Source organism: Diabrotica undecimpunctata, chromosome 8 (assembly GCF_040954645.1).
Source record: "Diabrotica undecimpunctata isolate CICGRU chromosome 8, icDiaUnde3, whole genome shotgun sequence".
NCBI classification, from domain to species: Eukaryota; Metazoa; Arthropoda; class Insecta; order Coleoptera; family Chrysomelidae; genus Diabrotica; species Diabrotica undecimpunctata.
The window spans coordinates 131,678,188-131,750,276 of record NC_092810.1 but is presented as its reverse complement, the minus strand read 5'-3'; the positions used below and the strand labels follow the sequence as shown (position 1 = coordinate 131,750,276).

At 33.5% G+C, this 72,089-nt stretch overlaps 1 protein-coding gene across 1 annotated transcript; it reads left to right on the top strand.

The window, feature by feature from the left end:
• The first annotated feature begins 18,637 nt into the window (after nt 1-18,637).
• On the top strand, nt 18,638-60,290 carry LOC140449119 (esterase FE4-like). The gene is made up of 7 exons (XM_072542264.1): nt 18,638-18,818; nt 25,656-25,852; nt 38,679-38,862; nt 38,990-39,156; nt 42,097-42,229; nt 50,957-51,077; nt 59,937-60,290. Exons 1-7 carry the CDS (start codon nt 18,638-18,640, stop codon nt 60,121-60,123), a joined length of 1,170 nt encoding a protein of 389 aa, XP_072398365.1. The 3' UTR covers nt 60,124-60,290.
• Nucleotides 60,291-72,089: the final 11,799 nt, after the last annotated feature.

Below are 72,089 nucleotides of genomic sequence, written 5' to 3'. Positions count from 1 at the left end.
AGACTATTGGTCCGTCTAATCCATTCTATTCTTTTTCGATCTCTCTTTGTTATACCTAGTATGCATCGCTCTATTGAAATTTAAGTGACTTTGATTTTCGATATTAACTGTTTCTTTAGTGTCCAAGTTTCGCAGCCGTATGTCATGATTGGTAGTATACACTGATCGAATGATTTGTTCTTTAAGTGGATTGGCATCTTCGATTTGAATATAACTAAATTTCTACCAAAATATGTCCAAGCTAGTTTCATTCTTCTGTTGATTTCTGGAAGTAAGGAGCCAGATTTATGTATTAATTGTCCCAAGTATACATACTAATCTACTGTCTCAAGTGCAGTGTTGTTTAGTATTACATCTTGGACTTTCACTAACTCGTTGTACATGGTTTTTGTTTTTGTCAAGTTCATTTTTAGGCCAACTTCATCGCTAGCTGCATTTAGGTCGCTTATAAGTTCTTGTAGTTCTGCAGGATTATTACCAACCAGAACGATGTCGATTGCAAATCTTAGATGGCTGAGGTATTTTCCATCAATGGATATTCCTTTGTTCTGCCAGTTTATTTTTCTGAATATATTTTCTAGAGTTGCTGTGAAGAGCTTTGGTGATATTGCGTCTCCTTGTCGGAAGCCTCTGTTAGTGGGAAATTCTGAAGTGTTCTCATAAATTTTTACCTTAGCTTTTGCTTGTCTGTATATATTTGCTAAAATTTTTATATACGGTTTGTCAATGCTTTGGTTGCCCAAATCTTCTATTACTGCCTTGGGATATATAAAATTAAAAGCCTTCTCGAAATCTATGAAGGTTAATGCTAGCGGTATTTCATATTCTTTAACTCAACTCATTAGTTCTTCAAGTGTATGAGTATGATCTATGGTACTGAATCCACTTCTGAAGCCAGCTTGTTCTCTTGGCTGTGCAGCATCTAATGCGTTTGTTAATCTGTTGTTGATGATCATTGTGAGTATCTTGTATACGATTGGTAGTAGACTTATAGGTCTGTAGTTTTTGATAACCTCTTTGCTACCTTTCTTATGAATGAGAATTATGTTTGCTGTATTCCAGTACTCTGGTATGCATCTCGATCTTAGGCATTCCGTAAATATGCCTGCTAAGATTTTCCTGGTTTCATTGCCAGCGTATTTAAGCAGTTCCACTGTTTTACAATCTATTCCAGCTGCTTTACCGCTTTTCATTTTTGTAATTGTCGATTCTACTTCTTCCGGAAGGACTTCTGATACATCTTCTTGGTTACTGATTACTTCTTTAAGTGTGTTAGGGGCTTTGTATAGTTCGCTATAGAATTTAGTCACGAGTCAAACTGCCCTCACAATCGGCCCAAAATTCAGTTGTCTCCGGAAGTAGACTGAGGACAATGAGCTGCGCCCACCACCACTCGAAATCTCAATTGTCGAGACAATTGGCGCCGTGTAAACGGTGTAGGCCAGTAGTGCCGTCTTGTTTTTTGCCAGTTCCCTCACCGGACACAACAGATGACGAGCAGTCGGCCATCTTTTAGCTGTCTACTGCCATGGCAATAGTTGGCCCCGTATAAACATCTCATTCAACTGGACTGGCCTCCGACAATCCGCAACTACGTGATGACAATTGTCTCGCCAATTGTCATCGTGTAAATGCGGCTTAAGGGATGGAATTCATAAATTGGAAGTGTATTGATATTCTGGGAGACTATACTGAATAATAAAGTGTATTTCAAACTATAAAATTGTATTTTTTTCATCGAAACGCAACATTTATTGAATAGCCTATTAGATTATAGATAGGTTTTGATATCTATTTTGATATCTAGTTGATCTCTTTTGTTAGTTGTTTGTTATTGACTAAAATCTTTTGCTTTTTAAATCTCGGCATTTGAATCATATAATCTTAAATAATAAAATAAAATCTTATTTTTGTTTTCTAATACAGGATACTTACTTAATACTAAAATAAATATGCAAGCCTATTTATACTACTGCACCATCAAACACGACGTTTAAATTAAAAAATACCTTACTTAGTTTATTCATTCCGGTTGCGATAAAAATTTATAAAAAAATATGCTCTCAAACAATAGAATATATTACTTAGGATTAGCTCTGAATATTTTATTTCAAACGATAATTGTAAGTATTAATATTTTAAATTATTATCATTATTATCTTTGTCTTTATAATTTCCTCATTTAACTAATTTCTTTTCTTCTTAAGTTCCTCTTTTGGGTCATACCAATATCAACCACCATTACCGACATGTTACGCTAAGCGTCTCCCTGAGTTTTTCTTCTGTCTTTCTTTCTTACTCCTTCATGGGGGAAAACATTCCATATTTAACTTCAGGGAGTGCTTTACGGTTTTTCTAAGTCCTAAACCCTAAAATCTTTCGTTGTTGTCGAATCTTGGAATCTAAATCCATGATTAGTAACTATTATATTGTAGCTTACCTTTATGCCCTTGGTCATTATTCGGCTCATCATTTTGGCTCAATTATTTATCCTAAAGACAAAAGGGTGCTTCTAATTATCGGTTCTTTTACCCGAAATTTGGTTTCTTTTAACATGACGACTTTCTTTGCGACATTTTTGGAACTGGTGAATTGCCTCTCAAAAAACTTTTAATATACATTTTATTAGATTTCCGAGAATATTCTGAACATTTATGTTTGTTAACTCTGTCTGCCAGCATTAAATTTTTCGTCTTTCACTATGTACTCGGTGAATTCTGTTTCATTAATTTTAGAATTATAAATAAAATGTCCACTAGATATGTTATTGATATTACTGAAATCAAACCTTCCTATTTGTTTGAATCAATGGCAAGATTAGACTGTAACTCCAAATAGTAATCCTGCTATTCCTGTGCCTCTACTTGTATATATACTTCGACTCAATTAACAAATTATTTTAGTGTATTGAAGTGGACACAGAAGAGGGAAAAATTTTAGGGCGCACATATTCAACTGCGTATGGAGGTAATATATGCTATGCATTTCAAGGAATACCCTTTGCAGAACCACCTGAACGATTTGAGGTAAGAACCAATCTGAGACATTAAGGTTATTAACAACATAATCATTGTTATTTAATTAACGAGATATTAATTTTTTTTAAATTTTACATATAAGTACTTAACCGTTAAATTAGTATCATACACATTGCGGATAGAAATATTTATGAGTAAGATTTGTGTATTCCGTTCTGAGTTTATTAAGTCTTGTTCCTAATTTGAAATAAGATTCGATTCCAGGTTTAACTTTACGTAGTTATAAATTGGACAGTGGCACTCTTAGTAAACTTAGTCATCATTTTTGATACATGCACCATAATTTTACTTATAAAAGCTGTCAGAGCCAAAAAACTGCTTCTTCATCATCATACTGCTAAGATAGAATAAAGGGAACTACATTTCTAAATTTTATTTGTTAATATTAATAAATTATTCGTATAATAAATACCAAGCAATATCTTAAGGCGAGTCTCCAGCACCCAAAAACTGAAGCCACCCATATAAGTATATAAGGCCTCTGCAGTAATTTACTCGGTCTACCAGGATTGAAGATTATGGCGACTATTAATCCTAGAAAAACAATACCAGACATTAAAACCAATGGAAGACAACCTAGCTTATACAAAAAGATAATGAGTTTTAAAACCTAGAATATGCGTGTATGTATTCGGACTAAGCTAGATAAGGTGCTAAAAGAAATAAGATAAAGAAAATCCTATCACAAAATATTAAAACATGTATAACTTTTGCCATGCCCTTTTAGACACATCGCATCGTATTGGACACAACTGCACCTTTTAAGGATAAGGTAAAGGATAATTTTACGACGGATTAACTGACTTAAAAGAGAATATTGTAACCAGGAAGGAAGTACTTCTACTAGTTGTCTTAAATTCTGAAAGCAAATGGAAAGAAAATAGCAAAGAGGTCGGTCCATTTGGAGAATAAAAGCGATAAATTAAAGTATAAGTTTTGGAATCATATGAACCTTAAGGTAATGAATCGACATCAGTACAAGAAAATCCATCTCAACTAACTAGAAATTTGAACTTAATAACCGATTAGTTTATATGCAAGGTAAACTCCAAATTGAAGCCTAATTACTTTAGGGTTCATCTAGGAGCAGAGTGTGAATATGATGACCATTTACTTAAGCGTTATTAATATTTATATTTAAAGGAAACCAACGACGATATGAATATGAATGTTCAATGACACTGCAAGAAACTTCTTGCTAAAGGATACTAATATTTACATTTAAAGGAAACCAACTACGAAATTAATATGAATAATAAGATTATAAGATAATAATAAGAGTTCAATAATACTGCAAGACATTTCAACGAAAAGTACTAGTATACCAGGTTTTGAAAAAAGTCTACCCATTTTCTGTATTGAATGAATTTGAATTTAAAATTAAACAATATTTGTTAATCTATTTGAGAAGCGCATAGTAAAAAGAACAGACATGGATGTGGAATAAAGAAATGAAAGCTCTTGGGGGGAAGAAGAAAAATATATATGTATAAATAGCTAACACTACAGCACATTTAGGAAAGATAACATTTCAACAGCTTAAATAACGAAGTAATAAAGGAGTGAATAAAGCTAAAAATTAGATGTGAAGCAAAGCCTGAGATAACGCAGAGAATTTTTGGGTAACGCAAGAAGTAAAGAAGCGTAGAAAATAAATAATTGTAGAATAACACATAGTAAAGAACGCTAGTATATTACTACAATATTTACTACAGTAATTAATTTCAGTAATTGATGGATTCGACCGTTACTTGATGGAAATTCATTTTATGTAACAATAAAACACTGAAAACTTTGTTTTCAAAACTTCCACAAATTTTTATTTTAAATTATTATCACTACAGCTGTTTCGGCTGATTGCCTTTCTCAAGTGATGAAAGGCAATCTCACTTTCTAGCGAACAACCTTTTAATAGCCAATATCTTTTTTGAACAACAACCCAGAGGGTACATTCATAAAACTCACCTGAATATAGAGAAGAAAAAAAAGCCAGGAATCAAATTGACTTCACGTATATAAAATCCATAAAAACCTATCCTGAAGAAGCAATCTATATACAATTCAATTGTACCGAAGTTTAGACTCAAAAGATTGAGAATAAATAAAAACGATAGTGAACCCAATACGACATGGAAAAATAGGGAAGGAAAAATGGAGAAATAAAAAAAAATGAATTCTTTTAAAAATAAAAACATCAAAGATTTAAGAAGAAGATATTTGCATTTATGAAAAACGACAGGAAGGGGTATTGGATATTAAAAACAATCATGGACCTAACGAATAGGAGAAAAACAAAAAAATGCAACTCATTGATTTCTGAGGAGCAATCGCCATTGTTGGTTCTCAGGGGGACCAACTATAGAAATCTGTCTATCACTTTATTTTATTATTTTTGTTTTCCTGGTGTTCTGAAGTCCGAATTCTTTGCTTATCCGGCTTTGCCGTTCAGTAATGGTAATCATTTCGACTTAATTCGCTTCTTCTTAACGTACCCTATCCCCTTGACGTTGGCGATTAACATGGCGAAACTGTCTCTGTCTTGAGTTATTCTAAAGAGTTGTTCAGCTTTCCTCATTCCTGTCCACTCCCTGATATTCTTCAACCAAGAGGCCTGCTTTCTACCAATTCCTCTGCGTCCTTCGATTTTACCCATCATAATAAGTTGAAGAATATTATATCGGTCTCTGCCGACATGCCGGACTGCCACATTTGTCAGCATAGCCGTCCATAGAATTTTTAGTATACGTCTGTGCAGCCACATTTCAAAGGCCTCCAGACGATTAATGGTGGATATTTTTAATGTCCATGCTTCGACATCGCATAAGAGGACTGACCAAATGTAGCATTTAACCATGCGCTTTCGAAGTTGAAGTTGCAAGTTATCATTACAGAAGAATGACTTTATTTTTAAAAATGTCGGATTGGAAATGTCGGAATTTGGATCTAGTTGTTCAGTAATATGGCAACCAAGATAATTAAAACATCATTCGCTACTAGTATAAATGTATCATCTGCGTATCGCAGGCTGCTGATTTTTCTGCTTCCCACACTAACTAACACAAACTAATTATTTATTTTTCTATTTTTAGCAACCAGTTCCAAAAGCAGTTTGGAGTGATACTTTAAATTGTACTTACGATAGATCTTCCTGCGTCCAAGGTACTACTGAAGTTACTGGTTCAGAAGATTGTTTATATTTATCTGTGTTTTCTCCAAATGTAAGTATTGATTGCAACTCGATTTATCCAGCGAAGACTGTACTAACTCATTTTTTTAAGTTTTCGAATAAAGCAAGATAAAGTTTTGATTAATGCAAAAAATCGGGGGTTCTTATTTACTAAATTGTTTTTATATTTATCCATTGTTTTTACCGTATTGCTCCATTTGTGCTTTTAAATATGTCAATTTTGTTTGTTTATCTGATTTCTGAATGAGTAGTAAAATATTCGCTGGAAAAAAATCGAGAATATAAATAATACATACCATCGTTCTGTGAAACTGTATTTATAATTAAAGTCAACATAAAAGTTAAATTACATAATATTATAAACAAACATTATAAGTCTTCGTCGTCATATACAGTGATGAGTGTCTTACCATCCGGCAAAATAGCGGAAAGGATAGAAGACAGATTAAGTTGTGAGATAGTACGAGATAAAGCTAGTTCTTGACGTGGCTGTTTCACTTCAGTCATAATTATACGGATGACCTCGAAAATATTTTATTTTAATAATTTCTGATGTTAGAATAAATGATTGAATAAATTAAGATATATTATAGTAAAAAACATTATTTATTAGCGATTTTAAATTATAAATCTTTAAGTTTATTTAATAATAAAAATAACTTAACTGAAATATTTGATTAAACTAAAGGTAGGTATGTTAAATCCGAAACCAATTATTGTATGTGCAATTGGTGTAATAGTTAGAGACGTGGTCTAGTGACAAGAAGATTGAGGTTCAATTCACACCAAGAATAAAATTTTTGTTTTACTCAATCAAAAAATAATAGAAAATATGATACATATTAGGTAGAAAGTTTTCGAAAAACTCATTATTTACAATTTATTCTTATTCCAATGTTAAAAAATAAAAATACAAAATAATTCAAATTCAATTTCAGTTTTACAGTCTTCAGTTGTGATTGCAAAATAATCCGGTTAAGACTGTTTAATGCCAAATCCATCACTAAATTCTCAGTGTTAATATCAATTCCTCTGTACAGGTAATGATTTTCAAAAACAATTAACAACATTGTAATGGATGCGCGCGAACAGCTGCCTGCTTTACAGCTAACCAAATCATCAAATTATCAAATAATAACATACCGAGAAGTGTTTTGAAACTTTTTATTGAAAAAACAATTCGTGAAAATGGTTTTAACGGTCGAGGAAAAAGTGCAAATTGTTGTCTGGCATGTGAATGGATTATCAGAGAACATAATTAGACAACAATTTGTAAATATGTTTTCAAATAGGCCAACTCCAGCACGATCAACAATTCAGTCTATAATACGTAATTTTTTACTTATGGATCCGTGTTCGCTCCAAGAGGAGTTCGTAGACGAAGGGAGGTAAATCCAGATTTGGAACTAAGGGACACTTTGATTTGTGCAAGTATTGAGTAAAATCCTACCCAATCAACATCTCGTCTCGGAGAACAATATGGAATTTCAAGATTTAGAGTAGGTAAAATTTTGAAAAGACATGGATACAATCCTCAGGGAACAATTCCCTGGGGATCAATATAGACGTTTAAAATTTTGTCAAACTGCAATGGAAATGTCACATCAAGATGAACATTTTTTAGAGAACGTTTTGTTCACCGTTGAATGTACATTTTCATTGCAGGGCCGTCACAATTTAATGAATGCTCGGTATTGGTCTCGAGGAAATCCTTGTCAGATTTATGTCGCGCGTACCCAGCGTCCTCGAAAAGTAAATCTTTGGGGAGGCATAATAGGGAATCATGTCATTGGTCCATTTTTTATAGACGGTATGTTGACTGGGCGGAAATACTTGGAACTTCTGCAAAATCAAATTGTCCCAGCCCTTCGTAATTTACCAATACCTTTCGATTCCATATGGTTTCAACACGATGGTTGTTCCGCACATAATTCTCGCATCGTCAGTGAATATCTCAGTGCGACTTTTCCTAATCGATTAATTAGTGGCCACGGAGATATTTTTTGGCCTGCAAGATCACCTGATCTTGCACCTTGTGATTTTTTTATGTGGGGATATATCAAGTCCAAGCTATATGGAATTGAAGACGATAGGCCTAATTCTGTCCAAGAATTAAGAGAAAAGATCTCTGATTCAATGAGAGGTATTAGTCCAGAAACATTAACTAATGTTAGAGGAAACTTTTATAATAGAGTGGGTTATTGTTCTGCTGCTAATAGAGGCTTATTCGAACATTTATTGTAAATACATTTCATTAGAATAATTTTTTTTATTTTTATAGAATTTCTACCTATTTAAATATTTTTGGAAGTACATTTATTTAGAACGTTCTTTTATGTTTGAAGAATTTTTACTTTATTTTCGAAAGTACGACATTGTTTTTTCAACAAGATTTTCATGTTTTACTATAAACATTTCTAATAAAGACTGAAATAAATGTTTAGTGATTTAAAGCAAAACGATATAATCTCTGCATAATTTCCAATTTTTAAAAAAGTAAAACCTTCATGTGGGATTTGAACCCTGAGCGCCTGCATGAGAACATCGTGACTTGAACTCTGATCCATCAAACTTTTATATTTCTTTAGTGACAGTTTGGGTTATTGTTCTGCTGCTAATGAAGGCTTATTTGAACATATTGTAAATACGTTTATTTACAATATTTTTTTTATTTTTGTAGAATTTTTACTTATTTAAACATTCTTTAAACGTTCTTTTAATTTTGAAGAATTTTTACTTTATTTTCGAAAGTACGACGATACTTTTTTTTCAATAAGATATTTATGTTTACCTTTAAACACTTCTAATACTAGTAAGGACTGACATAAATGTTTAGTGATTCAAAGCAAAACGAATTATCTCTGCATAATTTCAAATTATTAAAAAAAAAGAAAACCACATGTGGGTTTCGAACTCTAATCGTCTGCGACGTCTGTGTCGAAGTGTCGAATTCTTACCACTAATCCACGAAGGATTGTGATTATTCCGTGACAAGAGTGTATGAAACTCCTCAAATCATAGTAGAAATTATTCTTGGTTAATAATTTAAAACTTTATTCACATTTTTGCTTTATTGTGGTCAATCAGTTTTTACTTTAAGCGAAATTAAAAAATGGAAATACGTCACACATACGTTACACATAATAATTATGACCGAGGTGATTTAGCTCGAAGCTAACGTCTAAAGGTGTGAGACTATCGATAGTGGTAATGTAAATTATAGGTTTCTACCGATTATTTCCCACCTCTACGAGTTTCATATCTTTTTATTTCACAAAGTAACTGTGTTTTCTATCTCTTACGTTAAAAAGCCGGGTGGTAAGACACTCATCACTGTATATGTATTTCATATTTTTATAATGCATCAGAATGTAGAGTTCTATAGAAGCCAAGGTACATAGTAGGAATTTTCCTGTATATCGAAAACCCATAATAACCTGGTTAACTTCTTATCTATTGGCAAAAGATTTGTGTATACTTTAGATGGACATTTGTCAATACGAGATAGACGTCCCCGTTTTGCTTTTATTAGATCACACCTGTTAAAATCGGAACTTGAATCATACTTAAAAAAATATTTGGTTTGTTATGCGAAGTACTGATTTCCTTTATTTGACTGTTTTTGATCATTTCTTTTTCATTGCCAGTTTTCCAATTTTTGTTGCCAATAAGGCTTTTGTGTCTTCATTTCTGTTACATTATATACTTTTCCGATATTTTTGGCCATTCTTATCAAAGTAATCCGTTGTTCAGGAACATGCAAAACCGACTGATGTTTTTTCAAGTTTTCAATTACAGCATGCATGCTGTCTGTCTCATTTTGGATGTGCTCTTTTTCTAAAATCTATGAGTAACACTAACTTGGAAATAGATAGCTGCATCAGCAAAAATGTAAAATATGGTTTGGTTTGTGTTTTGCCTACCACAGTTATCCGAATGGAATATAAGTGATTTAATTCCCTTCTTTTTTTTGGGTTTCTATAAACTTACGTTTGATTGGGGAGTCGCTATAACTTTTTGGAGATCAAAATATGCAACACAGATGGTCTTATCAGTCAAGGTGAGTTCTTTGTCACTGTTTTTTATTTTTCTAGCCACTATTTTATTGGCTAAGTGACGTTCATAGTTCTCCTGTCAGTCCCTCTTCCCAGTTTTATCAGCTAGTTTAAAGACTGAGCAAACATCGCACTAATCTTTTTTTTTTATCTAAAGAAACTGATATTAAATTCAATGTTAAAAATGTCTCTATACTGGTGATGCGTAGCAAGTTGTCCAATACTGTTTTCATTGCCATAAAATTCGGTATATAGTTTAGATATTTTTTGAATGCTTAAACCCTCCTCAAGATCCGTTCGCTTAGAATCCTTCCGTATATAATGTGAAGGTACTTACGGAGATAATTTTATGTGATTTCTCATAGTTTCTGTAATATTTGGAGTATTTGGTCTATGTGGTCGTACTTGTTTTTCACGATTATCTGATTGTAAAACTAGTTTCCTTTCTTTTAGCTAATGCTGTATTTACCCAAGTTTGTGAAATACCAAAAGAGTTTTTAAAAACATATTTTTACAAATTTGGTTTTGTTCACCGTCAAGCTGAAAATGATATTGTCGCGAAAAATTTTTACGACAGTGTCCACCAGCAGAAACAGTACTTTTTTTTTTCTTCATCTGTTTCACATGCTGCACAATAAAGTCCCATTGCCTTGTATGATCTTGCAAGTTCCAAAAGTCTTTAGATATCCACTGTCTCATTTCTTTATTTATTTTTGTGGTACACTTAAACCTGCATGTTTGTTGGCAAGGTTCGGCTATTGTTCTTTCCTTAACTAGTTTTCCCCCCACCAACCCACGATTTAGACCAGTTTTAGATTTTACATAAATCCATTCTTCTTCTTTTCTTTCTTGTTTTCTACCCACTTTAACTCTAGTAATACTTTTCTTGTTCTTCTTACTTTTACTTATTTGTTCCTCATTTTCCTTCATCTCATCATATGGAATTTTCTTATTATCATCTTTTAAAGGTAAATAATCTATGTCACCATCTGAGCTTGCATGAAAAGGGTCCTCAGTATGAACTTCAAAATTTTCGTTAACTGTATTCATTCGTTCCTTTTCTGAAAACGAAAGACGATGTATCTTAAATAAAGAAACTTTACTTATTTATATTAAAACAAACCTATAGACGCTTCGATATAAGCATTAAGCAACTATAACTTCTCTGGTCGTATTTAGGTCCGGGTTATCACAAATTGTTTTTAAAATGACACACAAACAAAATTAATTCATGTTTCTATACATATTCAAAATATACTAACCTCTTGAACAATGCCCTTGTTGAGAATCTGTTTCTTGCTTGTTAGCTGTCCTTAATAAAACTATGAATTGACCTCGAGTACATCCTGGATACTTATTTAAATTTATACAAATCCATCATCTATTCACACGTATTATTTCTGATAGCTGTACAACTTTTATACATAAACACTGTTGTTAATGTACGCGTACTTTACTTAACCTCAAAATGCTAAAACTGTATTAACTCACGAGACAACGACGTTTCCATTCGGAATGCCGAGGAAGACTTTACTAACCTAAGATAGGATAGTTTTCGTTGGAAAATGTAAAGATATACAAGTTAGTACAATATCGAATCGCAAAATTGGTTGCCTAAACATGGCGATATTAACTTAGAACTTTGTTCGTTGGAAGATATCACGGTAATCTAATTCTTCAAGTGTGTAACTCAAAAACGCCAAAAATTGAGATAGTACAGTCTTCGCTCGACTAGTCGAACTAGTCTACTAAGTTATTGAGAAAAATTATAAGTAGAGTGCTTAAAAAGTTATAATAGTTACTACAGTACTATTTTTACTGAAAAATGAAGTAACGATGTAATGACTAATATACAGTATGATGCAAATGTATGGAATAAATTCATTATTTCAGGAACAGACGACTTTTAAAAAAAATCTTAAAACACGTCAATTTTAATTTTTGAATGACCATCAACTGATATATATGTGTTGGATATTACATCATCAGTGTTGGCGTAATGACGTAATCGACGATTTTTTTAAATACAAACCGAGGTCACGCGACAGCTCATTTGAAAGGTCTCCTATCGTCTTTGCAACGATGTAATTACTTGAATATTTATTTCTACAGGGTTGACCAAAATTATGAACTTTGTTATTTAACATGGAATTACAATAAATATTCATTCACTGAACTAAAATATACTAAGAAACTCCACTGGGAATACAACAAAATAGTGTTTTTAGCTGGTTCCGAAAAAAAAAATAATACATTGATAACAAACAATGCTACATTATAATCTGAAATTAATTATTGTAGTAAGTATTTCAAGTTATTTTTCAAAAATATATTATATATACAATAGCACTAAAGGCCTTAGAGGCCCATGGCTTGAAAAGTTTGTTCTTTCTTCATTTTCGCTTTTCTTTATGTACTGAGATCTTCTCTGGCTCGATATGTGATTTTTCTCCATTCCTTCTTGTTATTCATTTTTCTTTTCTGGCCTTGTAGTCCAATTTCTTCCATATCTTTTTCTACCTCCTGATTCCATCTATTTTTTGGTCTTCCTTTTCTCTTTTTTAAAGTTATAGTGTAGTTCATTACCCTTTTTGAAGTCCTCGCGTTCGGCATCCTTTCTAGGTGACCTCGCCATCTTAGTCTCTGTGCCTTTATGACTCCTATTATGTTAGGTTGATTATATAATTTTTTTAACTCATCATTTGATCTTCTTATCCATAAACCGTCCCTTATTATTCCTCCATATATCTTCCTCAGGATTTTCCTTTCCCATATCTCCAGTAAATTTTGTTCATTTTTTGTCATTGTCCATGTCTCACTGCAGTACGTTACTATTGGTTGTATAGTTGTTTTGTATAACTGTATTTTTGCCTTTCTTGATAAAAACTTGCTTTTCAACATTCCACTAAGAGCATGTACACTTCTATTGCCTGCCATTATTCTAGCTTGTATTTCTTCTTTAATGTTAGGTTTGCGTGATATTATTGTACCTAGGTATGTAAATCTTTCTACCATTTCGAATTCGTATGATAATCTTTCTTCTACTTCTACTTTAAACTTTTGTCCATCCCTGAACTGATCATCTGTCCACTGCATACATTTTGTTTTAGTTTCATTTATGTAAAGTCCCATTTTCTTTGCTGCTTTTACTATTCTCTGTACTATCTCCTGTAGCTCTTTTTTTCCTCTTGCCAGCAACACTATATCATCCGCAAATGCCAAAACTTGGTGTCTTTTATGATATAGGAGTCCTTCTCTATTGATTTTCGCTTCTCGCATTATTTTTTCTAGGCATAAATTGAAGAGTAATGATGACAAAGGATCGCCCTGCCTTAATCCTTCGTTTACTATAAATTTGTCCGATACATGGTTGTTTACTTTGACTCTGTTTTCTGTATTCTCTAAAGTAAGATGTATCATGTTACGCAACTTTCTGCTAACTCCCAGTTCCTCAAGGGTCTCTTTTAATTCCTTCCTTTTTATTCTATCGTATGCTTGCTGGAAGTCGATGAATAGCGCTATCGTTGGTAAGTTGTGTTCATAGCTTTCTGCTTGTAATTCTCTGATTATGAATACTTGGTCCGTTGTGCTTCTCCCTCGTCTAAATCCGCACTGGTATTCGCCTATTATATTTTCAACTTCTTTTTCTAGCTTATCTTTTATGGATTTTGATAGGATTTTATATACGGTATTTAGTAACGCTACTCCTCTGTAATTACTGCATTCTGTTTTGTCTCCTTTTTTGTGTAATGGGCAAATAATGGCTTCCTTCCAATCTTCGGGTATTCGTTCTTTTATCCATATCTCCTTTATGATCTTGTATATCCAATTATTTAGCAGTTTTCCACCATATTTCATCATCTCTGCTGTTATGTTATCGCTTCCAGGGGATTTGTTGTTTTTCAGATTTTTTATGATTTCCTCGATTTGTTCTTTGCTGGGTGAATTATCTTCTATGTCTTCTAAGTGTTCGATTCTTGCTTCTGTTTCCACGCATTCTCTTTGGTTTGACTTATTATTGCCATTTAGTAATTCATCAAAATACTCTTTCCATCTATCGGCAATTTCTGTTTCCCCGCTTATATTATCTCCTGCTTTGTTTTTGACGAATATGGGTTTTTGTTGGAAACCTTTTTTTTCATTTCTAGCACCTTGATATAGGTTTTTTATTTTTTTATTTCTGTAATTCTCTTCTATTTCTTTTAGCTTATTTTCTATGTGTTTTCTCTTCTTTTCTCTCAGCACTCTCTTTACTTTTTGTCTTTGCTCCCTATATCTATTCTTTGTCTCTGTTGTTTCTTTCGTGATCATTTCAATCCTTAATGATTTTCTTATTTCTATTTCTTTTTGGCACTCTATGTCGAACCAGTCTTTCCTCTTTTTATTCTCTTGTTTGTTACATTCTTTTGCTGCTTTGTTCATTATTTGCTTTATTTTTTCCCATTTGTTCTCAGTTTGCTCTTCTATTTGTATCTTTTTTAGTTCTCTTTCCATTGTTTCCTCGTATATTTCTTGCTCTTTCTTTGTTGCTAATCGAATTGGGTTATGTATACATTTCTTTTTTTTTATTTTGTTTTTGTTTTCTGGTATCAGTTGCTTAATTTTGATGCCCACCATGTAATGATCTGAGTCGGCGTCTGGTCCTCTGTATGTTCTTATCTTCTTTATACATTGCTGTTCTTCTTTTTCGATGAGCACGTGGTCTATTTGGTTTTTAGTCTTTCTATCTGGCGATATCCAAGTTTCCTTGTGTATTTCTTTTCGTTCGAAATATGTGCTCATTATGATCATATTTTTTTCTCTCGCGAAATCTATCAGGAATTGTCCGTTCTCATTAGTTTCATTGTGTTTACTATATTTTCCTATTGTCGGTCTAAATACTTCTTCCTTCCCTATTTTGGCATTTGCGTCGCCTAGAATAATTTTCATATCATATCTGGGTATATTTTCGATTGTTCTGTTTAATTCATTGTAGAAACATTCTTTGACATCATTATCTTTTTCTTCTGAAGGCGCGTGAATATTTATGAGGGTGATTTTTTGGTATTTTCCCTTGAACCTGATACTACATATGCGGTCTGATACTGGTTTAAACTCTACTAGTGCTTCTTTTAGCTCTTTTCTTATCATAAAACCTGTGCCTAACGTTCGATTCTTTCCACCGCTGTTAAAAAACATTGTATCTTCTATTTCTAATATATCATTTCCCAGTTGTTTCGTCTCCTGTAAAGCTACTATGTCAAAATGGAACTTTTCGATTTCTCTCGCTAAGTGTTTAAGTTTGCCTTCTCCATATGTGCCTCTTACATTCCATGTTCCCAAAAGTAAGTGTTCTTTTCGTAATGTTTTCTTGTGTTTTGGTCCCGTTATCATTTTTTTCCTCTTTTTTCCTTTTTTCGTATTATCGCTAACCTTGTTCTGTTCTTGTTTCGTCAACTTTATTCCAGTAGTACATTTAGTTGCTAGTTTTTTGATGTTTTTTTACATATTGCGCCTTCTTTGTCATTCCACTTCCATTCGCTGTTATTTACCCATATTTTTTTTACTCCAATCTTGACTTCATTTCCTTTATTTCTTTCTTCTTGAGCAATGTTTCTAATTGTTTTCTGTATTTCTCGTTCTTTTGTGGTTGCATCTTCGTTGATATATATTTTGTACTCTTTAATTTCTTTTAACTTGTGCTTTTTTTCCATTATTTTTCTTTTTTCTTCCTGGTTTTCCAATTCAATTAGGCATGTTTTTTCGCCTAACTTGTGAGCATTCCTTATTTTAACCTCTACTCCTATATGTTGTTTGATGAAATTATTGATTGTTCCTTTTAACCCTGCTTGCTCATATGTGTCTATCTTTAGGCCGTACATAACTATGTTATTTATTCGTCGGTGTTTTTCCATAACTTCCATGTTTTTTGTTATTTCTCTGAGTTCCTCCTTGATCTCTATATTTTCTTGTTTTAGTTCTGAATTTTCTTTTCTCAGCTCTCTGTTTTCCATTATGAGCTTTTCTATCGTTTCCTTGCATTCTTGTTGATTTCTTTTTATTTCCTTAATATCATCGGTGAGGTGGCTCACCATTATTAGTAATTGATCAATTTTTGTTGCCTCATTTTTTTTCTCTGGAGTTTTTGTTGGTGTTCTCGAAAACTTCTTGCTCTTTCTGAAAATGTTATCTTCTTCCTCGCTGTCTTTATATCTGTCCTTCCTTTTTGCCCCTCCTTCTGAAAGTGTATCATCACTGTCTAAATTTTTCATATATTTTTCCATTTTCCGGCGCCAAACACTGTCTTCCACCTCAACAGTTCAGAGAAGACAGCGTTTACCGTATTTATTTTATGTTTATTAACCGTTGTTATTTTTCTGTGTCTACCCCGAAAGTCTACTCACAACGGCAACGTCGCAATTTCAAAGGTCAGAGTTTCGTTTCTATGCTTTGATGTTAATTAGGCTTATCAATTACAGCGATCTTACTTTTTATAGGGCCTTGGTGTTTTCGGATGTAATTTCACCGATTTTAAAGTTTTTTCTTAGCACTCTCCTTCACTTAATGTCTTATATTGTTCACTGGATATTTTCAATAATTTATTTCCCGTTACAACTCTCAGAAATTGAGTTTATTGCAGACGACAAATAAAATATTTGTTTACGTTTTGGTTACCGTGTTGCCAACATTTTTCAAAAATATTTAAATTAATATTGTCATTGACTCGTCTTTATTTGCCAATGATCTGTCAGTCTGTAAAATAATAGAGGTCAAATTTTTACTCTTAAGCATTAATAACAGTATTTACAAAACTGAAACTAAGAGAAACAGAACGAATCCAGATTTTAATCATGATTGGTTATGGAAATAGAGTGAGGACTCAAGCAGAAATTCGTAATTTATTTAATGCTAAATACCCCAATCGCGAAATAAATACTCAGTCAACAGTAAGTAAAATTGAAAAAAAAAATAGAGAAACGGGCCGTATTAAACACCCAGAAGTGGTAGAAAATCAATATCCGTAGCTAAGAAACTGGACGTTGTACTGGCTTTTCAAGAAAATCCCCATACCAGTTCTAGTCAGGTCGTACTAGATAATAATATCCACCAATCAACTATTGTAAGAGTGCTAAAATAGGAGAAGTGGCATCCATACAAAGTACATCTGGTCCAAAAGCTATTAGAAAATTACTTTGATAGAAGAATCGAATTCTGCAAAACCGTTATGGGAAAATATAACAGAGATAAGGGTTTCATACAAAAGGTCTTTTCTGCTGAACGTTCACGTAAATCGCCAGACATATCGATACTGGGCAAGTGAAAATCCACATTGGATGGAAAAGTATAGGACACAATATTCCGAGAAGGTAAATGTTTGAGCCGGCATTATAAACAATCAAATTGTAGGGTAATATTTTTTTGAGGAAAACTTAACTGCTTCTCGTTATCTAGAATTTCTTCAAGATTATTTGTTGCCACAGCTGAATCAGCTATTTCCAAATAGAAATGATTTGTGGTACCAACATGATGGGGCTCCCCCACACTAGGGCGTTGAGGTACGAAATTACCTTAATAACAATTTCCCAGGTAGGTGGATAGGTATAAGGGGGCCTATCGAATAACCACCAAGGTCTCCAGATTTAGCTCCGTTAGACTTTTTTTGGTTTGGACATTTAAAGAGCAGAGTGTATCAAAATTGACAGAATAATGTAGAAGAGTTGAAAGAGCGCATCAGAACAGAAATTGCACAAATAACACCTGAAGTCATCGAAAACGTTAGGAAAGAATTTATTGCCCACCTTACACATTGTATTATTACTGAAGATCGTCAATTTGAAGATTTGTTGTAATTTAATTATATTTAAGTAAACATTTATTGTAAGTTAATTGTATTAATAAACCAACAGTTTTGGTTAACCCTGTAGAAATAAATATTCAAATGATTATATCGTTGGAAAGGCAATAAGGAGACCTTTTAAATGAGCTGTCGCGTGACCTCGGTTTGTGTTTAAAAAAATCGTCGATTACGTCATTACGCCGACACTGATGACGTAATGTCCAACACACTATATCAGTTGATGGTCATTCAATAATTAAAATTGACGTGTTTTAGGACTTTTTTTAAAAAGTTGTCTGTTTCTGAAATAATGAATTTATTCCATACATTTGCATCATACTGTATATGGTTTACAATTTAAACGACTAATATTAAACATTACTTTTTTTAGTTAACAGGCAATGCTTCAGTTCTTTTTTGGATCCACGGTGGAGAATTTATTGCTGGAAGTATCTCTTTTGATTTGCGTAAACCAGATCATTTTATTAATCAAAATGTAGTTCTAGTAGCAGCACAATTCAGATTAGGAATTTTTGGCTTTATGAGCACTGGGGATCGAGTCTGCCCAGGAAATCTTGGACTAAAGGATCAACTGATGGCACTAGATTGGACCAGACGAAATATTCAACATTTCGGAGGTAATCCAAATGACATTACAATAGGTGGCCTTAGTTCTGGTGCTGCATCCGTTGGTTATCATCTACTTTCTCCAAAATCAAAAGGTAAGTTTGTTATCATGTATAATGCAGGGTCCGCAACACAAGACATAAGCCTTAATCCTATAATTATCTTATTTCCACAACGCTTTCGATTTGTTTGTCATCTTATATTTTTCATAATTTATTCCATCCATTTTTTAAAATTTCATTAGTCAAACTGTCCCACGAGTTCGCTAACATATGACAGCAGTCTTTTTAATTTAACTGTTTCGAAAAAGTGATGACGATGTCTCGTCTCGTTCAGAGATAAGCAAACGTTGTAACACTTGCTTCCGGTACAGTTTCTTACATTTAACAATAATTCCCTGATCAATGGGATGCAAAAGAGCCGTTATATTGGGGGGAAAACATCACCACAAAATCTTCGTCAACTGCGTTTAAACGGTCTAATCCAGGATGAGTCGGCGCATTGTCAATAAGCAACAATACTTTTCCCGTCTTCTCTTCCTTCTCCCTGTGTTTTTTACTTCGGGTATAAACATCTTAGAAAACCACTCCATGAAGATTTCCGAATCCATCCCAGCACTTTTTTGTCCTCTATATGTGACAGGAAGAAATGCGATGTATTTGAAGAAACGCGGTTTCTTGCTTTTGCCTATTACCAGCAAAGGAAGAGCATGCGTGCCACTTGCGTTTGAACATACCATAGCTGTAATTCTGTCCTTGCTTACTTTATAACCAGGAGCTTTTTTCTCGACGAGATGCGAGGGATTTGCTTGGGAGCGCATGCCAATTTATACCTGTTTCGTCTGCGTCATAAACGTCATCCCTTGAATAATTTTGAGATATTACGAGCTCGCTGAATTTTATTTTAAATGCTTTTGCTGCAACAGTGTCACGCGACAGAATTTCTCCTTCAATTTGAAGTTCTCTAATGCCGTGCCGCATTTTAAAAATTTTGAACCATCCGGTACTTGCTTTGAAGTCAGTGAGACCGTTCAGCTTTTTATTTAATTACATGGCTTTTTCACAGAGAAGTGGGCCAGATATTGGTTCCCCCAAACTACGCCTCTGAGTAAACCATAAATAAACAGAATCTTCCAACTTTGTATTTTGTGAAGTTTTTAGCGTTTTCCTACATTTTGGACCATCATTCGAATCGAGTTTTGTCGTATAATGTAGTATACATTCCCGTTTGTTTTTAATATCGGTAATTGTCGCCTTCCCTACTCCATAAAACCTGGCCAGGTTTGCTCCAGATTCTACCTTTTGGAGTCGATTTAAAATCTCAATTTTTTTTTAGTCGTTAGGGTTGTATGTTTTCTTTTCCTGCTCACTGAATTAGCCAATATGTATGTAGTACTTTTGCAATAAAAAATCACATACACACTCTCACACACAACAAATGAAGCTTTCACAAATTTAACACACGTGAACTTCTCTAAGCAGGAATCACCAACGCACTCACAATACAGCGAACAACGAGCGACTAACACAACACATGTTTATGTGCAGGCATTACGCGCGGTTGCCAACTTTTAATATCGCAACGAGGTGCGTTTGCAGTCAAGAATTTATTTTATATAATTTCGATCCGCGATCATATTTTTTAATTTTATAATTTTTTTTTTTGCGTTCGGATTAGCGAACGTTCGAATTACCAGGGTTCGGATTATCGACGCTCTACTGTATATATATACGGTGAAACTTCTCTATAACGGACACCGACGGGGGAAAATAATGTGTAGAGTTGTCCGTTATGTACAGTTATCGCTAAATCAATTGAAATAAAAATGAAATTTCGATTTGCTTGATCTTTGATTATACATTTTCGTACATATTTGCATGAGCATATACACAAATAAAACAAAAAATTCTAACGTAAAAAGGTAGGTATTACTTCTTAAATAATCATCAATTTTGGTTTGTTTTTTGTTTTGAACATTATTTTTCACAATTTCTGACTCCACATTTTGAATTACATAATATATTTTTTGACTTACTCTTTTACCACCTATATATATAGGTATATATATATATATATATATATATATATATATATATATATATATATATATATATATATATATAATAATTCCAGGTCTCTTAATTTTAGGTAAGCATCATTTAAATAACTTACAGTTGTAATAAGTTTTTATTCATCCTCATTATTCTCTCTCCAAAATTATTGTAAATTCGAAACACGAAATTTGTAAACACGAAATAAGAAAAGAATGGCAGCTGTATAATATATCAGAGTTGTTTGAAAATGACAGAAAAAATATTGCCGAATTCTACCAAAACTGTACTGACGGCCCAGAAATTATGAAATGCGAGGTAGAACACGCTATAAATAATGCTAAAATTAGAAAAGCTTGTGGTCCATATGATACACCAATTGAGTTGCTGAAACTAATAGAGGATGATAACATAAAAGTAGTAGTAAGACTTTTTAATTCAATATATAACACCGGAGTGATTCCCACAGATTGGCTCAAATCCATCTTTGTCGCAATACCTAAAAAACACAATGCGAGAAAATTCTCAGAATATCGATTAATTAGCCTAATGAGCCACACTCTTAAAATTTTCACACAACAGAATTAGACGCAAATTCGCAGAAGATCTCGAAGATACCAATTTGGTTTTAGAAATGCTATGAGAACCAGGGAGGCACTTTTTGCGCTTAACATCCTATTAAAAAAATGCCGTGAGCAAAGAAAAGATGTATTTGCATGTTTCGTGGACTTTGAAAAGGCATTCGATAAAGTACAGCATGTAAAATTATTGCAAATACTGAAAAATATCGGAATAGATGACAAGGATATTCGTGTCATTAAAAATTTGTACTGGAATCAAACTGTTATCGTAAAAATTGGAGATAACTACACCGATGAAATCTCCATACAACGAGGAGTCAGACAAGGTTGCATTTTGTCGCCAACATTGTTCAATGTTTACTCGGACCAGTTATTTAAAAAGGCACTTGAGAGACAACCATATGGAATAAAAATAATCAACGGGGAACTACTTAATGTGATTAGATATGCAGACGATACAGTAATTCTGACAGATAATATTGAAGGTCTCCAAATTCTGCTTGATCGTATTCAAGAGGTAGGAGAGGAAATGGGCATTAAAATAAAGTAAAACAAAACCAAATTTTTAGTGTTTAGTCGTGACCCACATCCCGATGTAAAGCTTCAATTAAACGAAGTCCAAGTTGAGAAAGTTATCAAAATGACATATTTGAGAACTGTGATAACGGACCAACTAGATCCAGACATAGAATTAAACGTAGAATAGCAATGACTAAAACTACTTTTATGAAAATGAAGTAATTTCTTTGCAGTAATCATCTCAGTTTAGATCTAAGACAAATAATGGTTAAGTGCTATGTTTAGTCCGTACTTTTGTATAGTACAGAAGTGTGGACGCTAAAAGTATCGATCATAAACAAAATTGAAGCATTGGAAATGTGGGTTCATAGACGAATGCTAAAAATACCTTGGAAAGCAAGGACAACTAATAAAGAAGTACTAAGGACCGTCAACAAAGATAGAGAACTGCTAATACTGTTAAACATCGAAAAATGTCTTATCTAGGACATATAGTAAGGGAAAGTCGACAGAAAATATTACAACTGATCCTTAAAGGCAAAATAGAGGGCCGTAGAGGTGTGAGAAGAAAACAAGTTTCTTGGTTAGAAAACATTAGTGAATGGACATAGATATCAAATGCAGAACAATTATTCCATATTGAAGAAGATCGAGAAGCCTTCGCAATGGTGATCGCCAACGTCGGATAATTCTGATATGGCAAGCGAAGAAGAAGAAGTCTCTCAAAAACCATTGGTTAAAAAAACTTCAGATTAGTATTATGTATTAGTCAGAGGCGTATCAAATAAATTTTTATACATTAAATATTCGATAGTTATAAGGAAATTTTTATGCTAAAACACTATAGTATCGATGAAAACACATTCAGTTTTAATCCTATTTTTTGTAAAACATTTCCGCTTTTACTATAAAGCTTTTTTAAATGGGCCGTTTTCTTTAAAATGTCACAAATTTGAGTTTTTCATATTTGAAACTTTACAAAAATTTCTGAAACATAATTTCATATAAATATTTTTTCATATAAATACAATGTTGGATTTTTGCAATTATCATTTCGACTATTGTATTAAAGTGCGATAAAAGAGTTATTAGTAAAACATTTTTATATTTATACGGTCACAGCGGAAGAGTCCTTTTGTATAACTAACGAGGGGGTTGTTGTAACTAATTTGTTATTTTGATTTTTGAAATGTTTCATAATTTTTTTTTACAGGAAACCTAAAAAAGATCTTACTAACGAATGCGATAAAGCATGTAAATCGTTTAACACGTTAAGCTCCAAAGCATAAATGCGCTTCTTTTGTCTCGGATCAAAGGATTTTTTTTTACTTCCGACATCAAAATTATATTAGTTTTTATGTGTGCATGACAATTTGACATTCTGACAATTTAAACAAGGAAAAACATTATGGTCACTTTTGGTGCACACGATCTGTGAGTAAAACTTTTTATTCTTGGTTTTAGTCCAGACCATGTGCACCAGGTTATCCCACATAGTTTGTAATGCATGAACAAAATATATTGCAACAAAAATACATATTATGATATTTTATTACAATAACTTCTTAACAGTACTTTGCATGGATATCAAAAAAACACTTAATGCACATAAAAGTAGTTGAGGGGCAGCCTGGACACCATGTATGTACTTTTTAGCATGTTTCATTGAGGATTGCCTTCTATCGCGTTCTGAAAAAGATTTATACCAAAGTGTGTATGTTCCTCTATTCTCTGTTTCTATAATGCAATATCGCACTGGACGGATTGTTCTTGTTGTGGTTCGGGAGTACCCCTAGTGTGTAGCAATGATAAAACTATTTTTTCTCGGAAAGAAGTAATAGGTATTATGTTACCCGTAACATATTTGTAAAGCACATGCGCATTGACAACTGCCGTATTAGTCAAAAGTTCGATAGCGACTTTCCGGTACCACTTAATAATTCTACGAATGGGAGAACTGGATGCCGCTTTTTGGTCCGAGACATCAATAAAGACTTTTGTTGCATTGTATTCGACAACAGTCGATGGCTTAGTAACAGGTCTGCGTTTAGTCGCTACTTCAATCATTGAAGGGGCATCCTTAGTGGTTATAAAGAGAACGTCTCTCTTATCTTTCCACTTGCTGACAATAACTTTTGTGTTGCTTTGTAAAGATTTAATTTCTCCTCGTTTGAGCTTGACATTTACGACAGCTTTTGGATTGGGTTTCCTGTTGGCGCGTAATGTACGAACTAAGTGTGTGCTTTATCTGTTTAACTCGTGTGCTAGTTCAACGCTTGTATAGAAACTATCCGTGAATAATATTCTTCTGGTACATAAAAGAGGTTGCATGAGTTCCATAACTACCCTAGAAGCTAAGGATTTCTCTGATAGCCCTCATATTTAAGCCCTTTTCTAGGTATATATTAAAGAAGGCCTTCCACGAAAAAGCTCCATTGTCTCATCAATACACAGAGAATTGTTAGGCGTACAAATTTTCTGAAATTTACTATTCAATACTGTTATAAGAGGTAAGATTTTGTACAGTCTGTTATTTAGTGGAATATTTTCATTATCGGAAATGTGAAAACAACGTAAAAGGACATCGAATCGGTTAATCTCATCCATATTATAGCTGTTAAAAAACGAAGTAATTTATCTCTATCTGTGTCTTGCCATTTGCACAAAAGCGAATAATTTTTAATGGTTTCATTTAAAATCCCCTTAACTACTTTGTCTTGAGCATATCTATTTGTTTCTGTTACCAATAAATCTTGAATTTCATTACCAACAAATACTAAGTAAAAATTAATCGGTTGCTGACCACGTAGCTGCTCTTCGTCAATGTTGAATACTGGACTATCAGTGAATTTAAATTAATGTAGTTCTTCTGGGCCATCTATTTCTTTCCACATTATTGTTTCTGCTCTTAAATTAACATCGTCTATATTGACGATTCCTTCAGTTTCTCTGAGTCCTAAATAATTAACAAATTAATACAAAATAAAATAATGGCAAATCAGACACCTTACCAATTACTAAACCCTCGACTAAATTAGAAGGACCTGCTTCGTTATACAACTTTTGTTTTTTTCTTGGTCTACTAACATCGTCACCCCTTTCTATAAAGTAAGAAAACAATTAAGACACCAATCTGTACTGTGAGCGAAATTAGTTACCTATTACCACTTTATCAATAGAACTACTGGGTCCAGTTTCTTTGTCACTACTCAATTAAAGTTGATCACTTGTCATTCTCTCGATAAGCAGGATCAGCATCATAATCTGATATAATATCTGAAATCAGATTCTTCTAGTATTCGACAAAATTCATCTTCTGATAATCATTTTTGTTCATTATACGAAGATATGAATACTTTTCTACTACAGAAAATGAATAAAATTGTAGCACACGATGATACCACAGTGAAATACAAATGTCAACTAAAAACCTAACCTACAAAAACTGGAGGCAGGTTTTACCGGACCAAGACAGATTTCCGTTTTCTATAGATCAGATCTTTTAAATTTATCATATACCAGCACAAAAACTGTGTCTCTCACGTGGCCACAGTCTCTTAAACACGATAACATACTGAGGCCAAATTGGTACACATGGTCTGTGGTAAAAAACGTGCTGTGCACTAGTGTGGTGAACATGAGGCTTAACGTGTTAAAAAAGATACACCAACAAAAACTACTGCTGAATAGCAAAACAGCAATTTTGTTGATTAATATAAAGCTTCGCGCAGTATTTTTCTTTTAAATTTGCATGTAAATATTTTGCTTTTATGTTTTTTAGATAAATTTCAAAAAGCAATCATGAACAGTGGCAATTCTGAATGTCTATGGTCATACAATAGAAATGCAGTGCAAATAGCGTTTAAAACTGGTGAAACCTTTTTAATTTTTACTTCCAAATCTGAGGAACTCGTATCTGGTTTAAAGGATGTCGACTACAAAGATCTACAAAGGAATTCAATTGCCGTGGCATCGTCGGTAAGTATTTTTGATATATTTTTCTTTTAACATATTAGACTAGGGCGGATCTATTTTGAGGTAGATGTGAAAGCTAACATTCGGATTTTTGCAGAAAAAGTTGTGTGGTAACTTCAATAATAATTGACTTATCCTCCCTCTTAAATAGGTCGGGAATTTAGAAATTACTAAAAACATCGATTTTTTTCTACTTTCTTTCTCTATTGTCTTTTTGCGAAAAGTCAAAAAACGTTTTAAAAGTAAAGAGTGCAGCTTTCTTATGTAATTTTTGCATTTTGCCGTAATTGAAGTCAGTTTTTTAAAACGTGTTAAATAAATAAACGTTGCGCGTTATTTGCCATTTTTTTTAACTCTCATGAGATCAAAATTTTTATATAAAAATTTTTTTTATAAAAGGTACATTAATAAAAAAACCCTATCGGACTGCATCACAGAACGTTTTTGGAATAATTATCCTATCATCAGTGCTATCCTAAAATAAGTATAACCCCGTTCAAACGTTAAAGTTAAAATTGTGTTTATTGGTAAAAACCATTTAAATGTAGTTAGATTGACTTTTACATAATTACATCTTTGATATTTAAAAACTATGACGTTTAAGTTATAAAAGGAATTGATCACAAGGCAACGTAGAACAACGTAGGCAACGTTATTAAATATTTTTAATGACATTTAAAATGATACGTCACAAATTCCAGACAGCTGGAAGGAATATATTCTAATACCTATCAAAAAACCTGGGAAACCAAAAAATTCCAGTAGATCATATAGACCAACATCCTTAGCCTCTTGCTTCCTAAAGACGTTAGAAAGATTGATTAAAAACATAATTGAACATTGTTTAGAGCAAGAACATATTCTCCCAAAATCTCAGTATGAATTACGAAAATCAAAATCAACTCAAGATGCCATAACTGCCTTAGTCTCATCCATACTAATAAACTTTACTGATAATATGTATATTATGGCTGCTTTTCTTGATGTCTCCTCTGCATTCGATACCGTTAACTTGGACATTATGCATAAAAAGCTATTATACATCGGGTTCCCCATCACCATAGCTAGCTTTCTGAGGACACTGTACACTAATAGATCAACTTTTTTAAAAATCAACCATTCCATCTCTCCACCACGTCACAAATATAAGACTTCCACAAGGTAGCATATTAAGCCCAATACTATTTATTTTATATAATATGGATTTAGAAAGTTGTATTAATAGCACAACAAAAATTATTCAATATGTTGATGATGTAGTAGTTTAAACCCACAAATCATTGGATATATGTAAAAATAATTTTGATCTCTCAATTAAAGCTTTTCTTAATCACTATGAAAATATTGGTTTAGAAATATCAGAATTTAAAACAGAAATTTGTATTTTCTCTATAAAACATCAAATTCCACAAGGTCATCTGGAAGTAGGTCAAATTCAATTCTCTATTAAACTTATTTAGACATAGAAAACTTCTATGGAGGGATCAAATCCATCAAGTCATAAAGAAGTCTGAAAATACAATGAATATTCTAAGAGCCTTTTGTAAAACTAACTGGGGCGCTGATCCAAATGTAGCACTTTTATTTTACCGTACCATTTTCGATTACAGTTATCATTTGTATGGAACTGCCGCAAACACACATTTAAATAAATTAGAAATACAAAAAAATAAATGCCTTCAGCTTTGTCTTGGATATTTGAATTCTACACCCATTAATATAATATAATGGGAGTTGAGGCGATAGAATCACCTCTGAAATTTCAACGGGAGTTTTTAAGTGATAAATTCATTACTAGAGCCATAGGGAAAATACTATGTAAATGATATTCATATTTTATCAATTTTAGATCTAACTCATAAAGAAAAATGTTTTCTTCTGGTAAATAGTTACTTGAGGATATCTCAATACCGACGTACTTTCCATACGTATGAAAATCAAGTTTCACCTATGTATTCCCATGTATTAGAAGAGCTTTTCTCAAAACATATTAATACCTTTTTTATGGACAGTAATTTAGATCCAGTCGCTTTTCAATCATTTATACGACATAAATGGCCACATTATCAGTACGGATCTAAAGTACAAAACAAAGTAGGATGTGCACTAATTAATATTCAAAGTGGATTTAAAAAATTATTGAAATTGCCAGCTGAATCATCGATATACACTGCTGAAATGACAGCGATTCTTCTTGCATTAAGGCATATACATAGTAACGAACCCTACAGCTGCATAATATTTACAGACAGTAAGAGTGTCGTCGACAGACTAACAAACGTACATAGCTCCAAACAACTAAATCATATAGAACTAGAAATTATGACTATTTACAATAAAATTACAAATTTAGGTAAAAACATTATTATATCATGGATAAAGGAACACGCGGGCATTAATGGCAATGAAATAGCAGATAGCCTAGCCAAATCTGCCCTAGAGATAGGCGGAGAAGCTCCCTTGAACTTACTCCCCTTTTTAGACATTAATATAATTATCTCAATACCGACGTACTTTCCATACGTATGAAAATCAAGTTTCACCTATGTATTCCCATGTATTAGAAGAGCTTTTCTCAAAACATATTAATACCTTTTTATGGACAGTAATTTAGATCCAGTCGCTTTTCAATCATTTATACGACATAAATGGCCACATTATCAGTACGGATCTAAAGTACAAAACAAAGTAGGATGTGCACTAATTAATATTCAAAGTGGATTTAAAAAATTATTGAAATTGCCAGCTAAATCATCGATATACACTGCTGAAATGACAGCGATTCTACTTGCATTAAGGCATATACATAGTAACGAACCCTACAGCTGCATAATATTTACAGACAGTAAGAGTGTCGTCGACAGACTAACAAACGTACATAGCTCCAAACAACTAAATCATATAGAACTAGAAATTATGACTATTTACAATAAAATTACAAATTTAGGTAAAAACATTATTATATCATGGATAAAGGAACACGCGGGCATTAATGACAATGAAATAGCAGATAGCCTGGCCAAATCTGCCCTAGAGATAGGCGGAGAAGCTCCCTTGAACTTACTCCCCTTTTTAGACATTGATATAATTAGTAAACAGCATCAAAAAGAAAAATGGCAAACAAATTATCGAAACACGAGAACTGGAAATAATTACAAACAAATGCAGCCTGAAATACCCATAAAAAGATGGTTTCAGACTCTATCAAATCGCCATTTCATAAGGGTTATAAACAGATTAAGATCTAATCATGCTCTTACCCCCCTTCATATGTATAAGTTGGGTCTCACGGAGTCACCCATCGAGTAAGAATCTATGGAGAAGCTATGAGCATATTAACGTGTGTATTAAACACGGCGTAGGTAGGCGTAGCTAACGGTGATACCAATATGGCGGTAAGATTATGGCCGGACTCAATAATATTAAAACTACTATAAAATTATGACTAGTTATTCAGAAGATTTAATCATAATCTACAAAGTGCAATACATTTTTAATAAACTATGATTTATTTATCCCGCGGTAAACACCAAAAACACGATATATTATACATAAAGATAAATTAATACAGTCAAATACTATTAATTTATTCTCTGAAGTACGGGCCATTACTTTGTTTACATATTTGTATACTAACCTGTAGAACGTTATTCCTGAAGATTTTTTATTAACATTGCTTCTGCCACTGCAACTACGTTGAGAACAAGAAACCATTATTATGCACTATCACAATATATTATTACAGTTTCTATAAAAGTATTATAAAACTAAAAATATTCGAAAATCAACAAACGTAAACAAACATATACGATCTGTCAAAAGTGTCAAAACAATATGGCCGAAGTGAGGTCGTTTTTAGTCACGTGATGCCCTCTCCATAGATTCTAACTCGATGGAGTCACCTAATTGCAAGTGTGGAAACGAAGGTAACCTTTTACATATTTTCCTTGAATGTTCCCACGAATCAGTAAACATAAACAAATTTTATGATAATCTTATTATATTAAAAATTCCACTTCCCGTCTACCTAAACAATTTGATTTTCTCTGGAGATATCAATATATTAAAAACGATAAGATATACAGAAAAATTCCTCCGATTGAAAAAATTGTTTGTCTTTAAATTTGTCTGGATAATTGGCTCGGCCAAGGCCATCAAACTAAAATAAAATAAAACAGTAGCAACCATCAATATGTTGGAATTTAGAATATGATTTACCCTGAAAGTTTGTTAGAAAAAACTAAATTAAAAAAATGTAAATTAGGCATCATTGTAAGGGGATTGAAGATTGATAAAAGTTATGAATGTGGGTAGGCAACCAACTATACAGATATCTCAATTCAATGGTGAAGAACTAAAGATTTTAAAAGGTCCCATATATGTTTTTTAACATTTGGTACCTGGAATATGGAAAGTAGATATGACGACTATACAGATATCTGATTGAATGGTGGGGAACTAAGGATTTTTATAAAAGGCCCTATATTTTTCCAACATTTGGTAGGTAGATTGAGATACACTTTGTACAGTAAACTCTATCTTAACGGACACCTATCTTCGCCGTACAACTCGTCTATACGGACGATTTTTAAAACAAAAATCATTCTGAAACATTTGAAAGAATACCCTTTAACTCCCTTCAACGGGCACTTTTAACAACGGACGCGGACAGTAAATGATATCATTTTTTTTGCAAATATTTCCTTAACCCTGCAGTTTAAATAATCATCAATTACCGAAATAATTGTTTTCTCATTGAGATACTAATAACTGCTTGATAAAAAAGATACAAATATAAAATAGATGATATAACTGTTTACGTTATCACCACTAAGTAATAAAAATCTGTTGTAAGTTTGATGTTTCTACTTCACATTTAACTGTTTGGCAAATCCAGCAAAATAATAAATTTTGTCTGATGAAGCATATTCAAAAACTCAACTAGAGTGGAACAGAAGTTAAGAGTAGACATCGTTGTAGATTTGTCGTAGACAAATTTTATATCTATCTCAACATCTACCTATATAATTAAAGTAACTGAAATAATTTTAGTTCTGAACGTTTAGCTACGTGGCGTCCACCAAAAGGAAGTTTTTAAGTTTGAAAGAAAAAGTCGATTTGATTCATTATGAATTGGTAAAACTCAAGCCAGTGAAATTTTGAAGTACGAGAGTGATTTAATTATTCAGTTTTCTGAGGGCGCAAACCTGGAAGCGAAAACAAAATTTTTGAAAACCGATGATGTTTCATTAGACCAAATTGTTTTTGATTGGTTCTGAAAGTGCGGTCTAAAAATATTCGTGTTGGTAGTAAAATTATTCAAGAAAATGCATTAGAAAAGTTGCAAGGGAACTAAGTGTTGAAATGAAAGCTTCTGGTGGATGGCTCAAGAAATTTTGTAAGCGATACAATATTTCTTTCACACCTATATGTGGCGAAGCAGCTGCTGTAGATTTATGAGTGATTTCTGACTGGAAGGAAAAGCTGCTCACTTTACTGAAAGGATACTCTCTACGAGACATTTTTAACGCAGATAAGAGGGGATTATTTTTTAGATCATTACTTAACAGAACGTACCCTAAAAGGAGAAAGGTAGGACTTCCAAAGATAGAATCACAATTCTATTTTGCAAAAACATTATAGGAGACAAAGAAAAAAGGCCACTGGTAATCGGAAAAAGTAAAAACCCTCGTTTTTACAAGGGTTCCCAAGTAGAAAAATTACCTATCTAATTGTATAGCAATAAGAAGTCGTGGATAACAAGGCAAATCATGACAGAATTTCTTCTTAAGGTGTTCTCTCCCTTACTAAAGGTTGGCTATAACTACAGCAAATTGCTCTCTATCTTGAGCTGTTCTTAGTATCGAATGTGTGTCCATGCCTTTCCAGTCTCTCACATTTTTCAGCCAGGAGCATTTTCTTCTTCCTGGACCTCTTCTACCTTCCACTTTCCCTTTCATTATATGTCGTAGGAAGTTGTATTTTTCTCCTCTGTAAATATGTCCTAGATTACTCGTTTTTCTGGTTTTTACAACATTAAGGTGTTATCTAGTTAGGTCAATGATATTAAAGGAACGATTCTGGCAGTAAACAGGGAAGTTAAAACACAGATCAGAAAGAGAAAGCATAACGAATGGATGATGGACGAAATTATGGATCTAACGGAAAAGCGAAGGCAACATAAACAACAACGTAATCAAGACAAATACAAACAAATACACAAGGAAATTCACCAGAAAATTAAGAAAGCAAAAGAACGTTGGATGGTGGAAAGGTGCAACGAAATAGAACAATTGCAGGAAAAAGGAGATAGTTTTGGACTACATAAGAAGATCAAAGAAATATCGAATGTACACAAAAGCCACCACAGAACAAGAATACGCAACGACAGAAACGAATACATAGAGTCAGAAGAGGAGATAGCAATGGCGTGGAAAGAACACGCAGAAAGACTTTTTAATGACGAAAGACCTACACAACCAACGCGCAAACTTCTTTCCGAAAACTTATCAGGGCCATCAATAATGCGAAGTGAAATAGAATATGCAGTTAGAACCACAAAGATGCATAAAGCAACAGGTCCAGATGAAATTAATATAGAAGCAATAAAACTACTAGATGAGGAGAATATCGAAATCTTGGTAAAGCTGTTCAATAGAATTTATGATACTGGTTACATTCCGCGAGAATGGCTGCAGTCATCCTTTGTGATGATCCCAAAAACAGCTAATGCCACAAAATGCAATGAACACCGCTTAATCAGTTTAATGAGTCACTTGCTGAAACTCTTCCTTAGGATATTACACTCAAGAATGTACAAGATACTAGAAGAACTTAGCGGGTCAACACAATTCGGTTTTAAGGGAGGACTAGGAACAAGAGAGGCAATTTTATGTTTGAATACCTTAATACAAAACTGTTTAGATCAACGAAAAGATGTCTACCTCACCTTCATCGACTACGAGAAGGCATTTGACAATGTTAAACATGATATCATGATGGAACTACTACATAGGGCCAACATTGACCAGAAGGAGATCAGAAGTATTCAGAATCTATACTGGAACCAAATGGCAAAGGTGAGGATTGATCAAGACCAATATACGGATGAATTTGAAATCCGGAAAGGTGTCCGCCAAGGCTGCATACTCTCTCCGATGCTTTTTAATTTATATGTTGAAAATATATTTGCGGAAGCATTAGAAGACGCGGAATTAGGCACTAAGGTGAACGGCATACCAATTAGCAACCTACGCTATGCGGACGACACAGTGATTATTACTGATAATTTGGAAGATCAGCAGTTATTACTTGATAGGGTGAATAGCATAGGTAAAAAATATGACCTCAAAATCAACATTTTAAAAACGAAATATATGGTCATTAGCAGAAACCCTCCAGAAAACCCGATAATATGCATAGGTGACGATCGCATAAAACGCGTGAAAACTTTTAAATACCTTGGCACCACAATCAATGACCAATCGTACCACAACAAGAAATAAAAACCCGAATATAAATGGCAAGACAAGCTTTTGTGAAATTCAGACCGCTTCTATGTAATCAAAACCTACATTTCGAAATACGCTACAGAATGGTCAAGTGCTACATATGGTCCATCTTGCTGTATGGCATGGAAACGTGGACTTTGAAAAAAACTTTCAACAAACTTGAAGCATTTGAAATGTGGTCATTGAGAAGAATAATGCGCATACCTTGGGTGGATAGAGTTCGAAACGATGACGTCCTTAAGAGAAACGGCGTGGAAAGAGAACTCTTTGAATTATTTAAAAAACGCAAGATTGGTTACCTTGGGCACATATTGAGAGGAGCAAAATATGAAATACCACAGTTAACCTTACAAGGGAAGATCGAAGGTAGGAGAGGAGCCGGCCGCAAACAATTATCCTGGTTAAGGAATATTAAAGAGTGGACAGGAATACACAATACAGACGAGCTGTGTCACGCCGCCAAGAACAGAATTCTAGTAATGAGATAGTCGCCTACGCACTTGGTCACGTGCTCTCTTTAAAATATCTTCAGCATCCTTCGAAAAACCCACATCTCAAAGGATTATACACGTCTTATACTTGTGATTCCGAGAGTCCATGTTCCATGATGAGGTAGAGTGTATTAGGAATTTTTTCATTATTTGAAAAGCGGACCTAGCATACTCTATACGAGCACGTATTTCATCTTCGTAATCAAGATTGTTTGTTATCCAGCAACCAATCTGTTTGTTGTAGATACGAATATTAATGTCGGCATTTGATGAACGTGTAACGGCCATTACTTTTGTTTTATTTGTGTTTATATTCAGCCTCCAATCTATCTCCCTCTCCGGCTATGGTATTTAAAAGTCGTTGCAAACCCTCAGCACTGTCCGCAATAATGACAATGTCGTCTGCGCATCTTAAGTTGTTTATATATTCTCTGTTGATTTTTATTCCTTCTTCAATATTTTCCAGGGCATTTTGGAAAATCTTTTTGGAATATATATTAAACAATAGTGGAGAAAGTACACAGCCCTGGCGAACTCTTCTTTTTATTGACATTTATGCTATACGGTTGTCTATTTTAATCGACACCATTTGATCCCAATATGAGTTTTTAATAAGGGCCACCGTGTTATGGTCTATACCATGTTGTGTTAGGATTTCTATGAGTTCTGTGTGTTTTACTCGATCAAACGCTTTTTCGTAGTCGATAAAACAGGAAAACACGTCTTTTCGTTGATCTCGGCATTTTTTTTAGTAATATCTGGAGGCCAAATAATGCCTCCCTCGTACTAAGCCCCATACGAAATCCAAATTGATTGTCGCTAAGATTTCTTTCGCATTCTCTGTTTATACGTTGATGTACAATTTTGAGTAAAATTTTTAGAAATGGCTTATCAGGCTAAATAATCTGAACTGTGAGCATCTATTTGTTTTATTTTCTTGGGTATAGGTATTAATGTTGATCTAAGCCAGTCTTTTGGAAAGATTCTAGTGGTATATATTTTGTTAAATAGTAGTGTTAAGGACTGAAGATTTTCTTCATTGATAAGTTTTATCATTACATATATCTTATGTGGACCTGAGACCTTTCGTGGCTTTGCCGTATTGATTGTTTTTGTAACTTCCGATGTTAATATATCAAGTATTGTGACTTGTGCTATATTCATTTGTGGTTCTGTTCTCTCGTCATCAAACAGATCTTCGATGTATTTTTCGCATATATTTCCTACATTTTCTGGGTTACTATTTGTTTGTTATCATCTACTAGAGTTGTTGTAGTCAATTTTTTCTTCATATTTGTAACTTCCTTAATCTTTTTGTATGCATTAAAGTAGTCATGTTTTTTTAGTAATTCTTTCAGTTCCTCACATCTGCTGTTCATCCGATCTTCTTTGACTTTCCTGATTTTGTTTCGGATGGTTCTCTGGGTTTCTTTATATTTCATTTCATTGCGGTTTTTGTAAGATCTTCTTACGTCCATCAGTTCTAGGATTTCTTCTGTCATCCATGTATTTTTTTGTTTTTCTTGTGTTGTCTTGTAGTTATTATGTTTGTATAGATGTGATTGTTGTTTTGAAGGTGTGCCAAATAGTTTCTACTGATTTTTCTGCTACCGCGGGGGCTTCACTGAATTTTTCTTTGAGTGTATCATTAAGTATTTTCTCTATCTCTGCCTGTACTGCTGGATCTTTAAGTTTTTCAAAGCTGGGTTTTATCTTCTCTCTGCGTTTGATTTTCTTTAGTTGCAGTTCATGACAGACTATCTAAATAAATTTAATAAAAGAATGCAAAGAGAAAATAGAAAAGTTCTTTTATTTCTAGACAATGCTGGGTCTAATCCACAACTTGTAATGTTAAACTAATATTTCTACCGCCAAACATTACATCAGAGTGCCAACCTCTGGATCAAGGGATTATAAAATGTTTTAAAACATAGTACAGATAGTTTTTGTTTCAAAACCTAATGTCGTCGATGAACGAATATGATTCTACCAAAGAGATGAAATGTCTATCAACATTACCAACGCCTTAATCTGGACTGTAAATGTATGAAAGAAAGTGCAACTGAAAACAATCAACAAGTACTTTCTTAAAGCTGGATTCGGTTCTCAGATCGATATCGAGCTTGAAGAAGAAGATTCTGAGGACCATCTTTCACTTTTTGAGTTATCTAAAATAAACAAAGACTTTCCGACAGATTTAATGTCTTACTAAAATTAATAGAACCTTGTTCTATTTTTAAATTTTTTCTCTTGTACTTATTTTTAAAATTTTTCAGTTTACACATTTATTTTTTCCTTTCAACGGACACTATTCGGAACGACTACTGTCCGTTCAAGGGAGAGTTCACTACATATTGTAATAATGTTGGAATCCATACCTCAATACGAGTTCAACCATATTTAATACTTGATATTTTGTCTTGCCACGAAGGTCTTAACCAAATAAAACTTTTCAGTGCCAAATAGTTTTGAAGAAATTCAATAAATACATAATGCTGTGAGTTTAAAAATAATTCATGAATGCAACAAAAGTTAGAAGTTTATTGAAAAGTTTTGTAAAATAAATTGTATTATTAACTAAATCTGAGAGTTGGTTTATATGTTTTAAAAGGTCTACAATAAAGATGGTTTTTGATGAAAAATAGCGAATTACTGTTTTATTGATGAGGGGCTACGGAGATAGAAAAAGATCTTATAGTGAAGCAGCCAACTTGTTCAACGGTACTTTTCCAAACCATTCTTCTACCAATAAGGCGGCAGTACAAAAAATTTAAAGCGCTTTAAGGTAACTGGACAAGTAAAGATGGCATTTGAACAGGAAGACCAGTTGACAAAAAACTGGTCTACCAGTTGCCGCATGCAATGACATGCCTCGAAATATTGCGGCGACTAGCCCCAGTCGTATTTTTTTAAAATTGTTTTTAATTTTTAAGCTAAATTGTAAATAAATAAACACTTCTAATAATTGTCTAGTATAATAAGTAGTTCAAGATTTAAAATAATATAATTTCCATTTTCAAATTACTAATAGGTTAAAATATATTACAATCATACTGTGAATGTTAAAAGTTACTTTCTCTTGATGTATTTTTACTCGAATATGTGCACTTCGCCCTGTTGCCCTGGCATAACTGAGAGTCTATAAAGTTGCAGCCACTCTTTAGAATCACGTAGGCATATCCATGATACTATAACAAACAAGGTATGCTCACTTGCCGTTCTAATTTTAATCAACTTTGCGCATGACGTCATATTGAGACAAAGCTAGGAGACTTGTGTGGATCTTATTTTAACGATGCATCACATGGCAACGTTGTTCCATTACTGTAATGGACAACTTCGAAACTTAAACAATTAACGGTAAGTATACCTCGATGCCATATCTTGCACTAAGAAGTCATAACTAGTTACTTTCTGTGAAAACGTTGTTTGAAAATTAATTAGTAATTTGTAAAATTAATTAAAGAAATATATGAATCTTCGATTTGATTGTGTGTATTACAAACAAAATAGATATTGCTACAAAACATAAATTAAATATAAAAGACCGGTAAAATGTAAAGAATTTGAACTATATAGGAAAAGCAGGTCATACTTCAGATTTTATGAATATCATTTAGACATTTATTTTACAATCTTCGTGATTTTTCTCTTGCGGATATTGTAATTATCTTTAATATTTTTATTTAGAATTAGTATTTTAAAATACATTTTACATATAAAAAACTTTACATCTCCGCTAACATTTTCATATTTTGCAGCTTTTATTAGGTTTTTTAAATAATTTTTAGTTATTTTTAATTTGTTGCCATTATAACTACGAAAAATTTGTTTCAGTTCACTACATTTAGTTACAAATTCCAGTTTTGGTTTGAGTAAACCACCCTCAGAAACGTGATTTACCCAAGTAAACGATTTATCGTTAGCGTCCGGAATATATCCAAGTATTTCTTTTTTTTGTAACTTAAATGCAATGAAACCGGCTAAATTTTCCAATCCATCCCATTCCAGGTATTTTATATTCGAATTAATAAAATCTTGATGACTGTCAATTAAATCTTCACGGTTAATTTCTGTATCACCACTAGGAAGGTTTACCGAGGAACAGATCTCTTCGGTGACAATTTCATAATTAATTATACTATTAGTAGTAATATTCCACTATAGTTTTTCTTTTAAACAATAGTCAGCTTCTGTAAAATGTTTTGATCATATTCTCGCGGTTTCTACATTAAATTTGTCTCGCTGAAAACACTTGAATACCCATACTTTACGCATTTGTTTGTTTCTAGAAAACACAAAAAAAGACACTACGAAAAAGAGTTACTTTTTTTATTATAATTGTTTAAACAACCCACCACTGTACCATACATTATGGCAACCAAATAAATAGTCTTCTTTATAAAGTAGCTACACGTAGTCGAGAGGAAGTTGCGTACGATTATAAATTAGGTGATATTAACACAGTAAACTGAATGTTTTCACCACAAAATTTATATAACAATATTTATAATATACAAAGTCCTTACTACATCAATGAATAAATAAAAATCTCATTCACTACGTTTTGAAGGTCACAGGATAGCAACAGATAGAGCATTTAACTTGGCATCATTAAAGTTGTCTCGGGCTTACGTCACAGGTGTGCGAGAGAGATGCAAGAACATGCGCGTTGACTTATCTTGTTAGTTATAGTATCATGAGGCATATCTAACATCGTTGCCAAATATAATGATTAGAAGAAAGAGCTACTGCACCGACTTAGTCTTGCGGTAACAAGCCTCGGTCTTCCTTAATATAAAATTTATAAGTACGTTTATTTTATAGATTACGGTACAAAATATATTGGTTGGTCTTCTATTTGGAGGAGTCCAAGAAGTTGACCATGAGGATGCCTTTTACACAGGAGAAGCGGATAAACAATTTCGTACCGGAGTTTTTAATCAAGTTCCAATATTAACAGGGATGACAAATAATGAATTAGGATCATACCAAAATCCTGAAAATATTGGTAACTACATATATATCGTTTGTATACTTTTCATCGTTATTAATTTCATCGTTATCCATTTCTTAATAATTAATTTAATTATTTAACCAAAAAAAATTAAAATTTCACTTTAAGTTGTCTGTTTTAGCTGTTACTGTGACCGCATTAGGTAATCTTGATTTAAAGCCTAAGAATTTAGTCCCCGCAAGTATAAGTCTTAATGATTCCACAAGATTTCAAGCATCAACAAAAATTAAAGCTGAATTTTTTAATGTACTTTTCCCCATGTCTACGCAAGTACCACAAGCGATACAGGTAAAAGATAAATTGTCACGTTTTAATTATTTATTGAATAGCAATCTATGCAAATACGAATAACAGCAACATGAAGAAATGGAAATGAATAGACAAGAGTCAAATAGTCGAGCATTTTACAAATTGGTGTCAAACTTCGTGTCTGAACTCAGGAAAAATAATGATGAATTAATAATCAACGAGCAATAGCTGCTTCAAACATGTCAACAATGTTTAAAAAAATTACTAAACATACATCAAGAGGAAGAACATGGAGATGAGATATATATATATATATATATATATATATATATATATATATATATATATATATATATATATATATATATATAAATATATAAAAGATTAAATCCTCTAGCAGAAGCTGCTATCGCTTTGTTGAATTAAATGGCCAAATATATGGCCTAGGAGGACAAATTCGTTAAACTTCCCGTGTTCGAATCGGTATCAATAAAGTGTTATGAATCATTTCGACCTATCCCAGCTTTATCAGACACTTGGGCTAATACAAATTCAAACTCGAAAAATAAAATGAATGTCTCCTTAATCTTCACCACCGCCGTGGTTGGCGTACAAAGGCGCCACCTGCTTTGGCGGCCATGATTACACATTTATAGCCCAAAGGACAGGAAACGATATTATTATATCGTTTTCGTTCATGGCGGCCAAAGCAGGTGGCGCTTCTGTACGCTAACCACTGCGGTGGTGAAGATTTAGGAAACATTCGTTGTACTTTCCGAGTTTGAATTTGTATCACCTCAAGTGTCTGATGAGGCTGGGATAGGCCGAAATGATTCGTAATACTTTATTGATACCGATTCCAGCAGGGGAAGTTTAACGAATTTGTCCTCCTAGGCCATATATTTTGCCATTTAATTCAAAAAAGCGATAGCAGCTTTTGCTAGAAGAATTAATCTTTTACACATTTCGCATAACCCAGAGGACAGGAAACGATATATTATTATATCGTTTTAGTGTTATGTGTAGTAATATATCGTTATTTGCCTACCTCTGGCAGTTAAAAATGTGGGTGGAAGCGTCCGGTGCCCCACAAACAGTACAGTCTGCCGAGGCAGATTTACCTATTCTATTTTGTGAAGGTGCCAAAACTATGATGTCCGGTCAGAAACTGCTTCAAGAAGTAGTCTAGTTTCCTGAACTTACATTCCCACCACGGCCTCAAATCGGGAAAAAGCTTCTTTGTTCACCTTGCCTTTTCGCCCATCCTATCTGCCACTTCACTATCGTTCTCTCTCTCTCTGATTCTCATCTATATGTTCATCCATCCTCCTTGCATACACCCTCGCTAGCTCTTTACACAACAAAGCTATCGGTATCACCGCGCCAATGACATACAGAGCCTTATGTGAAACCATCCTGTATGTGCTAGATACCCTGAGGAGCATTCGTCTTTGCGAAGTCTCCATCAGCTTGGCGTATTAAGCAGTGCGCTACCGTGTTTTGGATGTATACTCCGAACCTTAGTCCTTCCAACAACCAGACTCCCAGATACTTAATCGATTTAACCGGTGCAACCTCCACACCTTCCACTATAAAGCGAAGAGAGGATTTTTCCTGACTCCCTTTGAGAACTAACACCTCAGTTTTCTGAGGCGCTAGCTGTAGATCGTTCTCTCCCATCCACCTACTAATACGACCCAGGGCTATGTTAGCCACATTAGCCATGTCCGTTTTCTGACTGGTCTTCGCAACCAGTGCGAGATCATCGGCATAAGCTACAAGACTACATCCCCTTGGCATGTGTAGGCTTAACTTCGCAACAAACTAATGCTGGTTTTTTTCTCTTATAGACCTGTCAGTAAAGTATCTGTCAATTACGTTGACCAGGTACTCACTAACGCCCAATTCTCTCAGCCTAGACATGATTTTTTCTATGATGCCATCTTAAAGCTATTCTTGACGTCAAGCAGGATGAGAGCCACCCATCTATTTGTATCCTGCGTGACTAAAGAGGTTACTTCTGTGACCGCATCTACGGTGGACCTTTTGGCCCTAAAACCATATTGGCGGTTGCTCAGCACATGCTTTTCTTCCAGCTCTCGCTCAAGGCTGTCTTTCACAAGCTGCGCGTACAAATTAGCTAGCGCACTAAGAAGGCAAATTTCCCGAAATCGTACCTCTTCCTCTTCACCTCTACTTTTCGGGATAAGGACAACCTTAGCGTCTTTCATAGAGAATGTAGTAAGAACGGCACAAATTAGAACAGAACTACTGACAGTTAATGGTCCAAAATTACTACTAGCATTCGTGGATGGCATTGACCTTGTTGGAAACACAATCAACAATGAGTTTTAAGTATCTCGGAGCGACAAACACCGAAGAAAACGATCGTTTTCTGACTAATAATTCTATCATCAGTGCAGTTACTTGAATTAAGTATCACCACTTGAATGAAAACAAACTTAAGTTTTAAATTTTGACAAAAAATAAAGCACATGTGGTTGAACACTTACCAGGTATACATGAGCGAATCCACTAAATATGTGGGTAAAAACACTTTAAATTATATTAAATGTGTTAATTATTACATATTTGTTGGTAAATTCAAATGAAGTTTTAAACAGATTTACTGCATGATAACCCAGGACTTCCAAAGTTTGCTGACCCTGACTAATTGATGATTGACTTATTAGTCCGAAAACGTTCTGGGATGTAGCCCAAAAGGGTCTTTTTGAAATATACCTTTTATAAAGGATTTTTTTTAAATAAATATTTTTGTGATTCATGGTACACAGCCAACTACAGAAATTTCTGAATCTGAAATAAGAATGAGATTCTCTATTAAGGATTTCAAAATTGCTCGCCTCCACATCCCCAAAGGGGCTATTGGCATTAGTTAGTATAATATAATTATTATATTATACTAACTATTATTTTATTGGTATGTATAATTTCTATTTCTTGTTAACATATTTTTAGTTTTTGAACGTCGATTTATTTGGTAAAGCCACCGATCGCCTAGTACGAAATGTAAATCAATTTGTAAATTGTTATTATTATTCATTTAATTACGAGGGGACTTTAGGAGGAGTAACACAGAGATATAGTGATGGTACGTATATTTTATAGATAAAAAACAAAAGTAATTTAAGCTTAATTTTTTTGCTCGATTCGCCGTGTCAACAAAATCATATTGTCAATGAGATTCAACCAGTGGCGGCTTTTGGGGGTAGGCAGGATAGGCCGGGCCTACCCAATAATTTTAAGAGCTTTAAAATTGAAAAACATATTTAAAAATTATGTTAATGCTTGTAAATAACTTTTAAATGTACTAAATTACTCAATACATTAGCGTCCGTTAAAACAACTATGTTATTATATTACCACAGAAAGCATCGAATCGTATTCAGACATTTTAAATATCATTAATAGGTCCGATCGGAACTGGCCGACCCAGCTCACATAAGATCCCCGTATAAAAAGCGTTTGAAGTTAAGCAGCTTGCCGGACAACGATTTATATTGTCGTGTTTATGCTTGCTGTTTAGGCACCAGACGATCGGGCCTACACCGACCATCATTGTTGTAACGTAATTATCGAATTGTAATATAAATTTTCTTTTAAATTATGATAAAAAAATATGTAACATAATCTGTAATTGTAACATATTTTTAAACAAACAACACAATTGCAAACAAGTGCACGGTTGCCCAAATAAATTTAAAAAAATTGGTAAAATTTGAAGAAAAAAAATCACATTTGCGTGATTTCCATATCGCCTGATTGTATGCAAGTTATATATGTGAGATTGTTTTATAACTGATACATAAAAATGAGTTTTTATGACGCTTTACTGGGTTGCAGTAATAGGAATGTTAATAGTAAGTGTTTAAATATTGTTGTTTCACTATTGGAATCGCCATTATCTAGAACTGAAATTGATAGAAAAAAAATTATTATGAATGAAAGGCCTACTCCAACATTGCGTATATTGACTATATTGTTGGCCGTGTTTGTTATTTTCTAATAAGAAATGTGTATGGAATTGTGAAGGATACTTTGATCTAAAAAATATGTCTGCCTCCTTAAAAAATCATTCCAGTTGCAAGGAACATTTAAGTAATTTCCTGTCCTTTAAGGATATACAGAAGAGTGCGTTTTGTGTTCGCGATTTGCTAGATGAAAAATAAAAAATCGCAAAAATTAGATACAACGCAGAAGTTAAAATGAACAGAGAAATAATTAAAAAATTAGTTAGGGGGGGTCATGACCCCGTGACCCCTCCCTCTGGATCCGTCACTGATTACACATAGCTATATGTAATTTGCTGGCTTGGCCTACCCAAAATTTTACCACACCAGCCGCCACTGGATTTAACCCTCAACTGTTGACGTGATATAACCTTGACATAAATGTTGACGTGGGGTCTAACCGTACCCCAACCTTTTAAAATCGTAAAAAACTAATGAAAACGTTAGCTTTGTCATACAAAAAATAAAAAAAAGATAATAGGATGTTATTAAAAAACAGTAGTTTGAAATAATTTTAACTTTAACCAAAAATAAGAGTATTTTTGTTATAAAATCAAAAATTTGAACAATATTGGTTTAGAAATTAACTAAGATATGTACGCCGTAAGGCTTGTACACATTTGGCGAACGCGTGTGGCCGAAGCCTTCCGACCAAACGCGTATGTTTGCCTTCGCTAGAGTTCGCTCACTGGGCGATATATCAAAAGAAAATTGAAGAAGGAATTCATTTGGCTTTTTGTGTAAACTTCCGAGTGAAAGTGACTATGTTTAGAGCTTATTGGTTTATATCGAGAGCGGGAAGATTTATGAAATAAAGTGCTTAAAACTTGTAGATAGGTCGCCAGTAGCTAAAGATCGTAGGGTAAGCATCAACCTTACTGTTGCCGGTATCGCTTCTCTAAATTTGTATCTTTTTCGCGATTTTTGGAGCAATTTCATTTAATAACCATTCAAAATTAGTAGATTTCTACAAAAATTTTGAAGAAGTCCGTATTTTATTTCAGCTTCTAGATCATTAAATAAGGCTATCCCTTTACTGACTTCAGTTTTTAAACAATGATGCTGTCCACCAGCGCAGGTTTCGTCGTTTTTTGGGGAAGTGTTTTACTTCTTTGGTCTTCGCTTCGGTCACTAATAATAATATACAACACACTTGCAATAACTATATCCTCATCCGATGTCATTTTTACAAGTTACATAATTGCCGCGCCGTGAATCCCCAAAAATACCCGCGAAACTGATCGAATGACTGCAAACGAATTCGTTTGCTGTAATGTGGACAAAAGACCGAACGAATTCGGTCAAAGGTCTTCAGTCACATGTTCGCCAGATGTGTAAGCGGCTCTAGTGATGTGTGCATTATTAAAATAAAAAATATAACGTTTAACAAAAAATTTCACAGTTACTCAATTGTACAGTCCTTACACATTTTTTCTGTACACATTTTTCTAAACAACTATGTACCATAGAAAACTTGCAATTCGCAGAAGTTCTTCGCAATTCTTGGTTCTAGGATATTTTCTACATCGTCTTCTTTTATTATCTGCAACAGGAATCGTCACTAATGGGATTCGTTATTGTAAAATTGAACTAATTATTGATCTCAACTCTCTCGGCAAATGACAGTTGGTAAATCGTCGTCTTACATGTAGCGTTATTAGATCAGTACCTAATTATTTCTTCTTCTTCTTCCTATGCCGTCCCCATTAACGGAGGTTGGCGACCACATTTTTAAAAGCTTCTCTGTCTTTTGCAACGTGGAATAATTCGTCTACAGTCATGTTTGTCCAGTCTCGAATATTTCGCAGCCATGACTTCCTCTTTCTACCTATTCCCTTTTTGCCATCGACTCTACCCTGCATGATGACCTGCAGAAGACTATATTTATTATTTCTTAGTATGTGTCCAAGGTATGCAGTCTTGCGTACTTTTATCGTTCTCAACAATTTTTTGTCTCGACCCATCCTTCTCAGCACTTCCTCATTGGTGACCCTGGCAGTCCATGGAATTCTTAACATTCTCCGGTATATCCAAAGTTCAAAGGCTTCAATCTTTTTAACTATTTGCGCTTTTAGTGTCCATGTTTCTACCCCGTACAATAGTTGCGACCAGACGTAACATTCAACAAACCTCAGTCTCAGCGCAGTATTCAGATTTTTGTCACAGAACAATTGTTTGAATTTTAAGAACGCTGCCCTTGCCATTTCTATTCGTACCCGGATCTCTTGGTCTGGATCTAATTCTGTGTTGATGTAAGCTCCCAGATATTTATATTTTGTCACTCTCTCTATTTGCTGTCCACCAAGAGTTAGTTGTTCATTATTTATTGGACTCCTTGATACTATCATAAATTTGATCTTATCTGTGTTGATGTCAAGTCCGATTTGAATGCATTCACTATTTATTGCATCTAGTAAAGTTTGTAGTTCTTCTATACTCTCAGCCATAATTACCGTGTCATCTGCAAATCTCATGGTGTTTATGATTTCTCCACCAATTCTTATTCCCTCTTTTTTTTTCCATAAGGCCTTTCTGAATATGACCTGTGAGTACACGTTGAAAAGCGTCGGAGACAAGACGCATCCTTGCCTTACCCCTCTCGCAATCGGTATATTATTTGTTTCTATATCGTTTACCTTTACTACTGCTTTCTGGTTCCAGTATATAGCCTTAATAAACTCAATGTCTTTTTTGTCTAAATTGATGTTTTTTAATTCATCTATTAACTTCATATGCTGCACTCGGTCAAAGGCCTTCCTAAAGTCTATGAAGCATACATATGCACTCTTGTTATATTCCCGACATTTCTGCAAGAGTATCGTCAATGCAAATAATGCTTCTCTTGTACCCATGCCTCCTCTGAAGCCAAACTGAGTTTCATCTATCTGCTCCTCACATTTCTTATAAATTCGGTTTTGAACAATTTTCAAGAGAATCTTTAAAGGGTGGCACATTAGGCTTATCAATCTATAGTCATTACATTATTTGGGATTGTTGTTTTTTGGTAGAGGTAAAAATATCGATTTAAGCCATTCTTCCGGGATGTTGCCCTCTACATATATGTGCTTGAGAATTCGGGTGAGTCTCTTTATATTACCGTCATCTAAGGCTTTTAACAGTTCAACTGGAATTTGATCCGGACCCGGTGCTCTTCCTTGTTTTGCATTCTGTAGGGTATTCTTTACTTCTGAGGGTAAAATTTGTAGGTATTGTTTTTCTTCACCTATATCTTGTTCATTTTCTCTCTCGTCATGGAACAGATGGATTATATATTGTTCCCATACTTCCTTTATTTTGCTCTCTTCAGTAAGTATTTCTCCATTATTATCTCTTGTTACGAGTGTTCTTCTTTGTCTGGTGTTGCCTGTAAATTCTTTCATTTTTTTATGTAAGTTTGAGGTGTCATGTTTGTTGCTGAGTTCTTCCAATTCCTGGCATTCTTTGTTCATCCATTCCTCCTTAGCCTTTCTGATTTCATATTTGATTTTATTCTTGATGGTTTTATATTTATTTTCATCTTTATTTTTGTATTTTCTTTTTTCATTTATTAGCTCAACTATTTCCGGTGTCATCCAGTCTTTTTTAAGTTGATCACCTAATTATTTTCTTTTTCTTCTTCAGTGCCTTATCCGGTCCGGATGTTGGCGATCATCAAGGCTATCATGGTTTTGTTGACTGCTCTGCGAAACAGCTCCGCTGAGGTCATCCCAAACCATTGTCGGAGATTTTTCAACCACGAGATACGACGGCGTCCCGGTCCTCTTCTGCCAAATACTTTACCCTGCATAACAAGTTGAAGAATTCGATATTTTTCTTCGTTCCGCATCACGTGGCCGTGAATTATTTAATGAATTGAAATTTTGAACGGTCGTTCTTGTTTATACAAGTGTATAAAACATATGAGTTTACGAGAGATGTAGAAATGTCTCACATTTTTAATCCAAACTATCCACTTCCCCTTTGTGTTGTTATAGAATTGGATCATCTCGTTTTCCAGTTTAACTATCAATTGATTAAATCTATGCATAAATGAAATCGTAATCACAGCTTTATTTAGTTTAGGCACGTATGAAAGAATGGTCATGGTTCTGTAAAATCCATAGATCGATTGTTCTACACGAGTTTTATTTGGCAAAAATTGGTTAGGAATTTCTCGTTTATTCTTTTCGAGTGTTCTTAAATATGTAATTTTTCTAGCAATAACTCTTCAAAAACCTGGATATAGCTAAACCAATTGTCCGCAGTGATATTTCTACCGCTTCCAAAAATTGGCTTTGAGTGTCAAAGTCCTGATTGGGTAGGAACTGAAATTTTTTTTCTTGATCTGATAATCCTGCTTCATTACTAACTCTATCAGTGTATATACATATACCCATTATATAAATATATATAATTGGACATATATAGTTTAAATTTGCACCTTAAACATTTCGTCAATGCATCTAAGATCATTAACGCAGTAATTTGTTTGCGAGTTCTCAATGATTCTATTAAAAACCCAAGAGGCAACATTAATATTTTCGCTCTCCATTGTGGATTGTGGGTCTGAAATCTTCGATAAGTTAATAGAGTGAGTATACGTTTTAGAGACATTGTGCACTTAAAAATTGGTCTGTCCGTTCCATCTGTTGCATACATTAATTTTAAGTCTTCGTTATTTGATTTAAAAATTGCTGTTAGAAAAAATAGACCAAATAATGCTTAATGTTCTGTTTTGTCAATAAATTGTAATTCTCTCTTATCTTTATTTTCATATTGTCGCCTTACTAAAACCAATCTTTCATTTGTTCTCTTTATTATTTCTTTTTTTTTACATCATCAGTGAATATACATTGAGAAACACTCGTTGGATTTTGATCTGCCAACAATTTTATACTACCTAGTCTACAGCCTAGTTAGCACCCTACTGATAGACTTTAAAACCATACAGCTCATAGAAACAGGATTATGCCTCGGAACAGGAATGGTTTCATTGCGACGACTAACGCGAGAAAGAGGACAACGAATTTATGGAAAGCGAGAAATATACTTCGCATCGGTACATGATAGACTATATTCTGTCGAATAGAGAGTTACCACCCTGGCAAATCTTGGATGTAAGAGCACTAACATCAGCAGAAATAGGAAGCGATCATAAATTGGTATTGTACAAAATCCGAATAAAAACACATATTCCATGGGATAACAAAACACCAGAATACACCACAAAGATAAAAGTCAAAAGCTTACAGGATGACTCCAAGATACCTATTCCAAAAAAAAATAACTGAACAAAGCAAAAATACATATCACAGAAATTGATGAAGTCGACGAAAGCTGGACAAAAATTAAGTCTAATATCTTAGCCTCGGCCAAGGAAGTTCTTGGTGAAAGAAATATAAATAAACATTAATCGTTCGCAAGGTGAAGAACTCCACGGTTTTGTACAGAAGTGAAGAAAAAATGTAAAAAAAAGCTTACCTGAAATACATTTCAACCAAAACACAAGAGGCATACCATAATAACAAAATAATTAGAAACGAAACACATGCGGTTGTAAAAAAAATAAAAAATGATCACTGGAAATATTTTTCGAAAGCAATGGAATACAATTTTTACGGTCTGCAAAAGGAAATATGGCGCTTCATAAGAGGTCAAAGAACGGAGGTAAAGGAACTAATAGAACCAAGACACATAGAAAATGATACGTGGATTGACTACCTAAAAAAGCTATAAGCAGAGGAAGAATAAACGACGCTAGAACTGGAAACACCAGAAATTACCACAAATGGAAAACTTAATATAAATGTAAAGGAAGTTTGAAATATACTTGAAAACCAACAGAAAAGCAGCAGGTAAAGACAGGATACCAAACGAGTTACTCAAATATTGTGGAGCAGAAATGATAAAACAATTAACAACAATTATTAAAATTATAAAACGCACAAAAATACCGGAAAAATGAAGAACGAGCGAACTAATTCTACTATTTAAAAAAGAAGATAAAATCAGCCAGAAAACTACAGAGGTATAAACTTGTTAAATACTACGCTAAAACTTACAACTAAAATTTTACAAGGTCTAATAAATCAGAGGATAAGTTTAGCAGATGAACAACAGGGTTTTCGTAGTGAAAGATCGTGTACAAATGCAATATTCGTTATAAAACAAATTACTGAGAAATCACTAGAATATAATAGGGCAGCATTTCTGTGTATGATTCATCTAAAGAAAGCGTTTGACAGAGACCGACTCAAATATGTAATCCATCTTCTATATAATAGAGAAGCTCCCCTAAATGTTATAAAAACTATCGAAAACATCTACCAAAACAACCAGAATGGAAGTCAGAATAGATGGACAACTTACAGAACCTACAGAAATAGGTAGCGGAATAAGAAAAGGGGATTCATTGAGACCCATGCTCTTTAATTTGATCATGGATGAAATCATCAAAAGCGTTAACAAAGGAAGAGGATACAGAATGGAAAACAAAGAAATCAAAATACTCTGTTACGCAGACGACGCAATATTGATAGCCCAAGATAAAGATAGTCTGCAAAGACTGGTCTACAGATTTAATATAAGAGCAAAAGACTTTAATATGACAATCTCATCTCAGAAAACTTAAACAATAGTAGTCAGCAAAGAACTAACCAGATGTAAAATGGAAATGGATGGCATCAGTACTGAACAAGTAATGGAAATAAAATACCTGAGAATTACACTGTCTAGCTATGGAGACCTGGACAAAGAAGTGAAAGATCAAGTACAAAAAGCAAATAAACTGGATGCCTTAATAACACTATATGGCGAAACAGACACATTAACCACTGAGATGAAATCAAGAATTTATAAAGCCAGTGTAAAACCAATAATGACATATATGCCTCAGAAACAAGACCTGACACAGCCAAAACGCAAGGGCTATTGGAAACGGCAGAGATGAGAGTACCGAGAAGAATTACAGGACATACGCTGAGAGATCGAAAGAGAAATGAAGACGTTAGAAGAAAATGTAACGTACAGTGTATAAATGAATGGACACAAAGTAGAAAAAAGGAATGGAATAACCACATAATCATAATGGAGGAGACCCTTGTCATCAAAATAGCAAGAGATAAGTTAATAATCAGCAGAAGAAGTATCGGACAACCGCGCAAAGGATGTAGTGCAAACGCGCAAACCTTCTATAGAGGTATTAATCCGCAAATGAACAAGCAGAATTGCTTATAAAGAGAAAGAAGAAGAAACATTTTATAAAGCCACTTAGACCAGGTAAATGCCTTACCAAATCAATTGCTTTGGCTTTGCTGCCTGTTCTCTGCGCAGGCTGTATCGACCATTTGTAGCGATTTCTCCCTTCCTACATGATTTGCAAAATCCAATTCTTGCTCACTATTTTCACCGTCAGTGCTATTTTGTTCTTTCTCAAATTTTTCGTGACACTCTGTAATACAGGTATCTAACAACTATCTTTGATAAATTTGGTGATAACAATATATAAAACAAATTATGCAAAATATTAAATGCTAGTTTTCATGTTATTCACGGTGGCTTTGGATTAGGCTTATTTTTTAAGGAAGATATTATCCGCCTTACAGTTTCAGCTTGGTTACTACCGTATGTTATTTTTAATCCTTCTCTGCATGTTTTCGTTAAACAGCATAAAAAACAGAATTGATTTTTCCTCAGGTTATCCACAGATTGTATAAACAATGTGACACGTGTCTTAGGGAACGATTTTTCAATATTCATTTTTTTGGATATTATACAATATAGGTAATAATACAACATATTTTTATAGTACATCATTATTTTTCTTTTAGGAGCCCAGCATGGAGAAGATGCGCCATATCTCTTTATCAGGAATAATATAACTCCTACTTATAACGACCTGATAATAGTTAAACGTATGACCACAATGTGGTCAAATTTTATTAAAAGTGGGTAAGTTTTTACTTTTAGAGATAAATCTCAAATGTGGGACTATATTTCGAATTTCTTATAAGAAGATTTATATACAGTGAAGGGCCATAATTTTTTTTTAATGAGAATAGAGCACCGACTGCGGTTTTTCAAAAGAATGCAAGAATTATGTAATCAAAATCCAAGCTTCATTCGTCATATTATTTTTGTTATGATGAAGCAATATTCTGTTTACATGAAACAGTAAATTGGCAAAACTGCAAATAATAGAGTGAAGAGAATCCTAATTGGATGAGTGAGTACACTCAAAAAGTAGGAGATAAATTGGTAAACAAGTGAATTATTGACAATATATATATTTATATATAAAGGGTTTTTTTATTAAAACTCCAACAGGAATCTTATAATTATTGCTATCTGATCATTCACTATGATCAATAAGCAAGTTAGTTCTATATACAAAATATTACAAAAAACTTATCTAAGGTTACATTTAGCAATATTCCTTAGGCTCTAATACATTATAGTACTACTATCTAACGTGTACACTTTAGCCTCACTTTGCTCTGCTTTTTCACCTTCACTCACTTACAGCACTAACTCAAACGGCTTCGTTCTCTTAAGTCTTCTTATTTGGTTGGCGTTGTCTAGGAGTTTGATGGCCTCAAAATTCACGTGGTTGGAGAGCCTTTGTTCATGAATCTCGGCAAACTTACTTATTGTCTGGATAACCGTATCCATCTGGAGATCTCGATGAAGATCACTGTTTCTGAAGTACCATGGAGCGTTAACGATGTTCCTTAATAATTTATTCTGATATCGTTGTATAATTTGAATGTTACTTTATTTTGTACAGCTCCATAGCTGTATCCCATATATCCATATCAGTTTAAAGAGTTGCTTATACAATAACAATTTGTTATAAGTAGACAGAGTGGATTTTTTTCTCATCAACCAGTACATCTTTCTGAACTTATTTTCTGATTCCTCCTTTTTTTTCTTAATATGTGCTTTCCAACGTAGCTTGGAATCTAATGTAATACCCAAATATTTTGCCGTATTTGCATAAGGTATTTGGTTTCTATTTATACGAACTGGGATATGTTGTTCTCTTTTACTAGTAAAATTGACATGAACAGATTTTGTTTCATTCAATTTGATACGCCATCGCCTGGTCGAGATATTAATTTGTTCAACAGAGTTCTGTAGCATGGTTGCTGCATCCTCGTGGTTTTGTCCGACTGCTAGAATGCATGTGTCGTCTGCAAATGTCTCAATTGTGCTAGGTTCTAATGATGGAATATCGCTGGTATAGATCAGGTATAGCACTAGTCCCAGGACACTTCCTTGTGGAAGTCTGGATATATATGATTCTAGTAGTTCAGAATATTGTTTTGGTAAGTACCATCTCATTTTATAGTATAATCCGTCATGCCACATTTTGTCAAAAGTCTGCGCTACATCCAGGAAAATTGCGGAACATACTTTTCCTTCTTCTAGAGCTTTTTCTACTATATCTGTTATTGTATGCACCTGATCTATCGTTGAGTGGCTTGCTCGATACCCAAACTAATGATTAGGAATTAGATTTTTTTCCTCTATAATCGGTTTTAGTCTCTTCAAGAGTAATTTTTCGTATAATTTAGACATGACAGGTAACAGTAAAATATGAAGAAGCTTCTTGTGAAGGTTTTCCTGGTTTTAGTGTCATTATAATTTCTGCCACCTTCCATATCTTTGGTACGTACCTCAGCCTAAAGAAAGCATTTATAAAATGTGTTAGTTTTATTCCAGCTTTCCTTGGAAGTTGCTTTAACACTTCCCCAGTAATTAAATCAAATCCAGGAGCTTTCTTTGGATTTATATTTTCTTTTTTTCCAAATATACTTCTTTTGGAGTTACAGGGCTAATCTCCATTTCATCTTGATCAGGGAGCTCCCAGTTAATCATTTCTTGTTCTTCATTTGGTTGAAAAGTATTTTCTAGGTGGTCAGCAAACCTGTTGGCCTTTTGTATATTGCTTCTTGCTCAGCTACCATTAGTATTTCTAATTGGTGGATTCTGTAAGATTGGCCTTTTTAATTGTTTGGTAGCCTTCCACAATGAGTAATTAGTAGCGCTATCATTTGATAGTTCACTTAGGTAGATGCTAACCGATTCGTTTTTAATTTTTTGATTTTTTTTTTAATTTTTGTATGGCATTATTTAATCAAGTTTTATCAACTGGTGCTCTAGAATGATGGCACTTGCGTCTCAGTTTTCTTTTTTCGGTTATCATTTCTTTGATTTCTTTTGGGTAGTTATTTCCTTTTATTCTTTCGACACTGTTCGTGCTGTTGTTCCAAGTAGCTTGTTGTACATTTTTATTGGGTAATTCTACTTCTGCCTCTAGTTGATCAACGGTTCTTAATGGAACTGAGAAGTTAATTTTCTCTTCAAGGTCTATCTGGAAACTTTTCCAGTCAGTATTTTTGTTAACAAATCTAGGGGGCTTTCTTTTTTGATAACAGTGTCACTGAGTGTGAGAATAATTGGAGAATGGTCCGAGTTCATATCCAATGCCTCTTCTATCTCTATGTAATTTGTTGAAATATTCCTGACTACAAAGAAGTCGATAAGGTCTGGGATTTTATTTGTGTCAGTGGGCCAGTATGTGCCCGTTGATATTGCGTCGCATTTTATATATTTCATTGCTTCTAAAAATTATTTCTGTTTGGTGGTAGTCAGTCGTGACCCCCAATGCATAAGTTTTGCATTGAAGTCTCCTCCAAGGATAAATCTATGTCCTTAACTGGCCAGGAAATCTACATATTGATGGCATGTCTTGGCGGACTGTAAACCGCTGTGACGATTACCTCATAGTTTTTACATGTAATTTTTACTGATGTGGCTTGAAATTCTTTAGTTCTGTATCCCATTTCCTGATAGTGCATAACATTTTCTTTGATTATTACTGCACTACCCCCTATATATAATGGGTAAAGGAAAAAAACAAACGATGTCACAAAAGTAACTTACAAAGAAAAGTTAGTTAACGTTACCAAACCGCTTGTTACGATCTTAGAAATAAATAAAACTACATGCCAATATTTTTAAGTCGTTTATTACTATTTTGTTAATATCTAAACAAAAGAATTTGAACTTAAGATTATTAGATTCTTGTTAATAAAAAATAAAGCGATTTTTCATTCGTATAGCAATGTTTCATAAAATTCATTAGCATTTGGCAGACAAAATCGTTTTAACACTTGTAAATCGTAATAATTATCTTTAAAAAATGGTAATGATCCATGGTATGCTTTACTTGGTAGCTAAAATTCGCCATCTTTTATTTTTCTAGGAACAACAGATTTTATTGATCTACTTGTTAGTTGTTTGCTTTCCCAAATGCCAATCTTAGTTTTCTTTCATCATTTGAAGTTCTCTTACTTGCTGCAGAGCTATTGGACAGTTACAAACAAATTTTTCTTGCAGAAAAGTAGTCCACTGTTTCCTTAATTTCTGGTCCATGTCTATAACTTTAAACGGTTTCGACTTTTATCTTTAACACATTTATTCAATTGCGGGTAATTTCATCCTAGTCTTCAAATTTATCAAGCCCATGTTTTTATATTCCCCTTTGATGGGGAATGTTATTTGAATAGTATCTAGGCGCTTTATATCGTGGACAATGTAATGAAGTAGCCGAACAATCGTGAAATTTTTATTTTGTCCGCCAGCTGAGTCGCAGAAAATGTGAAGATGGCGGACTGTTGGTAGTTAATTGAAAATAAAGAAGAACAGAAAAGATGATACCTCGTCAGATCCTTTTCTTGACACATATTCAGGATATGTAAAAAACAGGATTTTCTTAAAGACAGTACGTGAATGTTAACCGAAAACATAGAAAGTAGTTTCCTATAATAAACATCGTTAGTGCTGATGTTGGGTAGTGAAATGTTTTTCTGGTAGTACATGACGATTGATTTATACTAAAAAGTTCTCATAGCTTTTTTTCGGACAGCTCGTTTTCTATCATAGAAAACTTGGGCACGAGTTTTGTGCAATTTATTTTCCATAGATAGAGCTTTTATCTGTGCTGCATCGTCAACAAAATGAAGAGACTTGATTTTTGCATTAAACTCATTGCACTTGCTACAGGTGCTATTATAAATATAACAAATGCAGCACGATACTCTTTTTGAAACATTTTAAGTGAAGAGTTGAATATTATGATAATGTACATTATCATAATTTTTAACTCTTCACTTAAATACACCTTTTTGAAGCCATGAATGCTATAATGACTCAACCTGTCCCGAAATGAAGCAATATGTTGCTGAATCTCAGTACCCAAATCAAAGTTAATTGAGGATAAAACAAAAAGAGAAATCAAACGATTTCTACTTAGCGAAACCGAATTCAAATCTTAACCACTGTGTTTCCTAAAATTTGCGAAACAAACAGCTGGATGAATTAATCGGCAAGGGAATCTAAAATTGCATTCCACAAGCCGTTCATCCTAGTCAAAATTCGTAGTGAATTCAGTTTCTCGTACTTCCAACGAAGTAAATAACAAAACAGAATGACGGTATTAGATTTTTGTTTTGATAAAGTGCAGCAATAACCGTTGATACGTATTTCGACCTCCTTAAGTCTCTTCAGAACGGTATAGCCACTGCTCTGAACCAAAACAAAAATCTTTCCCGTCCTAGACAATAGTTATTAAAATAACTATATACAGACGTAACTACGCCATCTAAAAACAAAAAGAGAAATCAAACGATTTCTACTTAGCGAAACCGAATTCAAATCTTAACCACTGTGTTTCCTAAAATTTGCGAAACAAACACTTGTTGTTGCTGCACTTTATCAAAACAAAAATCTAATACCGTCATTCTGTTAATTGAGGATGTTTCGACAAACGCTTTTCTATTTTATCGAGGATAGTATACTATTCATATATGTATGTTAATCAACCCAACATCTTCCTATAGGTGTTTCTGTTATTAGCTTTTAAGCAATCGTACTGTCTGATATTCGTATTATATGTCCAGCCCATCTAAGTCGCTGTGTTTTAATAAAGTTTACGACATCTGGTTCATTAAAGAGTTGGTATAATTCGAAATTATATCTTTTACGCCTCTGCCCTTGGTCCTAAAACTAAGATTAATATTATTATAAAAATTAATATTAAACTAACCAGGTTTGAGCGTCGATAATCACTGCGCCGAACTTCGGAAAATGAGAGATGCTTTTAAAAATGTCCCAATCTATTTAAAAAGAAAAGCTTTTAACCACTATGTTTTACCAGTCGTCACATAAGGAGCAGAAACGTCAACAGAAACCATAACTTAACTCTTGTAGAAACATCAGCGGAAAGATTGAGACCCCCAACATGAAGTGAAGATATCAATTCTTGGAATAAGATTGAGAAATAGACTATAGGAATTTCGCTAGTCATACTAAACAAAAGAAACAACAACAAGACACCATGGTTCAGAAAAGAAATAACAGAGAAATGTAAAGAGAAACGAGAGGCCTACACGAAGTACAAAACATCAAATACTCCAGAATTCCGAGACACCTATAAAAGAATACAAAATGAAACAAAGCGGTTGGTAAGAAGAACAAAAAATGAACACTGGCAACAGTTTACAAAAAGGATAGCAAGTGACTTCTACGGCACACAAAAACACATATGGAGATTTATAAGAAACCAACGGAAAGAAATGGCCGAATTAAAGGAATACAATAACATACCAGCAAACGAATGGGAAAGGTACCCGAAGGAACTGTTAATAGAAAAAGAAAAATAATAATCAACACAATAACGCACTTGAATTAAGACACGAAATAGAAATCAGTTTTCAGGAAGTAGAGAGCCATAAATTTACTCAAAAATAGAAAATCACCAGGACCAGACGAAATACCCAACGAGCTTCTACAACACGTAGGAGAAAGTATAACCCTAGAGATGACAAAACTTATACAAAAACTAATATTGCACTGCAAGACACCAGACGCATAAAGAAACGGCATATTGATACCAATGTTCAAGAAAGGACAATTATAGAGGTATAAACTTACTGAACACCGCACTTCTTACCACAAAAGTCCTAACCAACAAAATCAATAAACTAACAACTTTATCAGATGAAAAACAAGGATTCAGTTCCGGAAGATCCTGCGTAGACGACGTATTTGTACTAAGACAAATTACAGAAAATGCCATAGAGTACAATAAACTAGCATATCTATGTTTCATAGGCCTGACAAAGGCTTTCGATCGCATCCAAGTCGAAGACGTCTTACACCTACGGTATAAAAGAAACACATCAATCAATATTACACAAACCATCGAAAATATCTACTTCCATAATCGAATACAAGCAAAAATAAATGGAAAACTAACACAGTGTATACTAGTACAAAGTGGAGTAGACAAGGTGACTCGTTAAGACCACTTCTCTTTAATATAATAATAGAGGAAATAATACAAACAGTACGTAAAGGTCATGATTACAGAATGGGGAACATAGAAATCCAAATATTATGTTATGCAGACAACGCCGCATTAATCGCCGAGACAGAAGACGAGCACCAAAGATTAACACACATCTTCAATATAACAGCCAAGAAATACAATATGATAGTATCAGCAAAAAAAATCTAATGTATGACAACATCTTAATACCCACTACGATGTAAAATCGAAACTGATGGGAAAATAATAAAGCAGAAAGCAAGGTTTAGATATCTGGGAATAGATATAACTAGTTACAGAGATGTTGAAGAAGATAGACGACAACAAATCTTAAAATCAAGTTAAGTTGCGGGATGTTGATTGCCAACGTTCGGAACGGACAAGGCACATGAAGAAGAAGATACAAGAAGAAAGAAGAAGAAGAAGAAAAAGTTCGCTAGACGAACAGGAGTGAAAGACATCATCAAATGTATTATAAGCCAGAAATGAAGATGGGCAGAATATGTCGCAAGAATGAAAGGCGACAGGTGCACAAAAAATTGCTCGAGTGGAGACTACGTGTAGAAAAGCAAAGCAGGGGAAGCCCCCCCAATCCGATGGACCAACGACCTCAAAATAATTAAGACTAATTGGATAGCAATTCAATTGCTATCCAATTGCAAAACCTGCGGAACTACTGAAATGTCTAGACGATGAAACTCTACCTGTACTTCTGGACCTATTTAATGAAGTATATAAAACTGGAAAAATCCCACAGGAATGGTTGTTGTCCACCTTTGTAGCAATACCAAAAACAGTATATGCCAAAGATTGTTCAGACTATAGGACAATATCACTAATAAGTCATACCCTCAAAATATTTCTAAAGGTGATTCATGGAAGATTATATAGAAAACTAGAAGATGATATAGATGATACTCAGTTTGGGTTCCGCAAGGGACTGGGAACGAGAGAGGCATTGTTTGCTTTTAATGTCCTCTCTCAAAGATGCTTAGATATGAACCTAGATATTTATTCCTGTTTCATCGACTTCGAGAAGGCATTCGACAGGGTCCGACTATGAAAAACTAATAGAAATACTGAGAAACAAAGATATAGACAGACGAGACTTACGAATCATTATCAATCTGTATTCGAATCAAAAGGCCAATATAAAGATAGAAGAACAAAAGTCCGAAAATATAGATATAAAGAGAGGAGTAAGACAGAGCTGTGGTCTGTCACCATTACTGTTTAACGTGTACAGTGAAGCCATATTCCAGGAAGCGATAGCGGATCTGGGTGATGGAATCTCTGTAAACGGAAGAATAGTAAATAACATAAGATTCGCTGATGACACCGTTATAATGGCAGACACCCTGGAATCGCTACAAGAATTGGTAAATAGAATTAACGATTATTGCATTAGATACGGACTAAAAATAAATAAGAGAAAAACTAAATTCATGATTGTCTCAAAAACGCAACATGGAAATGAAAGATTAATGATAGAGCAAACCCAAATAGAAAAGTAGAGACATATAAATATCTGGGAACCTGGGTTGATGACAAAAATGACCAAAGCAGAGAAATCAAAGTCCGAATTGAAACTGTAAGGCAAGCATTTGTGAAAATGAAGACAATGCTTACCAACAGAGACTTTCAGTTGCATCTCAGATTGAGGACTCAAGGATGTTACTTATTTTCTATCTTACTATACGGAATGGAAGCTTGGACATTGAAGAAACAACACATAAGGAAAATAGAAGCGTTCGAAATGTGGTGTTATAGAAGAATATTAAAAATTCAGTGGGTTCAAAGGATTACCAATGCTGAGGTACTACGACGTCTAAATAAGGAGTTAGAAATTATGAACAGCATAAAAAGAAGAAAACTAGAATATTTGGGTCACATAACCAGAGGAGAAAAATATGAGCTGCTGAGAATTATTATGCAAGGAAGGATCCAAGGAAGAAGAAGCATAGGAAGAAGACGCATCTCCTGGCTGAAGAACCTTAGAAAATGGTTTAACTGTAGTTCACTACAACTTTTCAGAGCAGCAGCTAACAAAGTGACCATAGCCATTATGATATCCAACCTCCGATAGGAGATGGAACTTTAAGAAGAAGAAGAAGGATAGCAATAGACTAATTGAAGGCGCCGAACAAAAATAAATGGAAATATCTAGAGGAGGTCTACGTTCAACAATGGACAAATCAGATGCTTATCGATGACGATATGATATATCCCTATGTTATTGATATTGTAATTTTTTATTGCACTCAATTTGTTTTGATTTTTGGTTTTCTCTGCTTCTATTTTGTCTTATTTTCTATTTTCTGTTGAATAGGGACGCATTTCACAACTTTCTTTTATACATAGATAAACTTTATGAATGTTGTTCGTGATATTTATAAATATGTTTTTTTTTTCAGAGATCCTACACCCGACCCAGTTTCTGAGCTTTTGCCAGTCAAATGGTTGCCTTCATCCCTTAGTGATCCTCCGCTTTTAATGAAAATCGATTTAGACATGGGATACATTGACCACCCATACTTAAACTATTATTCGTTTTATAGAAGCCAAATATTTTCACTTGGACCATATAGTACTACCTACTGAATTAACCACTGTGTAAAACTAAAAAATAATTTTTAACAAATTTACAAAAAGAAAAATTAGTTAAAGTTGCTTATATATCTTTTATATGATAGCCAAATAAAATCGAATAAATCATTTTTTAAGTTTTTAACAGCTTCCACTAATTCTGTATTTGTGTGTTTTTTTAATGTCTCATAATTTAGGAAGATAAATACTTTTATAAACTTTAATCAAATTAAAGGCAGATATCGAGAACAGTTTTTTATTAAATCTTGTCCAAGTACTTTCGCTCTCAGAGCATCTTCAGGGGTATTTCGTAAAAATTCTAGGGTATTCAGCACTGTTATGAATGTCCTTAACACTAAATAATACATTTACATAACAATGTACAACGGACAAACAGTTTAAAAAAATTTTAAATTTGAAGTAGCTACATAGTGGATAACAGCAGAAGAGAGCATTCTCTCTCCATTTAACAGCTAATGATAGTTGGAATGTAAACGAGACAGGGACTGAGACTGTCCAGAAACCGATAAAAATCATAGCGAAGAAAGGCGAGAAAAGAGTTGTGTGATGTTACTTCAGCTGAGAGGGGGACCAATATTACTATGGTTCTTGCTATTAATGCAGATGGTAACTCAGTTCCTTCCATGTTCGTTTTTCCACTTAAGCTTCACAAGAAGCACTTTGTACATGATGGGCCTGTAGGTTATTGCGGCTACTAGAATGGCCATACTCTAATCTTTACAAATTACTAGAATTTATTTCCTTCATTATTGAATGTTTACTTTACTAAGGAAAAACTCACTGGATATATGCTCTCTACATAACCATTATGTAATAGACATTTTTCTTCTTAGAGTGCCGTCTCCCTACGGAATCATAATGGCTATTTTTATTTTTAAACTTGCTGCTCTAAACAAATCAATCGATTTGCATTGATACCAATCACGTTGATTCTTCAACCATGAGTTCTGCCTTCGGCCAACAGATCTTCCTTGAATCTTTCCCTGTATGATGAGTCTCAAAATTTCATATTTTGGTCCCCTCATCACATGGCCTATGTATTCCAGTTTTCTGGTTTGTATAGTGGTGATTAGTTCTGTTCCTTTACCAACCCTCTCCAGTACTTCTTTATTGGTAATTCTATCAGTCCATGATATTTTTAATACTCGTACGCGGTATGACCAGAGTTCGAAAGCCTCGATTCTTTTTAAAATGCATTTTTTTAATATCCGAGTCTCAGCTCCATATAATATTATTGAATACGTAGTCTGATCTCCAAATTTAGATATTTGCACGTTAGGAGTTTCTTCATTCGTATAAATGCTGATCTGGCAATCTCTATTCGCCTGTTTATTTCTGCCAGTATGATCATTGGTTTCATTGATCAAAGTTCCCAAGTACTGTTTCTTGTACCCATGTACTTACTTAAGCTTTCGATAAGATGTTGTAGATCTTATATACTCGTTGCTATGATCACAGTGTCGTCTGCACATGGTAAGTTGTTAATTATTTTCCGTTAACGGTGACTCACGCTTTGATATTATTAAGCGTGTTTTGTAAAATTTCTTCAGAATATAAGTTAAACAAAAGTGGCGATAAAACACATCCCTGTCTAACTCCTCTACAGATCTTCATTTCTTCTGAGGAGGATATTAACGAGACGCAGTTCGGGTTTCAAAATGGAATGGGTACTCGAGAAGGACTATTTGCCATCAACATATTGATTCAGCGATGTCGGGATGTAAACGTTGATCTACACTTGTGCTTTGTTGATTACGAAAAAGCTTTTGATAAAGTGAGACATGAAAAACTAATATCAATACTTATGAACAAGCGCATTGACAGTAAAATTTTAAATATAGTGCAAACCTTATATTGGAACCAAAGTGCCATAGTTCAAATTGATGGGCAACACTCACAGAAGAAATGAAGTAATAGACATACTGTTACGATAAATATATGATTCATATTTAACTGTAAACATTATATTTCTAATTCTATTCCATTCAAGTCTTTTCTAGATCATACACCAGCCGGCAGAAACCCCAGGTAATACCTGACGGGTCTCCTACGATTCGAAGTTTCCAGAAGCAGGTCGAATGAAAACCAGTCCGGGTGACCTTCTCGTTTGTTCGAAGGGAATCGCCGGAATTCTAGTCTAACGGTTGTTTAGTATAAATATAGAGGAACCTTTTATTTAAGTTACAGTTAGTTTTGAATATGAAGTCGAGTTTTTTGTCCGAAATAAATATTGTAAATAAATGATATAAATTAAAGTACTTGTGTTCTAGTTCTTAGTGATAAGTGTAAAACTGTAATAAATATACGAGGCATGTTTTTTAAGTAAGTACCGTTTTGCGATTCCGCCGCAGCGCTACGGTCGACATTCCGCGCATGAGCGCTGGTTACCTACATCTCTTGTCTACGCACTGACGCCATTACAGTCTGATTCTTCATTGTATACTTGTTTACTCCAGTGTTTAAGATGCCTCCAACAATCGTGAGTCACGCTGATTGTGAAGTACGGGCTGTTATACGATTTCTTAGTGCTAAAGGCGTAAAACCGATCGATATTCATCGTGAGATCGTTGAAGTTTACGGACAAAACATTATGAGTGATGGAATGGTAAGGAAATGGGTGAGAGCATTTAAAGATGGTCGCACAAATGTGCATGATGAAGAACGGAGTGGGCGTCCTTCGGTCGTTAATGAAAATTTGGTGCAGAAAGTGGACGAAAAGGTGAGAGAAAACAGACGCTTTACAATTTCATCATTGTCCGACTACTTTCCTCAGTATTCTCGTAGTGTTTTGTATCGCATTGTTACCGAGAACTTGAATTACCGGAAATTGTGTTCACGTTGGGTTTCAAAAATGTTGACGGATTTGCACAAAACCCAACGTTTAGGCAGTGCATTGACTTTCCTTGAGCGGTACCACAGTGAAGGTGAAGATTTTTTAGACCAAATTGTTACTGGTGACGAAACGTGGGTGGCCTACATCACACCAGAATCGAAACAACAATCCATGGAATGACGACACTCATCATCACCCAAAAGAGTGAAGTTTAAGCAAACAATTTCTGCCCGGAAAATCATGTGCACAGTTTTTTGGGACAGAAAAGGAGTATTGCTAGTGGAGTTTCTGCCTCGTAATGAGACAATCAATGCAGCGTCTTATTGTGAGACATTGAAAAATCTGCGTCGTGCAATCCAGAACAAAAGACGTGGCAAGTTGAGTAAGGGTATCGTTTTGCTGCATGACAATGCCCGTCCACATGTGGCTAATCAGACCAAAGATCTCATAAATCATTTAAATGGGAAACTCTAGATCATCCTCCATACAGCCCTGATCTGGCGCCCAGCGACTACCATTTGTTCCAGCACTTGAAGAAACACCTGGGCGGTCAGCGTCTTCAAGACGATAACGAAGTCAAAACATTTGTGATGCAGTGGTTAACAAGTCAGGCGGCAGTATTTTAAAAATAAAATTATTGCCATATCCTTGCACGTCTTTTTTTAATTCCAAAACGGTACTTACTTAAAAAACACGCCTCGTATAAAGATTTTAATAAACTTGTAAGTGTTATAAATGTAGAACCTTTGATAATAAATAAAGACAATAAATTAGATTAATAAAAATACTACAATACATTTGACTTATTGCTCCAATGGAGAAACAGATTGTTAAAATTACTGGGGTTAAGTTAATAAAAAATTACATTTATATTTCCAATGATTGTAGAGTCAGAAATAATTAAATTATGACAAAATTTAGAAAACAGTGTTTTATTTATAAAATCCAAAATTATTTAATTTAAAGTTTAATTTAAAACATATTACGAGTTTATTTCGCTTCGTAGCTATCAACAATATGCTAATGTAATATTTGCATCAAGAGATACAAAAATGGAATTTATCATCGTACCTACGTTTGTAGTTGTTAGGTATACATCCAGTGAAAAGAGCGAAACGTGGATTCTCATTCAATCATATTCTCTCTTTTGGAGGCGTTTTGTGTTTTGTGAAATTTTTCAATCAGTGTTGTCGTCCATTAGTTATATTATACACTGCCTGTTTGGCTAATGCATCCCCAGTGACATGTCAGAAAAAATTTAAAAAGTCTGTTTAAGAAAGTATAAACAGTATTTTCTTAATAATTAAAAAAAACGAATTCTTTTAAGTTGAATTAAGAAGTTGTTAAATTTTTTCTATTAAACTGTATAAGGATTATGCTATGATATTTGCTTTTATATTAATTGCTGAATCTCTTTTACTTTCTTCTTTTTATGCAGAAATAACTCTGTCTATTTTTCAATATGCCTCCAGTGTGTTGTTTTTCCTTCATTCTTTATGTAAACCTTCATCGTTGCAGTGGTGTTCCTACACTGATCTTCTACGTGTTGAAGAACCATCTATCGCCGTCTTTTATTTCTTACCCAGCTTGTGATGTCCTCCACCTTACGTCTACGTCGTATATCTGTACTTCTAGCTCTGTCCCACAGTATCTTATCATCAATTTTTCTAAGTGTTTTCATTTCTGCTGTTTTTAACATCCTTTTTGTTCTCTCTGTGTCAGGTTCTGTTTCTGCCGCGTATGTCATTATTGGTCTGATGACTGTTTAGTAAATTCTGCCTTTCATTTCTTTTCTGATGTTTTTATTTCTCCATATTGCTTCATTCGGGCAACCTGCGGCTCTGTTTGCTTTATTGAACATGAACAAGGTAGTGTAATGCCTAGATATTTAAACTCCATCACCTGTTCAATAGTTAATCTCAAAGTTGATCACATGTGTTTGTTATGCTCGTGATTAATTTCCCTAATTAAACTAAAATAAGTGATTAAAAATAACTATTTTCATACTAGTGAAGATTGATAAAGATCTTTGGGTAAAAGTTGTTAGTTTTATATATATTATTGCTGGGACTTCATTTTTCTGAATCAAAATTTTTGAGGTTATTTTGTTAAAATGAAATCTTGTAATAAATGCTCAAAACCCATCTATGGCGAACAAATAGAGAAAGCTCCTAGATGTAACAGCTGCCGTGTGGTTTTCCATTTCGAGGAGAAATGCTCAGGTCTTTGTGCAAGTGTGCCGAGAGCCATTGTAGTTCAAAAACGGATAATTTTGTTCTTCTGCTTAATGTGCTTTCCTTTAAAAAATTACCTGTTTTAACTAACAAATTCATTCAGCTGTAGGAGCAAATCAAGTCTTTAAAGGAAGAGCTAGATGCAGTTAAGCAACAGTAGCAGCAGTGCGTTGGTGATACAACTAATGTGGAAACAATATTGCACGAATTTGAGGATCGTGCTGAACGTGCTAATAATCTGATGGTTTATGGCATCTCTGAATCAACAAGTAATAATATTCAAGAAAGAATAAATGCTGATAACAGCGCACTTACTTCCATTCTCAACAACATTGGTCTTTCCCAGAACGATGTGGTGAAGATATTACGAGTGGGGCAGACAGCTGATGGCAAAAACAGGCCAATAAAGGAGGTAACCAAATACCGACATTTAGTCATAAACGCAATTAATAAGCGCAATCGCATTGGGGATGGCATAAAAATAGTCTACCATAAAACGAAACTTTAACAGGAACAGTTTAAAACTGTTTTGACAGAGTTGCGTGCTCGAGAACAGAAGGGAGAACCTGACTTGATTATTAAATTTACAAAGGGGCTTTCGACAGTTGCTAAAAAAACTTCAAAAAACCAGTCGCAATAGACACTATGTCTGTATATTATCAGAATCTTGGAGGAATACGTACTCGACTCAATGAACTTCGAAACTCCATCTTCCAAGGCAACTATGATGTCATCATTCTGGTAGAAACTTGGCTTAATCTTATATAACTCCTGTATTTAAAAACGGTGACAGAGACAATATAAAAAATTATAGGCCTGTTGTTATGTTATCTGCCATCCCTAAACTTTTTGAACTAATTCTAAACAAATATCTTACTTGGCATTGTAGGGATCTTTTGATTAATGAGCAACATGGATTTAGGCAGGGTAAATCTACATCTACAAATCTTGTTTTGTATCATGATTACATTATCAGGGCTTTCGAGGATGGGTACCAAGTGGACTCCATCTATACTGATTTCTCGAAGGCATTTGACACAGTAATCAATTCTTTTCTCATCTTTAAATTAAGATGTATTGGCTTTCCTGAGTGGTTTCTTCCATGGATAAGTAGTTATCGTAATGAAAGAATTTAGTTTGTTTTTATAAAGGGTTCACTTTCAATTCCTATCTTTGTCAGTTCAGGAGTCCCACAAGGTTCACATGTGGGTCCTCTTCGCTTTAATTTGTTTATTAATGATATTTCTGAGGTAATAAAGGTTTGTCAATTTTTGCTATTTGCTGATGACCTTAAGTTATATTTTAAAGTTTCAAATGTATCTGATTGTCTAAGGATCCAGGAAGACCTTATATAATTGGTCTCTTTCCAATGGTCTCCAGTTAAATAAAGATAAGTGTTTTGTTATAATTTTTAGCAAATCTAAAAATCATGTTGTGTTTGACTATCACATTAATAAAAGCTTTCTATCAAGAGTGACTGAAATAAAAGATTTGGCAGTGTTATTTGACGATTCCTTGTCATTTATCCCCCACATCACGAGATCTTTCAGTACCCATTTATAGAATTTGATATCTTACTTTCGTCCGTAGCATCTTGTCTTATGCTTTTATAGTATGGTCACCATACTATTTTAACCATAATATTCACACCCTTGAAAAAATTCAAAATAAGTTTCTCCGAATTTGTGCTTATAGATTGTCTTCAGTAGAACTAAGGTCAAGGCTAAATATCAGTTCCTTAGTAGACTACAGAAATAAATGTGATCTAGTTTTTCTCCATAAATTGTAACACTAGAATTCTTAGAGACATGCCTTTGTTGTCTAGTAAACACTATCACACTAACTATGGCAAATTCTCTCCTATTAACAGGATTCAGATCCTGGGAAATGACTTTAGCCAATCTCATGATCTGGTGGATATAAAATCTGTGAGATTTAAGCACTGTTTGACTGAGTATGTTAGGAATCAAAGATGAGTGACATTTAACTTGAAGTATTTATTTCATTTTATTAAGATCATTTCATTTCATTTTATTAAGATAATTTCATTTTATTTTATTTTATTTAGATCATTTCATTTTATCACGATCTTCAGGAAATTTAATTTGATTTACTTAATTTAATAATTTGTTTAATAATTATTATTTAATCATTATTTAATACTTAGTTTTAGTATGTACTTGTATTATGGTTGGCATATTTTATTTTTGTTAAATTTTGTAAAATGGGGACATCCCGTAAATAAATAAATAAATAAATAAATTATGCATTTTGTCCTCGTCTTTTTTGGGGAAATTAACATGTTAAATTTTCTGGCGGTTATATTAAATTGATCTTCCCGACCTAACACCTTGTTGTTCTTCTGCTAGTGTCCGACTCGCTTTTTCTGGTCCGACTTGTCTTCCTTTTTGAAGAGAGGTATTAAAATGCTTGATCTCCATTCTTGAGGAATTCTATTTTGCTCTATTATTTTTTGGATTAGTTTTAAAGTTGTTTGGTCAAACCTGGTCCTCCGTACTTTAGGAGTTCGTTGGGTATTCTGTCCTCTCCTGGTTATTTTCTATATTTTAATTTCCTTAATTCTTACTTTACCTGTTCCCCGTCAATACTTATTTCTTCGTTTAACGTTACTTCTGGTGTTGGTGGTTCATTATCGTCACCTTTAGCAAATAGAAATCAAAAGTAGTCAACCCATGTTTCCTTCTGAATGTGTTTAGTTTGTATAAGTTGTTTCATCTCTTTTCGTTGTCCTCTAATCATTCTCCATATTTCTTTTTGTGTTTCTTAGAAGTTATGCTCCATCTGTTTTGAGAAGCTCTGCCAGTGTTTCCTTTTTATTTCTTTGACTATTCGTCTATTCGTTTTTCTTCATTTCTGATTCGTTTATAGTGGTTGTATGCCTGTTGTGTTTGTTGTGTTCTGTCTTGTAAAAAGGCTTTCTTCTTTTTTTCACATTTTGTCTTTATTTTCTCTCTAAACCATGGAGTTTTCTTTTTTGATATATTAGTGTTCGTTACTTCCCTCTCTCCAAGTGATTCTGTTGCTCAGGTAATGTTGTTATTTTTGAGTTTTTTCCAGTTTTTCTCGATGTTATTCCGTGGATTCCGTATTTAGTCCTTCGACTCTGATTTTTATTTAATCTAATTGTAAAAGGTGTAATATTAATGTTTGTCATATAGTTTTTGTGAACAATCCCACCTCTGAAATACATATTCATGTAATTTTATTCCTAAGTTGCTTAACTCTTTGTTTAATAAATTTAGAGCACTTCTGATAAAGACAATAAATTTGTACAGAAACTTTTTAATTCCTGGATTTGTCGGTCTGTTATAAATAAAACACTTAATTATTGCTCAAAAGTTTCGGCTTTTTGGCATTTTCAATAATCACTTTAAATATATATAAAGATTACATAATACACTTTATATTTACGTCTGCACTTTTTGTTAGTTTGCGATGGAGTGCAAAAGTGATATTTGACCCTAAAGCCACATGGCAGATATTTCCAACTTTCCAAGTACGACTGGTTCAGGTTCGTATTTAAAATATCTGCTAATTCTGCACTTACGAAACAAACTCTATTTATTAAGTTATAATAGATATATATTAGAGAGATATTTTACATCGGTCTCATTATTATTAGATTCTTAATCTTTTAGCTCTAATGATAAACTGATAAAATTTTCATTTCTAAATCTTAGATAAAATGCTTAGCTAAGGCTGTAGTGTTTATTTTTGTTGGTTTGTATACTATGTTTGTGTGCAACAACTCTTCATTGTAGATGTTGGCGTGTTTGCCCAATATATGTTGAGTTGCAATCTTTACAATTTATTTTATAAATAATTTTCGACTCATGCTCTTTAGTAACATTAGAGCTCAAATTTTAAAAATTATTTTTCAGATATTTTTGACGATTTATGTCCAACATTGATGTCATATTTTGCCATTTTCCAACATTTTCGACATTTGTTCAGAGAATCTATTAATATATGCTAAGGATGTATAGTATTTGTTAGAGTAAGTGACATTACTATTATTATTGCTAGGTATAGTTTGGGTATTTTGGATTGCTATAGGAATTAGATCGATTTTTGATAATGCGATTTTTTTAAATTTAAACAGTTGTAAAATCTTCTGTATAAAAAAAGTATATACATTAGTATATATATATATATATATATATATATATATATATATATATATATATATATATATTTATATGTTAATGTGATATTAAAAGTCTGAGGTGCGCCAAGCAATTAATTAGCTAATTAATTAATTAATTAAATTTATTTAAATGATGCAATTATGATTCTATCACACTATTTAATTTTCTTATCTCAGGGTTTTACTCGTGCTTCAATATCTATGCTTTACATATGATAGATAAGGTCCAAAGAATACCGGAATAATAAAAAAATATATGATACAACATTATATATTAAAATAAAATGCACACTCAAATATCTTCAATAAACAATATCTCATATAATGATTATCAAAATTTTTTTCTACGTACGTGAACCTTCAAAAATTAATGGTATATACAATATAAATTAAATTTTCAAATCAAAATTGTTGTTCTAAATCTCCTGATCAAAATATTCTTATCCTTTCTAAAGCAATTGTTAAAAAATGTGTTGTTAATAAAGAAAAACTGACGAATGGTAAAACTATCTCTCTGATGATGAGTTGTCCAAATCCTTGTTCCTTGTAGCCTACACTATTTATTCTTAGCAGTCCCCTAGGTAATCAGCAATCTTACAACAAATTATTGCGAGCCTCTCGTCTTTAATGATTTCCTTCAAATACACGTATCGTTCAAATGATGCTAGCCTCTTCTCCTCTCGATATACTGAATCTCTCGTTCCGGCCTGAACAGTGACTCTTGGAATATAAGTAGAAAAATATAACTTACAATATTTTACTGGATCAGCTTCCGTCAGATACACTTACTCCAAGAAAACTCACAAACATTCACTTCTACTGCTTACTACCTATGGTGAACCACCAGAGAACAACGACTGTTCGCCTTGAACCCTTGGAAAAACAACTGATTATCTTTTCTCTCTCAAAAATCTAGCTAAACTCTCATTCCTACATACCTATCCCACTTTTTTCAATCTCCTCCAATCAGAGTTCGTCACACTTATCCCCATCTACCATTTAGATAACAAACAACAATTTTACCTACAATTATAAATTTCCTAAAAACTATTAACATGCTAATCGGTTTCTACAAATTCTTAAGAACTAACGGAGAATTATATTTTTTAAATATTTCTATTCTATTGTCTTATTCACTGTATATCGACGTACAAGTCTATTTGGAAAACCCGCTAGCATTGTTCACGATTTCACTAAGCTCACTCACGTCACTCGAATATATTTTACAAAGAAAATAATTTATGCATATCTTTAAATTTTGTTTACTACAGGTAATCCAGGATAATGGACTTTCATTTCTTCGAAATATCTTTTATTCTGTACTTTGAAATATATTAAAAGCAAACCAATATTATTTTCAATTTTACATATATTATGCTTAATAATATATATATATATATATATATATATATATATATATATATATATATATATATATATTATATTTTATTTGTGTGTTTATTTAGTTTTATATATAACCCACATAAATTTCCCGTTAGTTTAATTTCGTAAGCCTCTGACCGCCGCGGATGAATGAGACAACAAGAAATTTTACATAACGCTATTTAGGCTCTACTCAAATAAGGGTGCGTTTCGCTTGTCTTAATCAGACTAGTTTATAAAGCTCCGTGAAAAGCTTTTGTCGTATTTTGACGACTCCGAACAATGGCAAATATGGGGTAATTTGCTTCTGTGCTTTGTATTACCTTTCTTACGATTTTATCAGATAAAAGTTTTAATCTACATTTATTTTCTATATACCGAAATAAAATACTGAAAACATTTTAAATTTTGAACATTATATTAATTATTAAGTGACACAGAAGAGATAAGGGGGTTCAAAGTATATTATTGTATATTGAAAATTTGTTACCAATGTTCTCCATAAATGCACAACGAATGTAAATGAAACGAATTAGATTTCAAGACAACCAAAATAAAAATTTGAAACGTAATCCACAAAAATTGTACAAAATAACAAATACGACGAGGTACTTGTATTAGAGGATCTCTCATAAGAATTGAATAAATTTTATTGCAGTGTCAAGTAAAAAGTAAGACAACATGGTATTTTAACATTTATACCGAGTGGACGTACATTTACAGATATTTAAATAGCAATTACGATGTGTTATTGTGACAATTAATAATAATAATAAACTACTCGTAATTTACTCGAGACAAAATTAACGAAAAACTAATTAAAGTGTTTATTATTGTTTTGATCTTGCTTATGTGGCAGTAGTTAAAAACATGGATGCAAACTTAGCCCCTGGCCAAAGGAGAATCCAAAGGACGAAGTAATAAAAAAATATAAGCGACAAGAATTACGAATTGCGCTGTTTAATTTACAGAAAAGTCTTCTATATATACTCAATGAAGATTGTTTATATCTAAATAAAACTTCTATAACTTCAAAGTAGGGGTTAAAAATACTAAAGATACAAATAATCTAGTAAAAATGAAAATTTAAAAGACGAGAAAATAAAAGATTATATATATAATATATATATATATATAGAAAAGAGAAGGCATAATATTGCCTATGTGACTTGGTACGTCGGTGTATCTCCCAAAAATTTTTGCACGCATCTGGACGTCGAAAGTAGCACAGCTTTCTGCATGATCTTATATAGATCTTCATTTAGACACAGTTTCTTTATGTTTTCTATGAGGTTCTTTGAAATAACTCCAGTGGTAGAAAGAATAATACTCCTTATTTGTA

Bases quoted from the DNA above. Each gene is read 5' to 3' on its own strand.
- LOC140449119 (XM_072542264.1), top strand. From the start codon at position 18,638: ATGAGCACTGGGGATCGAGTCTGCCCAGGAAATCTTGGACTAAAGGAT. The intron at 25,853-38,678 runs GTAAGTATTTTT...TTTATTTTATAG, and splicing joins CAATTGCCGTGGCATCGTCG to ATTACGGTACAAAATATATT. The intron at 38,863-38,989 runs GTAACTACATAT...TGTCTGTTTTAG, and splicing joins CCAAAATCCTGAAAATATTG to CTGTTACTGTGACCGCATTA.